Here is a 71,111-nt window from a genome sequence, read left to right as displayed (position 1 = left end):
CATCACCACAACCTGTGGCAAGGAGTTCCACAGACCAACCACATGCTGGGTAAAGAAATATTTTCTTTTGTCTGTCCTACCTCCCAACACTCAACTTTAGTGGATGTCCCCTGGTTCTGGCATTATGTGAGAGTGTAAAGAGCATCTCTCTATCCACTGTATCCTTCCCGTGCATAATTTTGTATGTCTCAATCATGTCCCCCCTCAGGCGTCTCTTTTCTAGGCTGAAGAGGCCCAAACACCTTTTCTCATAAGGAAGGTGTCCCAGCCCAGTAATAATCTTAGTTGGTCTCTTTTGACCTTTAGTCAATGAGACTTACTCCTGGGTAAGTGTGGGTAGGATTGTGGTCTAGGGTTGTTAAAAATTTCCCTGCTTGATGATGTCAGTTCCAGTCATGACATCACTGCCAGTGGGTCCTGACAGATTCTCATTCTAAAAAGTGAGTCCTGATGGTAAATGCGTGAGAACCACTGGAATAGAATGTGTACTGCATTTGGAGAGAGACTTCACTGCCATTGTTGACCTTTTCATAGCAAGTTGAAAAACAAAACTCTCTTACTACCACTTCAGTTCTTAAGCGTTTTTATTCAATAATATGGCTGATGAGGAGTGATCACTTCACTGGACTAGGTCCTGAAGAGCACCACAGCACAGATGAGACTGAAAGGTTGTTATGGATAATGGAGTTATTACTGTCTTGACACTCCTCTGCTAACGTCACTCACAATCGCGGGCTGTTAGTTGTCTGGAGAATATAAGCGGAGTGTTCAGTTTAGTTGTGGATTACAAGAGCAGCTAAGGAGACAGAAGACAAAGTCAACATTCCTAGTAAGCTTTTCGTTTTTTTAAACCCTATGATAGTATGTGAGCATCTATAAGGTTGGGATGTATTTTCAGTGTCTTATGTCTAACGAATGTTACTTGGTTTGGGGTGGGGTTCTTTTGTGTATTGGACGTCTGTAAGATTGGGAACTTTTGAACAGATGATGTAGTGGTGTAGATATGCTGGTTGGGTGGTTTATTTAACAGAGTAATCTTAAAGGAAGACATCCATCTGTTCTGCTTACTATATATAGCTTCCTCTTATTATCTCCAAAAAGAAATTAGGATTCACAAAACATCTGTGTGTAAACTGGTGAAAATTTAATCTGTTCCCTCCAAATAGAGAGATCTTGATCTGTTGCTACCTTGTACAGTTTACCACTCTTTCCAGCATGTGGAAGTTGGTGCTCTTGGTTCACTGCGCTACATTGATTCTAAGAGGGCTGGGACAGGGAGTTCCACTAAGCCCCAAGGAGGCATGGAAATCGTTGGACAATCCCAGAAACAGAGATCTGGTAAGGAGGATATTGGAACAAGGTTGACATTTTTGTATGCTGTCTGTGTGCACATCTAGCCAAAGTCAATGGTCCTCTGAGCCCACTGTGTGTGCTACAAGTGATTTTTCAGTTTGTCTAAACCAGCGCAACATCACAATGTGTAGCAACAACAAGGTGAAGCAACCCCCCCCCCCCCAGGACAAAGCAGAACAGACAGGACTTGCTACATTCCTGCAGGAAATACTGATGTTAACACCAGTGTTTCCTGTTGCAAACAAGTCAACTGTGGAAGTAAAATATGCATGCAGAAACATGCTTAAAACTCATTTCCATGTGTCTAGGAAACCTGAGAGGCTAAAATCTCCAAGATGCCTATTTGTGGATGTTTTAGAGATGTATGTGTAGTTGTGTATGACAACCATCTCTTACGTGTGTGCTGTAGGAAGGATCAGTATAATAAAGGGCAGATTACCGCAGCAATGGAGCAAAAAAGCAATGGAAAAGCTCTTAAAGGATTGAGAACCTTTGAAGCAGAGAAGCATTTACTATAAAGTATCCTTGAAACATCAAGATAGGCTGGGAATAAGAGTTATTTGCTCTGCCTTTCTGAAATCTGCAATTTCTCTCAGTTTTTCAGGACCCTCAAGGCTTATTTTTCTGGGAGAGAACTGGATTTCAAAAAGGTTCCAGATCCTGTCATGGTGAACAGTGAGAAGCCGGGGCCAATTGCTTTTGTTTCAGATCCTGTTGCTTCTGCATTCACACATTATGCAAAGAAGAAAAACTCTTATTACAAATGAACTCAAAGGCTGAAAAATATTGAACAAGGTAACTGAGATGAGCCCTGTTCTTGACCTACACCCTAAATTCTCAGGCCTTATTATTACTTCAGCTGCTAATGATGCCTGGAGACCCACATACCCTTGTCTTTCTAAGGCTGCGATCCTAACCCACTTTCCAGCTCTGACATAAGGGCAATGCAACTCTGAGGTAAGGGAACAAACATTACCTTACTTTCAGGAGGCCTCCATGACTGCCCCCCAACTGCAGGATGCAGCACATGCCCCACGGGTAGCTATGCCACTACTGGAAAGTTGGTTAGGATTGCGTCCTAAGTCTAGGAAAAGACATGGGAAGGAGAGGACTCTGGGCGGCAAAAACACAGTCATGTGAAGTTGATTGAGGCTCTAGAGTAGTCTGGGTTGAATTCTAAACCGATTCAGCTACATAAAATCCACTGTCTTGATGCCCCCCACCTGTTTTCCCTCCCAGCAGCAGAAAGAGATTGAACTGTTTTGAGAAGCAGTATTCTCGCTATCACCTGATAACAGGAGATAAGATAATCAGTATTTGTATTTATTTTTTCGTTCCCAAAAAACTATCTGGAAATACTAGATCAGGGATGCTCACACTTTTTTGGCTCGAGAGCTACTTTGAAACCCAGCAAGGCCCGGAGATCTACCAGAGTTTTTTTTACAATGTTCACGGCATCATAACATATAACATATATGTGTACAATGTATGTTGGTGTACCTTGAGCCCACTGAGTATAACAGGACTTACTCCTGAGTAGACATGCCTAGGATTAGGCTGTGAGGCTGCAATCCTAGCCACACTTACCTGGGAGTAAGCCCCATTGAGTACAATGGGCCTTACTCCCGGCGTTTCCTCCCAGAGGCACCTGAAGGGGGGACGGGTTGGCACTCCGCAATCTACTCATTTTGCTTTGCGATCTACCGGTAGATCGCGATCCACCTATTGAGCACCCCTGTACTAGATAAAAAACCTGAACGCAAATCATCATATAATTATGTTTTATTCTGAAATACATGAAATCTTAGGATGATGCCTTTAAAAAGTTAACTCATCTGTCATATATGTGCATGCATTTTATTGGAAATCCTTCTCAATGAAAATCTAGCGTGGCAGCAGAATTATTATTCTAGATGCTACAGCCACAATAACAGGAGAAGTAACTGTCAGGACTAGGAGCTATCTCCCTTATGAAGGTATAATCCAGGGGTGTCCAAAGTTTTGGGCAGGAGGGCCACATCATCTCTCTGACATTGTGTCGGGGGCCTGGGAAAAAAGAATTAATTTGCATTTCAAATTTGAATAAATTTACACAAGTTTACATAAATGAATATATTAAAGATGAACTTATATGAATGAATGAAGATCTTGCAATAGCTCAAGGCCTATAAAAAGGACTTGCACAAAGCGAGGCTGGCCTTTCCTTTGCTGCCGCTACTGCATCACAGACGTGAAACAGCAAGCAGCGGAGGAAGTCCTCATCCCGCAGCTCATGCGAGAGGTCAAACAGTCGCCCTCACACTGAGAGCAGTTGCATCGGGCCAGTGTGGGCACCAACAAATCTCTGGAGGGCCAGAGGCTCATTGGAGACTGTGGGCTCCCTGAGGGCCGCATTGAGAGGTCTTGAGGGACACAAGTGGCCCCAGAGCTGGGGTTTGGGCACCCCTGGTATAATCCAACTTGGCTCAAAGGTAAGAAGCCCTCTCTAGAAGCATCTCATGGCTAATACTGGAACATATTACATTCAATTATTGCTGTTTCTCTTTGTTTGCACCTGTGACGAGAAGTAAAGTAGAGACTATGGGAAGATGGGTGTGATGCTACTATCTCTTTCCAACCACTAATTCTCAGGAAGGTAGAAAAAAATAGTTGCCTAATGCTCCAGAACCATCTGTACTGTATCAGGAACAAATTACTGTGCAGATATGACCCCTGAAGTTGTGGTAACGTGCCTAGCACTTCCAGGAGTTAAATGCACACCTGCCAGCGTGCAGGACAAGTGTTCCCAAAGTGTGCATCACAACGCCTTAGAGCATTGCAGTGCATTCATGGGTGCCACAGGATGCCCCGGTGGCCCCTCCTCCTACCTGTTGTCTCAAGTGCCGCCATCTTGGACCTTGCAAAATCTCATGAGAATTGGGTGCCACCATCTAGGATCTCATGAGATTTCTCAAGATTCAATATGGTATTGCCTGGCTAAGCCAGGCAGAAGAGGCTACAAGGGTGTCGTGACCTAGGTAGGTCTGGGAGCCACTGAGAGTAGTCCAACAAAATTATATGCATGTTAACTTTAAAATAGCTGAATTTTTATTGCATTTGAAATACAACAAATGCCCTGAGTTTGAAAGAAGGAGGGGAAAGTAAAGAATAAAATAGCTTTAAACTACTCTTTTATTTTTGCTTCTCTCCCTCCCTTTTTTTTTTTTACAGTTGACTTCTTAAGGATTCTTTGGAAGCATCTATGGAAAAATATTACCACTTTGTTTGTAAACTGCTACTACCTGACCTGGTACTATTTTTCTAAAAGGACAGATACTGAACCTTCTTCATAATTATTTGTTCTCCTCAGAGTTCTGGTACCTTTAAAAACAAATAAAGTTGAATAGGAGTCAAATATAATTTATGATCAAACTGTAAAGACTGTAAAATTGTATGACAAGATGCACATATTTAGCCATATGTAAAAATTGTTTGAGATTTTCCACTGACCACAAATGAATTGACATTAAGCTTAGAATTGTATGGAGGTTTTCTTCCATAAGAAGACTCATTACGTTATTGGCATGTGTGACACATTTCAGTTTCAAAACCTGCTCAAAGCACACATGGTCTTGTTTTCGAACAACGTTCTGCAAACTGGCAACAACACACACACACTCTTTCCTTAAAAAGAATTGCAACTCCCCTTTTGCCTCGTTTAGAGCATCTTTTTGCAAAGAAATAATAATTTTATATTTCAGTATCTGCAAATTGTATGCATGTTTATGAGGAACATTTCTGAGAAGCAATCTCCATCCCAAAGCCCAGCCTGAAGCCAGACGGAAAGGGATCCATATAGGTCATTTCTCCAGGACTCTTTGGTGCTGAGATTCCACCACTCACTCAATCACCTTGCCCAGAAAAAGGAGGCTACAAATTCTCCAATACAGAGAGCTCCACCAAGGACTTTTTCAGGAGGGGATTCACTTTGTGTTTGCTTGAGGCCTTTTGCTCTTCCCTTATAGTTGTCAGACCTAGGCAATTCAGGGAGTGGGAGGCAAAGACAGCTGGCAGGCTTTGTTTGACAGCCTCAAAGCCATGGGTCGGAGCTTCTGGCTGTGGTACCTGGTCGTATCGGGCTATTCAGCCCACCCTCGGCTACCTTAGTAAAATATGCCTCAGGCAGCGACCCAACCGGCAGCCATGCAGCATGCCCAGTCAACATTCATCTCAGGCAAGCCTAAACGTTGCATGCAGGTTGCTCTTGGTCCACGCTTCTGTGAGGTGGCGACAAGCTTCACAGGTTCAGGCAGGCCCCCCCCCATGAGTGATTCTGCCACTAAGGCAGCATTCGGGGCAGTCTGGCAGTGTTCTTACAAGTGCACCCCAGCCTTCCCTCCACTCTCAAGCAGCAGAGTTCTGCCCCAGCACGGAACTTCTGGGAGCCATTTTGAGACCTCTCTTCGCTGCTCAACCAACAGTAAACTGAAGCCATGTCGTCAGACACAGCCTTGGAGTCCAGCCCTATTAAACCTGGGATCTCAAAGCCCCCCAGGTTCATAAAGGAGGTGAGAACAAGGGACTCGGGAGGCCTTCACGAGTTAATCCTGTCACTGATGGACAAACAAGAGCAAGCTCAAGAGCTCAGGTGGTTAGAGGGTATGCTGGACAGTTCAGTTAACACTAAGGTCCAATCCTATCCGATTTTCCAGTGCCAGTGCAGCTGTGCCAATGGGGCATGCACTGCATCATATGGTGGGGAGGCAGTCACAGGGGCCTCCTCAAGATATAGGAACTTTTGTTCCCTTACCTTGGGGCTGCACTGCGGCTGCACTGGCACTGGAAAGTTGGATAGGATTGGGCCCTAAGTTGGCTAGTCAGGGGCAAACAAGAGTGAGCCCAAGTGCTCACGTGGTTAGAGGGTATGGTGGACAGTTCGGCTAACATTAAGTTGGTCGGTCAGGGGATAGTCAGCTGACTTCTCGCCCCTCTACCCAGAAGGGTAAGACAAAGTGTAAACACCCAAGGAAGGTCTCCCAGTCCTGTCATCTCATGGTCCTCTTCCCCTGCTTCAGGGGATATTGGTTTCTCAGACTTGGAGACACCACCCCCCCTCCACAAGCACAGTTATCACTCCACCTCAGGGAAAAGAAAAAGATCTGTTGCGAGGCTCCCTAAGAATAAATCTGAGTGTGCTAGCTTGAAGACCGTTCCCCAACCTTGTTGGGGGGTCAGGGTTTAATTCCTCTAATGCCGATGCCTCAAAGGAAAAGAGTGACTTCTCAGGTGAGAAGGAAGAGGGCTCAGACACTAATTTTAACGGCCTCTTCCTGGGATATTTAATGCAAAGAATGTTGGATAAAGTGGTCAAAGGCCTCAAGCTTACATCCATCCCTGAGGCAAATATTGCTACCACTTGTGTTATGGCTCTACCGTGCAAGTCCCTTTTTCCTCAGGGTCTGCTCAAGCTGGATGTGATTTCCTTTCTGGAGATTTTTCAGAATGCCTTGAAAAATAAATGGCTCTCCCATCTCCATGCAAAAAATAATACGAGATTGGTGAGTAAGTTATACTCCTTTCCTCAAAATATATTGGACAAGTTAAAGACTCCCTTAATAGATGCACTGTTGTGGCCCTTTCAACTTGTGCAGTCATACCATTGGAGGGAGACGGTGGACCCTGATACCCATGTGGTAAGTGAACAGAAACAAAACTAAAATTGGATTTTGAGGCGACTATATTTGCCTTAAGGGCATCTGCAGCTAACTCAATCTTTTCTTGTGCCACATATTTTTTGGGCAGAGGAACTTGCCAAAAACAGTGCTTTGCCCAAACCCATAAAGGACTCTCTAAAGAAAACTGTTTTGTCAGGCAGCCTTTACAGCTGACTCCTCCCTGGATTCATTGCAATTTTGTTCATGGGCCCTGGCTTCCAGTGCAGTTGCTAGGAGGAATTTATGGCTCTATAGCTGGGAGGTGGACACAGGCTCTCAGGTCAGGCTTGTGGGAACCCCCTTCACTGGAGCTGAACTTTTTGGTCAAGCCTTAGGCCCAGCGTTCATAGAGTGCTCATAAAAACAAGCAGGAGGTGCTTCCGATGGCAAGTAAGGGTAATGGTAACTCTAGATAATCTCAGGGGTTTCGTTCCATTTGTCCACCAAATAGGAACAGATACCAACCTAAATTTAGGCCAACAGGAGAGGAAACTGAACGCTTTCCACATGCGCTGCCTCCGACGCATTCTCGACATCACCTGGCAGGACAAAGTTCCAAACAACACAGTCCTGGAACGAGCTGGAATCCATAGCATGTATGCCCTGCTGAAACAGAGAAGCCTGCGTTGGCTCGGTCATGTTGTGAGAATGAATGATGGCAGGATCCCAAAGGATCTCCTCTATGGAGAACTCGTGCAAGGAAAGCGCCCTACAGGTAGACCACAGCTGTGATACAAGGACATCTGCAAGAGGGATCTGAAGGCCTTAGGAGTGGACCTCAACAAGTGGGAAACCCTGGCCTCTGAGCGGCCCGCTTGGAGGCAGGCTGTGCAGCATGGCCTTTCCCAGTTTGAAGAAACACTTGGCCAACAGTCTGAGGCTAAGAGGCAAAGAAGGAAGGCCCATAGCCAGGGAGACAGGCCAGGGACAGACTGCACTTGCTCCCAGTGTGGAAGGGATTGTCACTCCCGAATTGGCCTTTTCAGCCACACTAGACGCTGTTCCAGAACCACCATTCAGAGCGCGATACCATAGTCTTTCGAGACTGAAGGTTGCCAACAAATAGGTTTTAAAAAGTATGGAAAGTTGCAATCTTCCCAAATCTCTTTCAGGGAGCAGGCCAGGCAAAGACAAAAAATGCCTGATGCCAGCTCAGTCACTCCTGCCTCCAGGATAGGAGCCAGGCTCCAGGACCATGCATTGCTCGTCCAATATGACCTCTAATGTGTGGGTTCTGGTGACCATCTCTAGAGACTATTCCCTGGAGTTCTGGAAGAAACTGGGGGATAGGTTCTGGAGAGCTCCAAAATCAGGAGATCCCATAAAGCACCTCACAATGTTGTCTGCCATAGAACACTTACTGTAAATAGGGGCAATAGAGCCAGTCCCAAGAGGAAAAAGGGGAACAGGGGTTTGCTTTGTATTCTTCATGGTCCCAAGCACAATGGGGCAATGAAGTGAAGTAGCTAAATATGTTTCTCATCAGACACAAATTCAAAATGAAAATGAGCCAAGCTATTTTGGCTACTCTCCAAGAAGGAGATTATCTGTCATCCATCGATTTGGCCAATGCCTACCTACCCCTACCTTCAGGGGCCACATGAGGTTCTTTAGGTTCTCCTAAGCATCCTCACACTATCATTATTGAGGTCTTCCTTTCAGATTGGTCACCTCTCCAAGGTTGTTTACAAAGATACTGATGGTGCTAGTACCACAATATGTGAAAGAAGAGACTGTTTCTTTTCCCATACCTGGACAAAATCTTAATAAAGGCATTGTCCAGGGAACAGGCAGAGATCGACACTCTGCAAACGGTCCGCTTTCTCAAAGAACATGGTTTGTCATCGATACTGCAAAGTTGTTTGACTCCATCCCAGGAACTGGAATACCTGGGGGTGGTGTTCAACACCAGAGATTTTCAAGCTTATCGCTTGAGGGAGAAACAAGAAAGGGATTCTAGAGACAGTGGTACTCGTCATGAGAACACAGCAAGCAGTTATAATGCTCCTGTCCTGTCTGATGGGCATTATGGTCTCTTGCCATTGTTTAATAGACTGAGTATGATTCCACATGAGGAAGCTCCAAGAGCTCACTTACATTCATTCAGAATGCGAAGACACGGGCGTGTGCACAGAAACAGCCAGCTGCCTCATGCCTCTTGTCATTTCCCTTTCAAATCTTCCAAGGTTCTTCTCCGGGAGCCTGGAACTGGAAGAGGAGGCAGTGGACGCTTTCTTAACTCCATGGCCCCGGGGTCTGCTTTACACATTCCCTCCTGTTCCTCTTCTGCTACAGGTTCTCAGTCACATTTGCCTGCTCAAGGCAGAGATGCTTCTGGTGGTCCCTTACTGGCCCAGGAGGCCATAGTTTCCACACCTGCTGCAGTTGGCAATCCAAGATCCCTGGGAGATACCGACCAGATCTATTGTTGCAGTGATATCATCCTCAGCCTCACAGGTTCTAGTTGACTGGCTGGAGGTTGAGAGGCTAGATTTGCAAAGGTTGGGATACTCTAATAAGATGATAGGTACCCTCCTCTCATCTAGGAGACTGTTGACCAGAAGATCACCACATGGAAAATCTTTTGATCCTGGTGTAAGGACAAGGTTTTCTCCCCAACATCTCCCTCTATAAAAGTCATACTTGAATTCCTCCAGGATGGTTTTGACAAGGAGCTGAAGACCAGTACCCTACATAGACAGGTAGCTGCCTTGCAAGGGACATGAGGGGCAATAGATGTGGTGTCTATTTTTACAGATCCCCATGTTAAGTGATACCTCAGAGGCATAGCCCTCTTAAATCCACTCCCCATTTGCAGAATTCCCACTTGGGATCTTCATAGAGTCCTGCAATCCTTGATGAGTTCATCTTTTGAACCATTATTATTATTAACAGTATTTATATATCGCTTTTCAACAAAAATTCACAAAGCAGTTTACATAAAAAAATCAAATAAGTAATAGTTCCCTGTCCCTAAAGGACGTACAATCTAAAAGATGCAAAACACCAGCAGACAGCTACTAGAAAAGACACTGCTGGGGTGAGGAGGGCCAGTTACTCTCCCCCTGCTAAATAAAAGGGGAGCACCCACTTGAAAAAGTGCCTCTTACCCAATTAGCAAGGGTTAACCATTAGTGACTGTTCCTTTAAGAGCTTGTTCTATAAGACAGCCTTTCTAGTCACCATTACTTCCGACAACTCGGACTTGTGTGCTTTTCAGAAAGACAAGGTCATTAGAACAGATCTGGTGTTCCTTCCCAAGTTTAATTCCATTTTCCATCAACCACTGGAGTTAATTCTCCTGTCCTTCTGTCCAGATCCTAATATCCCTAGAAAAAGTCTTGGCATGGCCTCTCTGCCTCGCCATGGCTGCTGTTGCATGACGAAACCTGATGGACAAAGATGGAAGAGGCTAACCCAGGGATTCCCAAAGTGTGTGTCACAGCATGTCAGGGGCTCCACAGGATGTCCCTGGTTGCCCTTCCTACCTGTTCTCCTGGGCTCTGCCATCTTGCATCTCACAAAATCGCATGAGATTTGGGTGCCACCATCTTGGATTTGAGATTTTGTGAGATCCAAGATAGAGGCAGAAGTGGGTGTAGGGGTACCATAACCCTGGTAAGTTTGGGAACCATTGGGCTAACCCCTCCCACTCATCCAATCAGGTAAGTTAACTATGTACCAGAACACTGGAAAAAAAGCAAAAGGCATCTTCACCCATTTGCTTTTCTTGCGTTTTTTAAATCTGCACTTCAAAAAGCTCTCCTCTACTTTTTAAACCATGTTAATAATCAGGAGTGGGGGTAAGAGTCAGCTACGACAGCATGCTAGATAACAACCCATGCCCATCAGAAGTTCATTTGCCTGGCCTCTTTAACTCTCAGTACTGTTATATTCACACATGCGCACAAATAGCATTGTAGTGGCGTGTAGAAAACACCCATGTTTCTACAAGTAATAGTGCCTTGTTGTGATGAAAAATATAACACAGCTACACCTGCCAATTATTTAACAAGTGTCTTATTATCCTGGGGGCTGGGGATAAGAATAGGCCCTCAGTTTGGCTGTACTTGTCATAAGAGGCAACTAAACAGCCACCGGGTAGATGGGACTTGTCAGACTGGGAAGGCAGCTCATCTGAGAGAAGGAAAACTCTGATCCCAAACCTCCACTGCCTTGTGGCTACATCCAGTTATGGAAAAGGCTTCAGGAATCAACCTCGAGGCAAAATCCGGAGCCGGAGTCCCTGAGGCAGTTCATGGCTGAACACAGTCATGTTCTGGCAACTCCTGCGACGCCGCTGGAACCAACCGTATTGGCCTCTGCCTTTCCATTGGACCATTTCAGCGACGTGGAGAGGGGGGATTTGCTGCATGGGTAACAGCCTATCCTCCATACCTACTTTACCCAGGCTTCGCGCACTGGAGAGGACACTCTGTTCCAGAACCACCATTCAGAGCGTGACACCATAGTCTTCCGAGACTGAAGGATGCCAACATCATATTAAATAAACCAGTGTTTCTCAAACTGTGGGTTGGGACCCACTAGGTGGGTTGCAAGCCAATTACAAGTGAGTCCCCATTCATTTCAATGTGTATTGAATTTTTAATATATTAGACTTGATGCTTCCATGGTATGTGACTGCATCTGGAGAAATGTTACAGATCTGTACTTTTAACAGGCTGCTATGTACTGTATATGCTTTTAACAAGGATAGTCAATGGGGTCGACTCCTAGGTAAGTGTGGATAGGACTGCAGCCTTTGGCACCTTTAGGGAATTTGATTTGGTCATATGGGGGGTCTTAAACATTTTCCTGCTTGATGATGTCATTTCCAGCCATGACATCACTTTTGGTGGGTTCCAACAGATTGTCATTCTAAAGGTGGGTCCCAGTGCCAAAATGTTTGAGGACCACTGAAATAAGCAATTGCATATTCTCTCACTCCGTGTGCCAGCTGCTTGTGACATGGAGCAGAGCTCATTTGCCAAGTTCCCCAATATCTGCATTGACCCACCACAATGCTTGCCATATTAGGGAAGTGGATCTTGCTGTGTCCATGGCCTGGGTTTTGAAATGCTAAAAATGTTAGTAATTTGCAGCATGCACATACGATTATTCTGGATGGCTTTTTCGTTTTTAAAAAGCGCATGTTGTTGCACACATTCACCTGTAGAGCAGTGTGGTGCCTGTACCTGTGACAGCTCATTGCAGTTCAATAGGTGAATTTTTTTTTGCCCCCACTGAGGATTTTTGCAATCCTACCCACACTTTCCTAGGAGTAAGCCCCATTGGACACACTAGGACTTACTTCTGAGTAGACATGCATAGGATTGTGCCCTAAAAGCCATCTCTCAAGGAGATGCAGGAGACCGTCCAAAAAACCCAATGTAGCTGTATACTATAGACTCCAGTGGTTCTCAAACTTTTAGCACTGGGACCCACTTTTTAGAATGAGAATGTCAGGACTCACTGGAAGTGATGTCATGACTGGAAGTGACATCATGAAGCAGGAAAATTTTTTATAAGGCTGTAACATTTACTGTCATTGTTAAAAGCATCTACACAGCAGCCTGATTGAAAGTACAAATATGTAACGTTTTCCCAAATGCAGTCACATCCCATGGGAGCATCAAGTCTGATATATTAAAAAATAAAATGTTGAAATGCATGGGGACCCACCTGAAATGGGCTCACGACCCACATAGTGGGTCCCGACCCACAGTTTGAGAAACACTGTACGGGCTACGCTAGAAACTGCTATTTCGCTTATTGTAATGCTGAGCGTTCCACAGCCCGCGAAACCCCGCCCCCTCCACGCTCATTCATTCCGAACGCGGAGGCGGCGGCGGCGCGCGCGCAGAAGCAGCTCGCGGCCTCTCGTCCTTTCCCGGTCGAGCCGGACCCAATGAACCGCCGGACGCCGGGTCCGTTCGCAAAATAGGTCCCCCACGCCTCGAAGGGCTGCGCCATGTCGGTTTTCAGTTCCGAGCTCACCGAATACCTGGAGGGAAAAATCTCCTTTGAGGAGTTCGAGCGACGCCAGGAAGAGCACGAAGCCGGCGAGGGGGGAGATGAGGAGGAGGAAGAGGAGGAGGAGGTGAGCGCGCGCGGTCCTCCCTCCCTTTAGTGTCTGCCTCTGGCACTCACCCCACGGCTGCTGCCACCCTGCAGGGGTGTTTCCTCGGAGGGCAGTCCCAGGAGGGCTCGCTCCCTGGTCAGCGCGCATGGCGGTGGCGTAGCTGGAGGGGGGCGGCGCACTCAGCCTGGCAGGGAGGCGGGCGAGCGGCCCCTCCCTTCGGAGCCATTCAAGGCGGAGGGGGCAAAACGGAGCCGTACAGGGGAGGGGAGAGCCGTACGGCTCCGTTTTGCCCCCCCCCCGCTGGGAATGGCTTCGAAGGGAGGGGCCGCTCCCCACCTCCCTGCCAGGCTGAGTGCGCCCCCCCTCCAGCTACGCCACCGCGCATGGGCTTGTCGTGTCTACACTGCAGCCTCCCTCTCCTGGGCAGGCTGTTCAGGTCTGACCCTCTGAAGGGGACACTGGTGCACCTTTAGAATGTGCACACAACACCTCCTTGGAAGTGGTCCACGCCACACATGCAAGGCTGTGCCATGAGGCAAGTGCCCCATCAGTCGGACTCACTCCAGATCCACTTTCACCCACTAGAAGTATTTTTTGTTAGTGTACCTCTGTGCAAGCTCTTCTGGTTGGAAAGCTGTACATAAGCACTAGATACTGCAAAATAGTGTTGCCTGATTCAGCTGTCAACTGAAGCACTGGTCCATGTATTCTGTATTGAACAAAATACTTTTTTGCATTTTATTGATCTGCACAGGATGGAGAAAATGTACTCCCTGAGGAGACAGAGGTAGAGCCTGAGACTCCATCTACGTCTGGACAAGGATCATCTGCTGGACCTAAGGTTCCTAGTGACACTGAAGGTATGTATTTTCTTACTGTTTCACTGAAAGCGTAAACATGCTGTGTGCATTAATCAGAAGGATGTTTGCACCCGTTGTATATTTAGGTTTCTAGCCTCAGTTTTTCAAACTTGATATGTAGGAATATACTAATAAAAAGAGTGCATTAAATGGATCTACTTGGCTAATTGTGGGAAGTCTGCAGGGAATTTCTGTGATTTCAAATGTCTTGCTGACTAATCCGGTTTTTGAAACATTGATTAATATCAGGACAATAATATAAATCTTACCTTTCTCTATTCTTCTGGAAGAGACATCAGATGGGGTCAGTAAATCTGTCCATCGAGTTTTTGCTTCCATGTTGGGAGAAAATGAGGAGGAGGAGGAAGAAGAGGAGGAGGAGGAGGAAGAGGAGGAAGAGGAGGAGACAGAGACCCCTGAACAACCTACTGCAGGAGAAGTTTTTGCACTGGAGATGGTGCTAAATAGAGAGACTAAGAAAATGATGAAGGCAAGTATTGCAAGATTTAAGAACCAAGTGATTTTATGGTACTGCTGAAAAACTGTGAAGAAAGGCATGGATGTAACTTTACAATAAGACAGATTCTCCTATCCTTAAAGATATTGAGATATGGAATGAATATGAATATGGAATGAGTATGGCAGTATCTGGACACACATCAGGATCCTTCTTTCAGCCTGCTCAAGTTGGCTGGATGTGACTTCTGATACAGATGCTGATCACTGTTATATGAATGATTACAGCTTGATTAGTGCCAACTCACTTAACTTTAATGTCCCATTCAAGATGTCATGTGGTGTTTCTTTCAATCATTTATTCATCTTTTATGAGATTATTGATGTCTGCTCAGTAAGAGTCTAAAAAGATATGCTCTGTCTGGGCCCGTCCTTGAAGATCAATTGAAAACTTCTACTAAAACAAAAATGTGGCTGCTCAGGTTTTGACTGGAGGGAAGCACTGTGATGATGTGTCACCTTTGTTCTTCAGCTGCATTGGTTAGCAGTTTGTTTTAGAATGCAATTCAAGGAGCTGGTAGTTACCTCTGAAGGGCCATAATATTTGAAAGACCACCTCCCTCCCTAGGAATCTGTCCATCTATTATTAAGATCTGTTGTGTGTCCTGCTGTCTTTTGACATTAGTCTGGTGATGATGTGTGAGAGAACCTTATTGGTAATGGCCCCCACCCTGCAGAATTCCTTATCGGTTGATGTGTGCTTGTCTCCCTCTATGCATCCCTTTTGCCAGAGATTTAAGATCTGGCTTTTTTAGCTAGCATTTTCTAGGTTCTGTTGATTCAGTTTTATTGTCCCCTCTCTTTTGGTGCTTTTTTCTGTTGTGGGGTTTGTTGCCGTTGTATGGGCTGTTTTTATTTGAGTTTTGTAAGCCATTTCAAATCTCCTGGTAGGAGAAAACATAGGGTATACTTTTTTTTAAACCATGGGGAATTCTGATCAAAGAGAGGGAGAGAGAGGGAGAGCAATTAATTTTTCAGAACGTGTTTTGGAGCAAGGCAAATAGGAATTGTTCATACTGAAATAATACAGTTCAATTGAGCACAGAGCCATGGCTCAGGCATAGAACACCTACTTTACATATATAAGATCCCCACTTCAACTCCTGGCATCTCCAGGTAGTGCAGAAAAAGATTCCTGTATGAAATCCTGGAGAGTTGCTGCCAGTTGGTGTTAACAGACTGTTTCTGTTTAGTCTTACCTATGTGTGTGATGTCTGTTCCCTTTGCCTCTGCATGCCCTTATTTTGTTTTCATTTATTGTTGTTTATAGTATGGTGTTTGTGTGTGTTTAATGGTTTTTTCTTTGAAGTCTAAAATTGTAAGCCTCCTTGACATCTGCTCCAGCAGAGGAAAGGCGGAATATGTATGTATGAATGAATGAATACCAGTCTAGATAACCAAATATCTGGTTCAGTATATGACCATTTCCTACGGTCCAAACATTTTAAAGGTCAAATGTGAGTCTTACTAGGAAAAGAGCAACACATTTCTTCTTGGAAGTGATTAATGATTTTGAACATAAGATAACCATATTGACATAAACTGCTATTTGTTAGGAAAAACGACCCCGCAGTAAATTGCCTCGTGCTCTGAGAGGCCTCATGGGTGAAGCCAACATTCGGTTTGCTCGAGGAGAACATGAAGAAGCCATTCTCATGTGTATGGAAATCATCAGGCAAGGTATCTCTGTGTGTTTGCGTTGAATGAGATTTTGAACCACAGTACGAAGAGACAAATGAAATTAATACTTGAGAGTGCAGTAAGTGTAGCACTTTGTAAGCATGATATTAACTAACTAACACTTAGCAACAAAAATTCTATTTTAACACCTCTCTCCTTATGTGAAAGGGCCACTGTAGCATAGACTGTAAAGATTTGGAATCATTGGCATCCTCAGCTACATGCTAACAGTATCTGCAGATATGCTGGAACCTTCTTATTAGCTGTGTTTTGACCACAGTATATTGTGCTGTGTTGGAAGCCGCTTCCAATGTTTTCCAGATTGTGGTCTTGGGTAGAGTAAGGCTCAGAAGCTCTGTTCTGTGTGCATCGTTTACCATACAGCCCATTGGGTCCTGGCAATTGATTTTATGCATATTGTATTTTTCTTATGCAGAAAACGATGAGAAATAGGAGTTAGTCTGGCTCTTCTTGGAGTATTATAACATGCCAACTTAGTAGGCACTAACTTATGTGTGCTACTTATTTAGTTAAAATATTCCCCAAAGCATCTTACAATAATGATACAAAGCTATATTTATTACAAAATGTTCAATCAGTTTGTGCCTGCCGCTCTCCAGATCTTTAGAGCTAAGATCGTGGCCCAACTATTGTATGGTGTACCCATATGGGTTATGGCAGCCAACAGCTCTCTGGATCGAGTTGCAGCTGTTTTCTTCAGGAGGATTCTTGGAGTCCCAAACTCCATCCGGTTAGCAACGCTGGCTCTTGAACTGGGAGTTCATCTCCCTTCAACCATAGCATGGGCTATTACATTCAAATTTTGGCTCTGACTCCATCTGTCTCTTCCATCTGACTCCCTCCTTAATGATCTGTTAAGAGACCCTTTTCTGTCTAGTTGGTTTTCTAAAATTGATTCCAAATTGAATTCTCTAGATCTTTCATTGGAATCTTTAGTCAGCCTTGACGTCAACAGTGCCTTTAAGTTAATTCAAACTAGGCTCTGGGAAGCCAAATTTTCCTCTCTTTTCGCTGATCTTAACCCAGTTTGTTCCCCTCTTTCTTTTGGTTTTTGCCCTTTACCAGGTCAGCCCTCTAAATATTTCGTTACCTTAATTAACCCCTTTCTTAGAAGGGCTTTTATGCTCGCACGTTTCAATATTTTTCCTTCTTCGTATCATCTCAGCAGATTTTCCCGTATCCCTCGGAACTGCACGTTATGCTCTTTCTGTCATCTCGAACCTGACACATTAGAGCATATCTTGATTTATTGCCCAGCGCAGTGTTCACTTCGGAAGTTGTATCTAGACCCTTTTTTACAGCGTCCTATTAGGCCGTTTATTGATCCTCTTTTCGTTTTGTTAGCAACTATAGCAGTTGCTAGTTTTTTATCTTGAATTATCAGAATTTCTCCCGCCTGATTGTTGTATTTTTGTTTATATGCCTATAAAGGTATTATTGATTGATTGATTGATTGATTGATACAAAATGTTCAAACAATCAAATAATTGAAGTCAGCACAAAAAAGCAATTTCCATGAAAGAGTTCTGCTTTCCTACCCCTCCCAACTTCAGCCCCAGTGCCTCTTCCTGAAAATCAGCTTTTAAGGGTTGGGGGCTCCTCTAGAACAGTGTGAGATGGGATGTGGTGAGGGGGGTGGGTGGGCAGGCTGCACAATCCATCCACTCTGTGTGTGAGTCAGTGGTGTGAACTATTTTGTTAAAGCTGATTTGTGTGCTGATGCAATTTTGCTTTGTTTTGAGTAGCTCCTCTGGCTTATGAGCCATTCTCAACACTTGCCATGATTTATGAAGACCAAGGGGATATGGAGAAATCTTTGCAGTTTGAACTGATTGCTGCTCACTTAAACCCCAGTGACACCGAGGAGTGGGTTAGGCTAGCTGAAATGTCACTTGAGCAGGACAATATTAAACAGGCTATTTTCTGCTATGCAAAAGGTAAGCTAGTAAACTTTAACATTCACTCTTGCGTACAGTTTCACAGGATATTCTTATCTGATAACCAGAGATCATTTCAAAGCTGGTGCCTGTATACAGTATGTAGCTGTTGCAATTAGCTGTTACAATTTTGTTGTTGAAACTTAGTGTCGTTGAATATTTATATGCAGGTGAATTTAAAGGTAAGCTCATATTTGTGCTTAGCTGATATGTAAATGATCAAGTCTTTTCTGTCAGTGTTAGGTAGTTGTATGCCATTGTAAAATGGTCTGTGCTGACTGACGCATGGTAGCAACTTCATACGTTTCAGAAGCTCTGTAATATCCTCAGTAAGCATTTACTTTCTGAATTCAGCTTGGTGTGAATGAATACAAATACAGTATTATGTCTCTTGCTTTTCTAGCTCTGAAGTATGATCCTACTAATGTGCGTTACCTGTGGGAGAGATCAAGCCTTTATGAGCAGTTGGGTGAACATAAACTGGCAATGGATGGCTACAGGCGCATTCTCAATCTTTTGACCCCTTTTGATGGAGAGCGCTTTATGCATTTGGCTAGAGATATGGCAAAGTAAGCATTTAGCAGAAGACTTGCAACAGGCTGAGGTGAAAATGTAGTCTTGCTGTTATGAACTTGGTGTGTTTCTTGCCATCAACAGTGCAGTATAGAACTCAGAAATGACATGTTACCAATGCATAAGCATTTAAGAACAAATGGAATACCAACAGCTATGCTAGAGCAATAGGGTAAAAAACCCTGTGGTGTTACAGTTACTTTATAGTGGGCCTGGGGGCAAACATTAGCTGTATTTGGGGATTGAGATGCTGGTAATAGGGTTAGGACAGGAGTGAAGGAGATAGCCTTTGAGAAAGGAGTAATGAAAATGGGATGAGAAATCTAACGTTAGCAGGGAGCACAAGTGAGGTTGTGCTGGGCCAGGCAAGGTTTTGTAGGAGTAGGATTCTAGGAAGGATTTAAAAGAAGCATTAAGAATAGAAAACTTTTCTAACATAAGAAGAAGAAGAAGCCAGTATTGTTGCAGTCATAACCCTTGATGGGTTGAACATAAGAGCAGTGAAATCTGTTTTTAAAATCTAAGAAACACTAATGTTGAAGATGGACCCATTCTGCAGGTTCAAAAACTATGTGGTATGAGGTGGAGGGCCACAGCCTAGTTTCATGTTTAGCTGCAGGAACATCATTTGCATGTATTTTGCCCAAATAAATAATAAATATACTTCACTGGAAGAATTGTGCTGGTTGTAGCAATCCTCTTATTCAGAAATGTCTTGTTTGTTTATAAAATGATTGTTTATAAAATTTTAAAAAACTAATTTTAGAATTGAATAGTCATCAGTATTTACTATGATGTCATTATCCTTAGGAGCTATTATGAAGCCAATGATATCACTGCTGCTATTGAGATCATGGAAGAAGCCTTCAGTAAACACCAGAGCCTCATATCCATGGAGGATGTGAATATAGCTGCTGAGCTGTATATTTCTAACAAGCAGTATGATAAAGCATTGGCGGTAAGCGAATGATTTTCTATAAGGGTTCGCCGTGTCTTTCATTCTCCCTCCAAAATGCTGAGGGGGGACAGTAGTAAGTTAAGAACATAATACAGTGGGCAGCATGCAGATCTTTGGCACAGTGGTGCACCACTTGCGGGAACACTTCCATGAACTGAAGGCAAGTTCCACAAAGACCTCTTTTGTGAGTGCTTCTGCCCAAGAGGAATGTTGAATATCAGCTGTCCTTTGAGAACCAGACTGGAATTCAAGAGAGCTCTTTATGCAGTTCTCCATACAAATATGTTGCTCCAGAATGCAAGTGGTGTGGGGGTTTGCCTAGCCCTGGCTTTCTTGATCTAGTACAGGGATGCAAGCCCACTTGCGGGCCTCGGGGACTCCCAATCCGGCCCGTGGAGAGCCCCCAGGCTCCAATGAGCCTCTGGCCCAGAGACTTGCTGGAGCCCATGCTGGACCAACGCAACTGTTCTCAGCATGAGGGTGACTGTTCAACCTCTTGCATGAACTGTGGGATGAAGGCTGCTAGCTGTTTGACATCTGTGATGCAGCAGTGGCTTTGAAGGAAACACTGGGCTTGCTTTGTGCAAGGCCTTTTATAGGCCTTGAGCTATTGCAAGACCATCATTCATTCATATAAGTTCCATCTCTAATACATTTATGTAAATTTATTCAAATTTTATTTCCGGCCCCTGACACAGTGTCAGAGAGATGATGTGGCCCTCCTGCCAAAAGTTTGGACACTCCTGATCTAGAAAGTCTGATCAAGCACCCCCCCCCCCACATCTGAACAGCAGTCCCTCACAGATCTATGAGGTGGCTGCACCAAATACTCCCTTGCATGTTTCAGTTGCCTTTTAGTTTGTGTTAAGCCTCTTCCAAAAGTTCCCTATTGGGTGAGGCTAATTTCTTTCACTTATGTCAAAAATTGCTCTTCTATTTTTTAGGCCATTACAGATTTTTCAGGAATTGTACTTGAGAAAAAAGAAGTGGAAAGAGATTCTTCAGCAGACAATACAGGTATTAGAGTTATTGGATAGCATTCCATTAAGCCTTTTCTTTCAAAGAATTGATTTTGTGGGTACAAAACAGGTTTAACAATGGGGCAGTTGATCATAGGGTCTGATCTTGCACTGTTCTTGCCTTCAGAACTCCTTTTTCCTTTAGAGCAGGGGTCTTCAAACTTCGGTCCGGGGGCCAAATGCGACCCGTAGCAGCCTCTATCTGGCCCACGGGCAGCCTCTTGCCCCTGAAAGCCTCTGGCCCACTCGACTGAACATGACCAGAGCTGTGCTCTGATTGCATCTGGAGAGTGTTTTGAGGGCCAGAGAGGCTGAGTGAATGAGCCCACTCATTCATTTATTCATTCATCTAAGTCCCATCTCGAATTTATTTATTTAAATTTTATATTAAAATTTTTTTCTGGCCCTCAGCACTATACCAGATATTTCATGCATGTTTCATGGCATGTTTTGCTTTGTTGTTTTTATCTTGAACGTAAACCGGTTTGAGTTGCCTTATAGGCAAGGAAGGTAGGGTAGAAATGTTTTATAATAAATTGAATGCATGCCATTTGGTTAGATATGTGTTCATGTTTCACTAGCTTTGATAAATGTTCAAGTGTTGGGGTTGGCGAGAGAAACTATTCATCAGATAGAGCTGCTGAATAAGCAATGTTTTGATTGCAGAAGAATTTTTCTAAAGTTAGTAATCTTCCTCCCCCTTGCTTTCTCCACCAAATGGATGAAGTGTTGGAAATGCAGGGTCAAGAAGTAACAACTGACAAACAAGATCTTGCACCTGAAAAAAGTTCTACATGTGAGCAATTTACTCATTCAAAAGTAGTTTACATCTACCATCTAAATTTCTTGCCACAGAGTGCATAGGGCCATATCTTATCTTTCTACTTGCATAAGGGGCTTGTCTGCACACAGAAATAATAGTGCAAGGGTCTTGTGTGCAGAATTCTGAGGAGAATCTTGATTTGGCTTTGTGCTCGTGCAGCACATTGCACTACACATTGCACAAGATAATGCACAAAATTGTTGTGCAATTTCTTTCACATGCACTTGTGCAACCACTCTGAAATGCCACCTTATTTTCATGAACGCTTCTTGGGCTACCGGAGATCTAAGTGGCACAGATAAAAGTGATAATGACCTTGTTTAAGGAAATGTAGCTGTTATACAAGAATATGGAAAATATGAACTGCATACTTGCAGAGTTTTACCAGAAAACTCAGATTCTTCTTATGCTCTGATTTATTGGTAGATCTTCAAAGACCATAATCCAGAGCTCTTAAAACGTTTCATGTCCTGGATTTATTTCACTGGAAAAGCAACCTATCCATCATTCATAGTTTAGTTTCAAGAGATTCTCTTCTCTCACCCATGCCTTTCCCAAACCCCTGTGGGTATCAGCCATATGCTTTGGTTTTGTGAAATAATAGATAAAATGATAAGAGACTAAAATGTCTGTTATTTTCTAGCTTCAGAAAAAGTCACCTGCTCTATACCAGAAGGTGTTCCTATAGATATCACTGTAAAACTCATGGTGTGCTTAGTTCACCTGAACATCTTGGAACCTCTCAATGTAAGTACAGACTTGAATAGAGAGAAACATTGAGAACTTTGTAGTGAGACTCTGCAGTTTTCCGAGGAGGTTACAGAAAAGGCTGGGCTTTAGGTGGGGGGGGGGGGTCAGAATAAAAATATGGGCTGGGAGCTAAAGAGGCACTTTGGCAAATGCAGGGCATCTGTGGAATTTTGCCGCTTTTTTCTTTGGCTCGCTGACCCTGTTGTCACATCACAAACTGCTTTTCAAATCCTCATCAGTGTTAACAGCAGTTTGCCATGTGGCATTTGGAGGCTTCTGTTTGAGGAAAACAAATTTAATGCCCACATTCCTTGGAACGTGGCCAGGAGCCATATATGAACCTTTTACCTTTGTTCTGTCAAGGACATCTGTCCTCTAAACACATGTGAGCCTAAATATTAGGACAGTCTGATTGCCCTGGAAGGCAGATGGTTAAGAGTTGCAGTTGGTGCATTGGGCTTTATGTACCCTGATGTATTCCAAGCAGGGCAGATTCTCAGAAACAGGTCAGGTGCTCAGTGTCTATCATTGAGCATCATTTTATCTTTCTTCCAGTGTAAGCTTTGCCTCTTTGGGGATGTGGGGGTTTTGGAGAGATGGTCACAAAGGGCATATTTTAAAAATGTTACACGGAACCTGTTTATCCATGTGGCCTTTTTTTTTGCCAATCCGGTTAGTAAGGATCCTACAGACTTCTAGCATCCTGCGTCTGCCATTTTGTTTTAAATGGAAAAAAAGATCCATGCAGCTGAGCAATTCCAAAGTGATGGAACTCCACACAATCCATTTGACAATACATCTGCATGTGAAATAAGCAAAGCAAAGTATAATACTCAGAAGCAAATCCTGAAAACATGGCTATGAAAGACCAAGATAACTCTCTTCTTTCCAGATTCATCCTTGATGAAGGCATCTGTGTTTCAGAGACACAGTACAAATAATTTTTTTTAATATATAGAGATAAAATTTAAAAAAATCAACGCAAAAGTAAAGACCACAACATTGTGCATAATATGTCCATAGTGATAAAACAACACCAATACCAAACAGGAGGAAGAGGACAATTTCCCCTACAAACACACTGTGTATTTAGTCAGTTCCTTATGCCAAGAGAAATGATGTTTATGCTGTACAGTTCAAATACCTTAAAATTAGGATGTTTTGTCCTCCTTGGTGTATCACTGAAATAATTTTCTTCCTTGGTGAGTAATAGGACAGTGTACTCAGAGTGTCAGGTGAGGATCAGGTCCTCACCTGATCCTCACCAGACGCTCCAGCCTTCCCAGCATCAAGATCACACGCAGTTATCATGGTGCTGCCTGCGACACTGACCACTCCCTGGTGTGCAGCAGAGTGAAACTGCAAACAAAGCGACTATCACACGAAAAAGGAAGGAAGACCTCGCATTGATACCAGCAAGACCCGGGATCAGAGAAAAGTGGAGGAAAGTGGAGGAATTTGCACAAGTGCTTGAGGAATCTCTTCCAGGCCCGGCCGACGCAAACGCATCCAACAGATGGGAACATTTCAAGAATACCGTTTACAACACCGCCTTGTCCATATTTGGCAAGAAGACCAACAAGGCGGCAGACTGGTTTGAAGCCCGCTCTGAGGAGTTGACACCAGTCATTGAGGAAAAGAGGAGAGCTCAAGCAGCATACAAGGCCTGTCCCAGTGAGCGCAACCTGCAGGTCCTCCGAACTGCTCGCAGCAAAGTCCAACAGACTGCCAGGAGATGTGCTAACGACTACTGGCTCCAGCTCTGTTCCGAGATACAGATAGCAGCTGACACGGGCAACATCAAGGGGATGTATGATGGTATCAAGCAGGCCCTAGGTCCAACACAGAAGAAAATTGCCCCTCTGAAGTCTGCCACAGGCGAGGTCATCCAGGATCGGGCGCAGCAGATGGAACGCTGGGTGCAGCACTACTCTGAGCTATATTCCAGAGAAAATGTAGTCACCGAAGAAGCACTGAACAACATTGAGTGCCTGCCTGTGCTGGAAGAGCTTGACAGTGAACCAACCCTAGAAGAACTTCACGTGGCCCTGGACTCCCTTGCCTTTGGCAAGGCACCTGGAAAAGACAGCATCCCTGCTGAAGTCCTAAAATGCTGCAAAGAGATCATCGTCACTGAGCTGCATGAAATCCTCTGTCTCTGCTGGAGAGAAGGTGGAGTACCTCAAGACATGAGGGATGCAAACATCATCACGCTGTACAAGAACAAAGGTGACAGGGGTGACTGCAACAACTACCGCGGCATCTCTCTCCTTAGCGTTGTAGGAAAGCTGTTTGCCCGAGTTGTACTAAAGAGGCTCCAGGTACTTGCAGAGAGCGTCTATCCAGAATCGCAGTGTGGATTCCGAGCCAACAGGTCCACCACTGATATGGTATTCTCCCTTAGACAACTGCAGGAGAAATGCAGGGAACAATGACAGCCACTCTTTATAGCCTTCATAGATCTCACAAAGGCTTTCGACCTGGTCAGCAGAGACGGCCTCTTCAAGATTCTCCCCAAGATTGGATGTCCACCCAGGCTCCTCAGCATCATCAGATCTTTCCACAAGGACATGAAGGGCACTGTTGTCTTCGATGGCTCCACATCAGACCCTTTTGACATCCAAAGCGGAGTGAAGCAGGGCTGTGTTCTTGCACCAACCTTGTTTGGGATTTTCTTTGCTGTCCTGCTGAAGCAGGCCTTTGGAACTGCAACAGAAAGCATCTATCTCCGGACCAGATCAGACGGAAAGCTCTTCAACCTCTCCAGACTGAGAGCAAAATCCAAAGTCCAGCTGAAATGTCTGCGTGACTTCCTCTTTGCCGACGATGCAGCTGTCACTACCCACTCTGCCAAAGATCTCCAGCAGCTCATGGATCGTTTTAGCAAGGCCTGCCAAGATTTTGGACTGACAATCAGCCTGAAGAAAACACAGGTCATGGTTCAGGATGTGGACTCACCTCCCTGCATTACAATCTCTGAGCATGAACTGGAGGTTGTCCATGACTTTGTGTACCTTGGCTCAACGATCTCCGACACTCATTCTCTCGATACCGAGCTAAACAAGCGCATCGGTAAAGCAGCTACCACGTTTTCCAGACTCACAAAGAGAGTCTGGTCCAACAAGAAGCTGACGGAACATACCAAGATCCAGGTCTACAGAGCTTGTGTCCTGAGTACACTTCTGTACTGCAGCGAGTCATGGACTCTTCGCTCACAACAGGAGAGGAAACTGAGCGCTTTCCACATGCGCTGCCTCCGACGCATCCTCGGCATCACCTGGCAGGACAAAGTTCCAAACAACACAGTCCTGGAATGTGCTGGAATCCCTAGCATGTATTCACTGCTGAAACAGAGACGCCTGCGTTGGCTTGGTCATGTCGTGAGAATGGATGATGGCCGGATCCCAAAGGATCTCCTCTATGGAGAACTCGTGCAAGGAAAGCGCCCTACAGGTAGACCACAGCTGCGATACAAGGACATCTGCAAGAGGGATCTGAAGGCCTTAGGGATGGACCTCAACAAGTGGGAAACCCTGGCCTCTGAGCGGCCCGCTTGGAGGCAGGCTGTGCAGCATGGCCTTTCCCAGTTTGAAGAGACACTTTGCCAACAGTCTGAGGCTAAGAGGCAAAGAAGGAAGGCCCATAGCCAGGGAGACAGACCAGGGACAGACTGCACTTGCTCCCGGTGTGGAAGGGATTGTCACTCCCGGATTGGCCTTTTCAGCCACACTAGACGCTGTGCCAGAACCACCTTTCAGAGCGCGATACCATAGTCTTTCGAGACTGAAGGTTGCCAATACTCAGAGTGTATATGCTTTTAATCCTTTAAATCAGGGGTGCCCAAACACCGGCCCGGGGGCCACTTGCAGCCCTCAGGGACTCCCAATCCAGCCTGCGGGGAGCTCCCAGTCTCCAATGAGCTTCTGGCCCTCCAAAGACTTGCTGGAGCCCATGCTGGCCCTATGCAATGGCTCTCAGCATGAGGGTGACTGTTTAACCTCTTGCATGAGCTGTGAAATGAGGACTCCCTCCACTACTTGCTATTTCACATCTGTGATGCAGCAGTGGCAGTGACGAAAAGGCCGGTCTTGCTTTGTGCAAGGCCTTTTATAGTGCAAGGCCTATTCATTCATATAAGTTCTATCTCTAATATATTCATTTATGTAAATTTATTCAAATTTGAAATGTAAATTATTTTTTTTTCCCCGGCCCCCAACACAGTGTCAGAGAAATGATGTGGCCCTCCTGCCAGAAAGTTTGGACACCCCTGCTTTAAATGTTTGCAGGGAGGCAGTGTTCAATTAACTGATTTTTTTATATGCTGAGGATGAGAGTTTAATTTTTTTCTCTCCTGGTTTTGTTGTTTGGCAAGCTTTTGTTGACCACTTTAGTGGAGCAGAACCCTGAGGATATGGGAGATTTGTACCTTGATGTTGCAGAAGCTTTCCTTGATGTGGGCGAGTACAGTTCTGCCCTCCCTCTCCTGAGTTCCCTGGTATGCTCAGAAAGATATAATTTAGCTGTCGTCTGGCTACGTCATGCAGGTAAAAAGGCAAATTAGTAAATGCTGCTGACTCGGCAGGATTTTATTTTATTAAATTGTTATCTAGCCTTTCCTCCATGGAGGTCATGGCAGCTTAGGTAGTCCACATAAGAGCTAGAGTACTGTTTGTGTTTGATTTCCAGAGTGTTTAAAAGCATTGGGCTACATAGAGCGTTCTGCAGAGAGCTATGCCAAAGTTGTCGACCTTGCCCCTTTACATCTGGATGCCAGAATCTCCCTTTCTACGCTTCAGCAGCAGTTGGGCCGACCTGAGAAAGCCCTAGAAGCGCTTGAGCCTATGTATGACCCAGATACGCTGGCCCAGGATGCCAATGCTGCCCAACAAGTAAGCAGGAACTGTGTATTATGCGATGCTTATTTTGTTAAATGTGAGAGTATCATCAGTGTTTAGGATTTGTGATATTGCATTCACATTTCTCAATGAATGTTGAATTTGCCTTTCTGGTTTACAGCCAGTGCATATACTGTGATGATTTTTAAAAGCTGCTTTGTCAAGTGTGCTCCTTTTTTATTTAGCAGGGGGAGAATAACTGTCCCATTTCACCCCAGCACAATATCTTTTCTAGTGGCTGATTGCTGGTGCTTCTTCTGTGTCTTTTTAGACTGTGAGAACTTTTGGGACAGTGAACCTTTTTTTAAAAAAAGTATGTCTTTTTTAAAGTTATGGATAAATGCAATTTACCATCCCAACTTTTATCTCCAAGAATCTTCTTTCTTACCTCCCCTTCCCCCCCTTGCAGATCTTAGTTGGCTTTTTTCCTGGCATTTTTATGCTATTAATATCTGAATATTTGTAATTTTACCATTTAAATTCAAGTAATGACAATTTGTGTGTTTTTTTTTTTGTTCAACATTCAGGAATTAAAATTGCTACTTCATCGTTCAACACTGTTGTATTCTCAAGGCAATATGTATGGATATGTTGATTCTTTGCTCACCATGTTAGCTATGCTCTTAAAGGTAAGCTTGATATATATGTCCTCTATTATCCAGCATGCTTAGTGTAAATTAAATTCAGCTGGCACTCAAATGTACATATCAGTGAATGCTGACAGGATGACAATAAGCTCTAGCTCCTTTAGCTTCTTGTCTTAGGAATGCAAATATAACTTTTATTGAATTACAGGTGTCCCTCCATTCACCCCCCCTCCGTATCCATGGATCTGGTATCTGCAGATCCAGGGGCAACCCTGTGTCCATTACAGTACCTTAGTTTTTGTTTAGTAGCTCTGGAAATCCTGATGTTTCTTGCTTTAACAAAGCAACATTCTTGCTGAACTAAAGAATGAAATGTGCAGGCAACCAGCCTGCACGCTAGAGGCAGACTAACTGAATGCTAAGAGGAGGTGCTTCTTGTTAAAGTTCAGTTAGTCTCCTGCTTGTAGTGTGCAGGCTAGTTGCCTTAATGTTGCTCTTCAGTGAAGCAAGAATGTAGCTTTATTAAATCAGGAAACACCAGTGCTTCCAGCACTACTAAACAGAAACTAAGGCAGTGGGTGTGTAGGCACCACCAAACGTTCTATAAAAACCAGACTTGCAGAACATGAGAGGCACTGCTGTTTAATGCACCTGGATCAATCAGCAGTAGCGCAGCATACAATAGAAATGGATCATCGGATACATTTCAAAGCAACGCAGGTTCTTTCCAGTAATAAATTTTATTTCCTAAGACTTTACAGAGAAGCAATTGAAATAGTTAAACATCCCTGAAATATCAACAGAAAAGGAGAGGCTCTACATATTGGCAATACCTGGCTTCCAGTCCTAAAAAAAACAGACATTAAAGAGCTTTATAAGGAAGAGGTTTCCAGCAGGGATGGGATACTGAAATTAGGCTGAGTTTGCTTTAAGAATGCAGCAGTAAAATGCAACTCTAAGCACCTGGAGGGTACTGGCTTTTTAACTGCTGTTTCTGGCTTGCTCTCTAGCTATGTGTCATATCTAGGCATGTTTCCCTGATGAAGTTCTGAAAAAGTTACAGAACAAAACGTTGGACTTTTTAACATGGATTCTAATTCTTTGACTCAACCATGGTCTTCTCACCTGAATATATTAAATTGTTGGATTATTGCTGGCCATGAAAAGCTATGAACATATATAAACCTGTGATTACTAGGCAATTTGGACAGGATAGTCTGACTTGATCAGTCAAGCTTTTATGTACTATGCATTTGCTGCACATAGTAGTAATACTTAGTTTTTAACACTCACCTAGCTGAATTCATATGATCTCCATCTGCAGAATTAAATATAGTATGGTATCCCTACTTGCATATTCAGAATCTAAGGCTTTGGACCTTCGTGTGATTGCTTTTCAGGTGGCCATGAACCGAGCTCAGGTGTGTTTAATATCCAGTTCCAAGTCTGGAGAAAGACATCTCTATCTCATTAAAGTGTCAAGGAATAAAATTTCAGACAACGATGATCAAGAAACAACAAATTGTGATGCAAAAGGTAGGGTGTGGGCACATGCACACTGGGAAGTGTGTTCGTAGTCTGTTGTGATTGTGCAGGGTACAAGTGAGGGTACTCCAACAAAAAAGATATCTCTTTCTAGGAAGCACCTATTGCAACCTAAAGCCTTTTCATATCTACTTCCACTTCTTTGTCATAGATAGAGGATCCTGATATTCAAGATTAGAATAGACCTTATGATGTAACTCCTTGAGGCTTTTGAATTTTCTTTTAATGTTTATTGGCATCTGGCTCCATTCTAGCAATATTTGCGGTGCTCACAAGTGTGCTGACAAAAGATGACTGGTGGAATCTCCTGCTGAAGGCCATCTATACATTGTGCGATCTTTCTCGATACAAGGAGGCAGAGCTTCTAGTGGACTCTTCACTGGAATATTATTCATTCTATGATGATAGGCAGAAACGCAAAGAACTGGAGTATTTCGGACTCTCAGCAGCAATTCTGGACAAGAATTTTAGAAAAGCTTACAATTACATCAGGTGAGTTGCCTAGAAAGGCTTCACTGAATTTATGGTTGACCACAGTAAACTTGCTTAACCCATTTCTGCCCAGCCCACAGGTGTACATGTTTGATCCCTGTTGCGTAAATGCACTGTTGGACAGAAATGGCTAAAACAAAGCAATGTGTCATGCAGGCAATGACCTGTGCAATACAGAGACTAACAGGAAGCGGGAACTGTCCTGCTTCCCGTTAAACGTCCTCTAGCATGCAGGCTGGTTACCTTCTTGTTCCATTGCTTGTTGCATTGCTTTGTTTAAGCAAGTTTAAAGCAAGACACACCCACTTTTCAACACAACTATACAAAAAGTAAGGTAAATTAGGGTCCATAAGGCATGTTTGTGAGCCTTACCATGGGCCTTGAGCCAGAGCTAGCCCACCGCGAGCCTGTGCTGGGCCATCTCTGGTGTTGGGCCTGCAGTTTGCCACCTGGCGGTTTGCCTGCTCAAGACCTGCCACAGAATTGAGTAGTCCCATTGTGGAGCTACTTCCGTTACCCGGGGGAAGGGGACAAAAATCCCCTTCTCCTGAGTCGCCACGGGCTGCCTGGTGTGCTTAAAATGCCATGGCAGCCATTTTGGCGCCATGGCAGCCCTGTGTGCTGGGCAGCTCAGGATTGGGCTGCCCATGGGGGCCAGCAGATCACTGAATCTGCAGATACCGAATCCACAGTTAACTGAATCTGCTGATACCAAATCCATTGATCCTGGGGCCTGCCTGTACTTGTGGATTGGCTCATCCTTGCATTATACAAATTGCATCTCTAGAGCTCTATACATCTGAGCCCTTATCTTCAATTAATGATCCCCTTATTTATTGCATGAAACCTTACCAGTATATTTCTCTTCTTTAGAATAATGGTCATGGAACATGTTAATAAACCCCAGCTCTGGAATATCTTCAATCAGATCACCATGCATTCACAAGATGTCCGGCACCATCGCTTCTGCCTTCGGTTAATGCTAAAGAACCATGACAGTCATGCGCTGTGTGTCTTAAATGGCCACAATGCCTTTGTGTCTGGAAGTTTCAAGCATGCTCTTGGTAAGAATGTTACAATGATGCACTGTACCTCACAAGTGGAGTAAGTGGAAATGATTATGGCCGTGTTGCATCTCTCTCTTCTTGTTGCGTGATTATATTCTTGTGTGAGATCAACAGAGATATCATGAGCCTTATTCATACTGATGTGCATATTGGCTGCTAAGGAGACAGGAGGAGTGTGGGACTGGTTGGCCTTTGTGGCTGAGCTGAGAGTAAGTGGAAAGGACCTGAAGCGTTGGCAACAGAACACCTGTGCAACCCTTAGTAGAATGTTTTAAAAGCAAGAAGGCAGAGCAAAGCAGTTTACAATCCAAAAGGAAAAAGTGCATATAACAATATGAAGGCACTTTATACTGAGTCAGACCAAGGTTCTGTCTAGGTCAGGGTTGTCCACACTGTCCAATAGCAGCTCTCCAAATGTTGGATCAGGCTCTTTTCTAGCCCTACTAGAGATGCCAGGAATTGGACCTAGTGCTTTCTGCGTTTTTGGTGCTCTGCCACTGAGCCGTGGGTCCTTCTCAAGGAGAATGTTCTTAGTGTCTCATAACTTAAGAGTAGGAATGAAATTTTGGATCAACAACGAAAACCGACACAGACTGAGCAATGGAAACCTTTTTATGCTTGGTTGAAAATGAAATGGTAGAAATACATGATAGGGCACTCAGATGACTATACTATATATACGATATATTATATATGACATGATATGATAGATGAATGATAAATGATATTAAGGGGTGAATATAGAAGAGGAAATTGATTAGGAGATATGTAATGATTTATTAGTTATAGTGATATATGATTGCCTGCACCCTCCAAAGGTGTGTTTATGCGGTGTGGTATGGTGTGGGTTTTGTGTTATATGTGTTTGTCTGTGTTTGTTTTTGAAAAATAATAAAATTTTTTAAAAGAGTAGGAATGATCGCAGCTCATGCCTAACCAACATAGTGTAATCCACTGATGAATGGAACGGCTCTTTGCTGTTTTATTTCTTGATGTAATTGTGCTTGAAGGTTTTATTGGTAAAAATGGTAGTTTAATAAATTAGGGAATTATTTTGGAATGTTTATTTCCTTCTAGGACAGTATGTACAAGCTTTCCGTACTAACCCAGACGATCCACTCCACAGCCTCTGCATAGGCTTGACTTTCATCCACATGGCATCTCAGAAGTATGTGTTAAAAAGACATGCCCTTATAGTACAGGTATGTTGTCACTTGCTCTCATTTACATCACTCTCTTATCGAGCATTTTGAGTGTAGCTTGTTGAGCTGCTTGGCATAGGTCTCACTATGGCTTTCTTCAGTGGCATTGGAAGAAGTGTGGTGATGTTTACTTTGAAGTTATCAGATGTCATGTTATGGCTTTAACAGTAATTTTCTTTAAAAATATACTATAGCTCCTATTATCTCTTTTAAATTAACTTACTGCAGAAAGAATGTGCATGACACAGTGGACGTAATTAATCTTCCAATGGCATTGTGACATTTCACATTTTTCTATTAAAGATAAAAGCAACCAAAATGTCTCTCTACTCCCACTTTTTAGCAAGTAGATTTCGGCTGTCAAATACAGAACTTTTTCCATATAGGCATTGTATGTTAAACGCTAATAATAATCAAGTAACCTGGATTTTTCTCTTTTCAATTGATTTTATCCTGCCTTTCTTTTGATTAAACATTGAAAGCGGCCTTTTCATTTTGATATACATGAAAGGGACCTCCAAAGCATCTAAACACCATTGGATTAAGATGACAATTTTATCCACTCTTGTGTTGAACTTGATGAGCTTTACTTCCAAGTAAACACACAGGACAGCTCGGAGTGTCTTTTGAGTGTGGCGGCAGAAAGCCACCATAGCAGTGGTGTGTGTTTGGATTTCTAGCTTATCCTTGGAGTCTAAGATTTAAAAAAAAAAATCATGATACTATCATAGTGAAGCTGTGTTAAGTTCTGTTGATGGCAAAGGGAGAGAGAGGAACATGTGAACATCTCTGCTCTTTCAGTCAATGAAACTGAAAACTGATTCTGATTGGACTGTGCCCTACCCTGTGCAACAGCTTCTATGCAAGTCATAACTTGTGTAGATATGGCATGCTCTGAGTGGAATATGCATAAAACACAGAAACTTGACAAGTAAAACCCAATCTAAAGAAGAAAGGCTAGTAGGAGCAGAGGATTCTAAATATTGCTCTGTGAGCTTATTCCTCTGCTCATTGCTCAGTAATTTTTGTTCTAGATCTCCCTCTCTCACAATCCCTTTATAGTGTAATCCAGTTTGGTCCTCCATTACTCCTTGCAATTGGACATAACAACCCTGATGAATGGAAGTCTGAAATTACTTCAGCGATAAATTGGATGTAATAGAATGAGCAATCTTGATAGTATTGTGATGGTAGGAATGAAGGTATTTATGCAGTATTACCTCTTTTGTTACAGGCTGGGATGATGAGGTATACACAGAAAATGGCTTATTGGAAGGGGTTATCAGCCCTGGACAGCTTGCTCTGGCAATCATTTTGATTCTTTTAAATGGCTCTTCTGCCATTAATCACATTCTTCTTGTGCAAGAAGAAATAAGATATTTCCTGCTGTCGTGTGCATAGTTTTTTTGTTTTTTAATAAATTGGAACAGTAGGTACAAGGATGTATTAAGATTTTTTTTTTGTGGAGTTAACTTAAGTTTGATTTTTTTTCTTTTCCTAAAGGGGCATAATAAAATGAAATGATCAAAGCACAATTTACCATGCATTGCAGGAAGGCAGTCTTGAGCAGGCTGAGTCTGTGAGGCAGAACTATCTTTGTAGACCCTCTACCCATTCCCACATTTCTGAACACCACTCTCTTGACAAAGCTGCCACCCCCTTTTGCTTGCATCTGACCAAATCCTGGGCTTGAGAGTGGGAAGAAGGATGGACCAAAACCAGCCTTGTCTCTGATTACCAGGCAGGCACATAGCCAGGTTCTTTGGTGAGACCAGCCCTAGGAATCGGTCCCACCTTCTCTGCAATCTGCTCGAGTCTTTTAGGTTAAAAACGATACAATTGCTGAAGCAGAAATGATTGTACATCAGCATTTTAATTCTTCTGCTATCTTCAAATCCTTCAGTGCTAATGCAAGAAATCTTACTGGCTTTGGTGTGGACAAAAGTGACTACATTTGCTTAACAACACTTTCAATAATTATTCTAATTTCTTACACCTTTCTGATGTTTCTGCATTTTTTTGGTGTGCAGGGTTTCTCATTCCTCAATCGATACTTGAGCCTCCGTGGCTCTTGCCAGGAATCTTTCTACAATTTAGGTCGTGGTCTTCATCAGCTGGGACTGGTACATCTGGCAATTCACTATTATCAAAAGGCACTAGAGCTCCCTCCTCTGGTCCTAGAGGTATTGTTTGAGGATCCCACCTATTCTTATATAGATCAGTATTGCATATGCACTGGAACCAAACTTGCAAGGCACCTGATCTCCCATGAGAGAAAGAGAGAGAGAGAGTGAGTGTGTGTGTGTGTGTGTCTGCCCATACACATGTGGGCAATGGCTCCTTGCACCTTCCCCATGTCATACATTCTGAACAATATTCAGAATAAACATTTTCAACATAGACTTTCAAAGGTAATACTCCAAAGGACCACCACCACAGACCTGTTTAATGTTTTAGAAGTTAATCTTGTGATTATTAGCTGATTTGACAGCTCTCTGCCAAAAAGCAGGATGATAAGGTACAACATAAATAACAAACCAATCTCGAAAATATGTGTGCAACCCGCATACATTCTTTGTGCTGACTAACCCACCCCCTCCACATGAGCCAGTGAGCTGAGAATGCTTTGAGGGCCTGAATGATGTGAATAAAACCTGTCACCCATGTAGTGTGCCCCAGATTCAATTCATGATCAGGCCAGGTTCTCTCTCTCTCTCTCTCTCTGTGTAATGGCAAAAATCTTCATTATACAAGTAATGTCCATCTGCTGTCATCTTGATCTGCTCTGTGACTTATTTTTTCAGTTATGTGGCAGTTGTATTGTTTAGACCAGATCACAGATGATGCCACAGGGGGAGAGGTGGACAGGGGACAGGATGACAATGGGCAAGTAATGCCTATGAAAAATTATTTGCCCTGTCAATGTAGGCTGCCATTGTGCAAGATAGAGCTTGGCTCCTTGAGAACCTACTCTGTACTTTCCCCATCCCCAATGCATTATAGCTTTGGGTCTTCCAAAATGATCGCTAAGGTTATTTTTACACATAACATTTAATCACCATTCCAGGATCTTTCCACATGCTGGCTATTGTGTTCAGGAAACTGTTCACAGAGCATAATACTTCTTTGCAGTCTTATCCTAAAAGGGGTTGTCTTCTGAGTTTAGACGTTAAATTTGGGAGAAAATGGTCCTAAAAACCCTAAGGAGAAAGTATCATGCACATATAAGTTCCAATATACCATGTGGACAGGGTCCCAAAATATGTATTGAACCACCATTAGTGAAATGATTCATTCTGTTTTATAAGCAAGAATGTAAGGTATACCGCTAATACTCGCCTATAATATATAAGATTTTTGCCAAGTAATCAAGCTCCAATTATCACTTCGCCTTATCTCTGGATCAATCAGAGGGCAGAGCTTTTCAACTCTGAAAAGTTTCTGCTCAAGCGGGTCATTAGAAGCAATGCAGGGATTAGTTTCTATAGTAACTTCGCTGGGAAATTCCAGCCAAAGTTAACCTTTTATTCTCCTCTGTTCCATTTTGCAAATGCTGTGCATCCTGGTTCTGTTTTGCAAAGGCTTGTATTCAACAGAGATGTGTTTTTTTTAAATACCAGGATGGGATCCTCCTTTCCATTTGAAGCAAAGTCCCAGGCTACAATTCAGTGCACCATTACTTAAGAATAACACCCATGGAAAGCAGTGGGTCTACTTCTAAGTAAAAAGAGCTGCAAATATATGCAGCTGCATCTCTCTGCTGTGAATTGAATTGCACACTCTCAGTTATGTGTTATGAGTTATATGTTGTATGTAGAGCTTTTAGCTTAACACACCAGACACCTTAAAGGTGGATTTGATTCCTGGATCTCCTGCAGTGGTTCCCAACCTTTTTCACTTGCATATCCCTGGGCAGCCCATTTCCATAAATTGTACCCTTCATATTAGCAAAATGTTTGTAATTAATAATACAAGCCCTCATTTCCTCTATATGAAAGCCCAGACTTCATGTATTTATCACAGTGTTTTCTCTTTTTATCTGTTTGAAGAACAGAAGACTCTGCCTTTGCACTGTTTTGTACCAGAAGCGTGCTGAGAAATTCTGGGTGATTGATCACTTTCCATATTATGTTTCAGCTTTTTTACTATGCTGGTTTCCAATCACTGGTTCATACATGAATTGATGACCAAAAACTAGCTATTGGTGGGGCTTTCCCAGCCAACTAGCTACCTTCCTTCCTGCCTTCCCGGCCCAGCAAAGCATTCTGGAGCACAACCTGCCTTTTTCTGCCATTATGCCATTCTTTTTCAAGTACCCCTAAAGGTCCTGTTGAGTGCCCCTGGGAGTATATGAATTCCTGGTTGGGAACCACTGTTCTACTGGTATGTTGTTTACAGTGCACTTAGTCTGATACTGTTTACAAAAAGGTAAAGGTGAAGACCAGAATTTAAAAAGAATAAAAATGTATCTTATGATCCTTTACTATGTTTTTAATAAATTAGAGTCAGTACAGTTCTTAGGTGTCTGGCCTCGAGTAAAAGTCAAAACTATAGTCAAACCCCCCCCCCCAGGTTTAACCCCCGACTTATCCAAGGGCCATAGAAAATTCCATTATTTTGCTCAAAACCTGCCCTCGACTTATCTGTGAGATCAGCTTATAGGCGAGTGTCTGTAGTATATATCTTGTAGTGTCTGAGCTGAATTACACTATCCCTTGATGGAGTTGCTCAACCAAGTTGTTAATTGTTTTTCCTCTCCCCATATCAGGGAATAGAAGCTGACCAGACGGACTTGCGAAGAGATATTGCCTTCAACTTGTCACTCATCTACCAGAGTAGTGGAAACAGTAGAATGGCTCAGAAATTGTTGTATAAGTATGGAACTGTATAATGGGAAAGCCAGCATCAAACTCAAATAGGCAAAAGGACAGTTGGTTATCAAAAGGTTATCTATTCCTTGCTTTCAGTGGGAGAGCAGCATAAGATGACAACCCAGAGTTTTAAGCAGCATTGACGTAGGAAGTTTTTAAAAGCCAGAATTGGAGCACTGGGGTTTACAGTTATTTTATGTTGAACATATTTGTATCATCATTGCTCAGGCATTTCTCCTTACTGGTTGAATGGGAAGCAACCTTATGAACTGGATATGTTTTACTAAGAACATTCCTGAGATGGAGCAAATTTAACATACACGTCTTACTCTGACCTAGATAAGTGATTTGTAGACATATTTTCTATCCTATAAAAATCTCAACTAAATAAGAGTTGCACTTTGCAGCTATCTGGATGTACAGAAGCTTGGAAAATTGCTTAGAATATTGTGTAAGCTATTCATGCTGTCAAAGAATCCTGTATTAGGGACAGAAGTAAATGAAGTGTACTGTATCTGGCTATCAAAGGCTTCTTTCTTTTATGTTTTTAATCTTTTTATTGGTATTGTCCTCCATGAACTTGTTTATAAAGCACATGCACTACACAGTGCTACTGTCTAGCCTAAATAATACATGCTATCGGGCTTGCTCTGAAATGAAAAAAATATCTACTTGAGGGAACAGCCCTGAAGTAGGTCTCGCTGATTTACGAGAAATCTCGTAAATGAGATTTGTTTTAATGAGCACAGTAGCCTTTATCTGCAATGTCAAAGTTATTTCCCATTGCTTTATTCTTTATGCATATTGCTCATATGCTGTAAAAGGGGTTACTTAACTTCCCAAGACTGTTTCAAAAAATGTTTTTTTTTTAACTTGGGAGATAATTCCGTTAGTTTACAAGTTGATGTTTCTAACTTGTCCTTCACATGTGACACAATCAGATATAAGCCATAATTCTTTGTGCATTTTGTATCTTAAGCAGAGGAACAACAAGCGGAAACACAATCTATAAATGTTGTAGAAAAGTAAAAGTATGCTTTAATTATTAGCTAAATATACACAACAGATTTATACACTGTGTTGTAGTGGTCTGGGTAGAAGTAAAAGAACTGGCGTACATTCTCACCCATGATTTATAGCAAAACCTTATTTCTTTTGGGTACATTTTACTGGGTCCAAGCAAATGTCTTCTAGCTGAGCAATTTTGCCAACTGTCGTGTAGTTTGAATGAATGATTATGGAATGAAGTATTTTTATAGAAAAGTCACCAATTTTATAATGAATTGATGGCTGGCTTTGATTTTTCTCCTAAACCCATCGTTTCCCCCCCACCCAATAATGAATGTTTGAAGAAAGCTGTGAGGATCTATGAGGGATTGAGGAGGCAAAAGAGCAACTCAGCTTAAGATTCAAAACAGGACCTGACCTTTTTTCAGTTAGAAGACACTTTTTCTTTCTTCTAAAAGTGTAGTGATAGTATAAATTGCAGTTGCTCAAAAAAAGTTGATTTATCACAAGAGTTCTGTCCCATACTAACTATTGTAACCAAATGTGTAAAATAACCACCTTTTAGGAAGAAGCATTTTTAAATACAGTGTTTCCATAATATTTCAAGTGCTGTCATTTTTAAAAACCCAAGACACTTGTTTGCTGTGCATCTCAGGAAGTCTTCCTGCAGTGGTTATATTTAAGTTGACAGAGTTTTAGCTGGATGTTTCATGTCACATATAGGCTTCTAAATCTAGATAGGCTCGAACGGCTCTTGCTCAGAAGGAAGCACTGGTGTGTGTACACTTTTTAAAAATAAAGCTGTAGTTTACCTGCTTTGAAAACTCCTATAAGGCACTTTAAAAGTTAGAACTTCAACCTCAAGCACTTAATAAATGACAAGTTTTAGAAGCTTCCCAACTGCCAGTCAGCTTGTATGTATTATTTGTAAAAGCACTTTCCTTCATTAGTATAGAGCACACCTGGTTCACACAGGACCTCCTCTGCTAGCTTCAGTGGACACAGCAATGCTCACACTTTGAGAAGTGTTGCTCCTTATCTTCCTCTGGGTATACCACCACTGGAAGCATGTGCCAGAGACTTTGGCATGAGAAGTTGTGTTCACAGGTGCAGGTTCATTTTTACAGCCTGGAACCTCCCATGGAAGAAGCCCATCACTTATTTAGCTCATCTTGATATTTCTTGGAGATGAACTTCAGGTGGTGTTTGGTCTCCCAGCGCTTGAGACATGCCTGGCTGGGGAGCTTTACTGGTTGTTCCTGTTGACAGACAGGATGTTTAATCATATGTGAACTTGCAAGAACAAAAAGTCATGTTCTTGAACAAGAAGAGTCAAGAAGAAGAATGTTTATGAGTACTTCTGACCTTTATAGCATCCCTCCAAAAGTATATCACTATTATCTCTGCTCTTGGTTGAAGCTGAGAGACAGATTTGTGCAAGGCTGTTGCCCCAAGGTTTGAACAAGGCACTTCCTGACTCACAGCTAAACAAACATACAATATGAAGGCTAAATGCATGAGGAATGAACAGTTGTGCTGGTTAGTGAAAAAGGAATGGAAATCTTTGTTCTTTGATTATTCCTTCAGTTAAAATGTCAAGTTTTCTCCTCATGGAAGTTCTGTCTTTGGGAAAAATGCCTGAAAGGAAGAAATTCAACAGGGTGCAGCTTACCCACCTTAACCCATTTTTGCCCAGCCCACAGGTGTACGCATTTGGTCCCTGTTGCGTATATGCAGTGTTGGGCAGAAATGGCTTAATGGCAACCAGCACTGAATTTTAACAAATAGTCCTAATGTGCTTACTAATACACCTCTGAGATCTACTCACATTCTCTAGTAGTGCACACACAAGGCCAGTATCGATTGTGTTCTATGACAACTATTTTTGTAAGTGGAAGGTATTTGTATACTAACCTCTTCATAGTCTTGTTCATGAGAAATTCTCTGGGGGTGTTTTTTTGCCAGCTCCTGCTGCAGACTGTCAAATTTAGACTTGAACCAGTGGTGAGCTTCTTCTAGGTTTGCTGATACCTGGGGGGGGGGGAGGGAGGAGAGAGACAGATAAGTATTAGCTGCAACTGAAGTTGTGCATGTTTAAGTGTCAACCTGAGGCTCTAGGTCCAATTTGAAAAAAAAAATTATTTTGATTATACGGGCCTACAAAATTGAAGGTCAGAAAAGTTTTTCCCAAACTTTATGGTGGTTTGATATGAATTTGGGGTGCCAATTCCAAAAATGGCATCCGTTTTGCCCTATCATGTCTAATTTTGGAGATATAGTATAGCCTCATTAGTGAATAGTTCTCGAGGAAGCCATGGTGTAGGAAGCATCACCAAACTATACATCTCAAAGCCATATAATAAAACACTCTGTATCGGGCTGTTTTTCTCATCCGCTTCTGTACCTACTTGTTCGGACTCTATACTGGCTTTTTTCAGTTTCTGTTCAGATTCTTCTCTGCATTTCTTCAAGTGTTTGACTGTGTCTTCTAGGTTCTAAATTTAGAAAAAAAAACTCAGAATAAAGTCACTTGTTCTTCTGCTTGTTCTTACAGAGTAGAAATAACAGAAATTACCTCACGCACATATCTAGGGAATACTTCATTTCCGTGGATCATCTTGTTATGGCCTCTTCCATTGTGCCAAGCAAGAGGGGAACAGTATGGTGGCAATCTGAACTGCTGCTACTGCCGCCTCCACCACCAATCGAATGCCAAGATGTTCAGAAGCCCTAACCCTTCAACACACTGGTTCTGTTACCTGGCAGCGTTCTTCAAGCTGCTTCCGCTGTTTCCGCTCTGCATCCAGCTGGGTCTCCATGTTTCTATTTTCTGCTGCTACTGCTTGCTGATTTTTGGCCAGTTGTTGCATCTCACTTTGTAGGCTTGTTAATTCATTGACAAATTCCTGGATGCTAAGGGACTAGACACAAGAAGACTCAGATACTGTGACTGCATGTGCAGAAGCTACTAAAAATATTTTAAATCTAGACCCAACTACTAGTATGCAATGGAAACAGCTCCTACCTGCTCATAGTTTTTCTTTTGGTATTGCTCCTTTATTTCTTCCATTTGCCTCAATTCTGATTCAATCTCCTGAGAATAATTGACAAAAAGGACATGAGTGCATCTAGATAAATTGTTCTTCCACATCAGAACTTATACCAATGCCAGTGCCTGCTTTCACCTGACAATTTTAATTTCTTCAAAGCCCAGTTCTTATACTGTAAGGCTGTGTCAGGCAGTGGAATTTCACTGGATCATGTGCTTTACTGCTTAAAGGAGGAGGAAGCTGTTTTATTGGTTCTCAAGGGAAGGCCCCAAAATCAGCACACTGATAATGCCTTTGTTCTATCTTTCACAGTCATGAACACCACTAATTAGACATAAAAAGGTGGCACTTGAGAATTTGTAGCACTAAAAAAGTTCATACAGTACAGGCTGTGACAGAAGACCCAAAGAAATAGTGCTTTTGTGTGTTTAATCATAATATGGGCTGGAAACTTTAGTAGTGTAGCTTCTCCCATTTGTAGTACTGCGGAGAATATGCAATTAAAGGCCTTGATAGCTCCTAAGCAATTCCTTGTTGCAACTCATTGCTGTTTTCCCAGTCAAGCCATCTGTGAGGGAAGACCAGTACAGAAAATGGTGACGTCCAGTAAGAAGAAGACAGTAGGCCTGGTATCTGTGGGGGATCTGTTTCCCAGACCACCACCACCCCGCAGGTACCAAAATCCATGGATAATTAAATTCATGGGAGGGGCCATCAGAAGACCTTCAGCCAAAAAGTGACTTGGTGCAGGTGCTGACCTGCGCTGGAGGTTCTCACTTGACATCCTGGACACAACTGGAAGAGTTCTGAGGTGCAGGGAGGCTGCACGCGGCCTCTCCGGGCCTCAGAAGGCTTCCAGAGGTGCCAAAAAAGTTTTTGTGAAAACCAGAAGTATCTCTCCAACACCTTCAGGAGGCTCCAGAAGGTTCTTCTGGTCATGTCCAAGAGGCCAAGTGAGGCCCTCTAGCACAGGTCCATACCCGCACTAAATCTGTTGATAAGAAGAAAGCAAATCTTACACATTTTAAAACATACTAGTTTTTGAAAATAGGCAATGACTAATCCTTTGTTAGAACTGGCTGCTACGTTTTGCTTTAAAAAAATGTATATCTAAAATACTCCCACATTCTGGCTTATTGAATGGGATCCGAAGGAAGGTACTGGCTTACCAGCTTCTGTTCCTGCACTGACTGGTTCTTACTACAGGGTGACTCCAGGATACAATACATCATTGAGCTCTGTGCCACACTAATCTATCTTTACCAAAAGCCTGCAATTTCATAGTTGTAGTGAAAATGCAGCTAATATATGCATATACCACTTTTGAACAACAAAAAATTTCACAGTTGCCATAGCAAAAAGCAATTAAAAGATGGTTCCCAGTCCCAAAAGGACTCATAAATAGCCCTTTATGAGGAAGGATGCAATGCTGGAATGAATAGATTGTTCTTTCTCGGCTAAATATACAAGAACCACCACTCAAAAGATCATCATTAGGTGAATCCTACCCTGGATCATCATCATCATCATCATAAATAACTAGGTATTTATATACTGCCTTTCTGGTCATCGGATTACTCCTCTGACTTTATTCAAGGCGGTTTACATAGGCAGGCGTTTCTAAATCTCTCAAGGGGATTTTTACAATCCTAGAGGTTCTCTCTTTCAAGAACCAACAACATTTCAGAATGGATCTTCCTGGTTTGGTCTCGCTTCTGGCCTCCAGTTCTCCCACGCAGGCTGACAAGCAGCTCCATCTCTCACATGGAGGGCAGCCAAGACACTTCTTGCTCACACCAAGAGCAGGTGGAATCACTCAGCTGGGCTTGTCAGCTGCTTCAAGGTCTCACCACTCTCAGCCATCATTCAGGGAGCTGCCAGTGTCCTTCAACTGGCGACCTTCTGATGTTATCTTTGGGCTAACGGAGGCTCTACCCTCTAGACCAGACCTCTTGCCCACAAGGCACAATAACTTATAAATTGTGGTCAAAGACAGTGTACTGAAAGGGAGCACAGGGTATGTAGAAATTTACAAGGCATCCCCCCCCCGCACCACTTTTGCACCCACCTTTATTCTCTCTGCATTTCGTGCATTGTTAGTCTTGGAGTTAAAGTATTGTGTGATTAATGATTTTTGCCTCTTCAACTTCTCCTTCTGGCTAACCAACAGCTCCTCCAGCTCCATCACTTTGACCCGCAGTTCTCTGTTAGAACGTGCCATTTCACCAGACTTAGAACAAGCCTCTTCGAGGGCTTTCTTCAGCTGCAGTGCAGCAAGAAAAAGATCAGTCACTTCAAGAAAGAGGGCAGAGTTTCCCAGAGTTTCAGAGAGGGAATTTTCTACCTAGAGATGCCCTGGACTAAACCTGGGACCTCTTGTGTGCAAAGCAAGAGCTCTACCCCAAGCCAAAAAGTTCTTTCCAAAATGCACACCTGTGCTTCCAGATTTGTTTTTCTGTTTTAAAGGCAGTTTGGCTGCTAGCTGAAATCTCTTGAATATTCCTAATGCATGTGGTCCACAATGCAGAAAAGGAACAGCAATGCAGTAAAAGTTCATATTCAAACCCTGAATGAAACACCAAAGGAACCTATGAAAAATTTTTCTAAAGTCAAGGACCACAAATCAACACCCATGTTATCTCCATGCTCCTGCACAAGCCAGGAAGTGCTCTCCCTTACAAACCAACTGCAGAGTAAAAATTAGATCATAAAAACATTACAAGCTGAGTGTACCGGGGGGGGCGGGGGGACGATGGAAGGATTACTGTTTCTAATAAGCAACCTCTGTTTCCCCCGGAATAGCTTCTTTCCAAACACTCTGCTCAAGGCAAAGAAAACTGGTGTAGGAAGAAAGGAAGCAGAAGCAGCAATATTTTTTAGGCAAGCTAAAGGGGAGGAAGGGGAGCCTGGAAGGAAAAACCACCAATCTGGAGAGGAGAAAGAGTGCAAAGGTATTGAGGCTGCAGCAGAAAGATGAGCTGGAAGGGGCACACACATTGGTTGGACAGGAGGAGGGGGAAAGTACCAGTCCCAAAAGTCACTTGAATTCTTGCTAACAAACACAGAATTAAAATTTTAAAATAAAAATAAAAATATACATACATATATAAATTTACAAAATTGGTAGGGTGTGTGTGTAAAGAACATGATGCTTTTTTGTTTACTACTGCTCTCCTGCTGGAGTATTAATGAACTTAAGAGACTGAGGCTTAATGAACTTTAGCTATGGGCTCCGCACCCACAACTCAGCTTTGCAATGCCTTCTGAAGAACAGTGGCCTTAATGCTACTAGTGTAGAATGGTAACTTCATTGGGGGGAGGGAGGGTAACCATTTCATCTGTTGCAATAAAAAAACAGAGATTCTTGTGGCCCTTTCAAGAATCTTGTAGACCTTCTAAATCAGTTTGTTTTTGCATTAAAGTCAGGGGACGACAGTCCACTTCATCAGAAGTATGAAAGATCATCTTGAGATGGCAGGTAGGTAGATACTTGCCAACTGAAGATGGTGCTTCATGCACCTGGTGAAGTAGACTGTAGTTCATGAATGTTACATGAAAATAACTCAGTCTTGTGCAACAAGCTGAGCCAAAGGACTATTATTGATAGTCAAAATGTCACTTGTAAAATCAGGACTTGCATGTGCAAAGCAGACTGAGAAAAGCTCACAAATGTGTCTCCTCTCACCTCACCTGAGTCATTTCCTTGTGAGCTGCTTTCTTGGATGCTTCTCGTTCAGTCTGAAACTGCTTCTTCAGAGTCTCCAGGCGTTCTGCGTACAACGTGGCCTCCAGCTTGGTGTTCTCAATTAGCTGGTCCCTTCAGGAAGGCAGAGGAAAAACCAGGTAAGTTGCTGCTCTTTTATTTGTTGCAGGAAAGCACAACCTCCAGGCATGCAACAGCAGGACTTCCAAAATGCATGTTGCATCTTCTTTCCTTTGCCCTTCATTTTGCTGAAGTGACTCTGGATTACACAAACACAGTTGAACATGAGAGAGTAGCTTTGCTGCGCAGTTGAAGCCCTGCCTGCGAAGCTTCTAAGACTAGATGTGCCAAAACAAGGTATTCTGAAAGCCCAATCCTGGGCTTGGCGTGCCGGCTCGCTGCAGTAAGTGGAGGCGTGGGGGCAGGCAGAGAGGAGGCGTTCTGGGGAGGAGGGAGGCGGGCGAAGGGTGGAGAGAGGGTGGGGAAGGCATGCTAGGGGGAGGGAGTGGGGAGGGAGAGAGGCGGGACCGGTGGAGCGGAGCATCTTGAGCATTCATGTGGGGCTCGCTGCCCTGCATGAACACTTTTACTTCACTTTTTACCTTTTACCACATTGTGGGGCTACTTCCCTTATCTGGGGGAAGGGGACAAAAGTCCCCTTCTCCTGAGGTGCTGCCCTCAGCTGCCCAAGGTGTGCAGGATGTGGTGGCTGCCGTTTTCAATGCCGCCGAAGCCACGCACCCCAGGAGCTCAGGATTGGGCTGCCTATCTACTCCTCACCATAGATAGGCAAACTCTTCTGCACAACTGATGGAGCTCTTACCTGTATTCTATTAGTTGCTGGCACTCTGCTTCTTTCCTCGCCAATTCCTCCTTAACAAGCAGCAGCTTGTTTTGCAAAACACTGTTGGTCTGCAGAGCTTGCTCTAAATTTTGAGCAAGTTTCTTGTTGTCCATGTTAGAGAATTCCAGTGCTTTACGAAATGGGTCTACCTTTTATGGGGAGTAAAGCATATGGAAAAGGGTTTAGTATTCTCTTGTATTTAGATGGTTAAGAAACCAGCAGATACCCCATTCTGCTGCCATTATGGTGTGTTCAAACTAACTACACCACTTATGTGTACACACATCACTTTATCTCTTGTTATCTAAGATGCAAAATTCCCAGAGTAGCCATCTACATTAAATGGATTGCCCATTTCTTGTTGTCCATGTTAGAGAATTCCAGTGCTTTACGAAATGGGTCTACCTTTTATGGGGAGTAAAGCATATGGAAAAGGGTTTAGTATTCTCTTGTATTTAGATGGTTAAGAAACCAGCAGATACCCCATTCTGCTGCCATTATGGTGTGTTCAAACTAACTACACCACTTATGTGTACACACATCACTTTATCTCTTGTTATCTAAGATGCAAAATTCCCAGAGTAGCCATCTACATTAAATGGATTGCCCATTTTGGTCTATTAAATGCACCTCTTTTTACAAAATACAGCTTTATCCTAGCCTTCAATAAACCGCATTATATCAGTGGCTACAATCCACATCACTTTAGGAAGACAAGGAAAGATGGAAACATCTCTCTTCCATTTATAAATATTTCTTGATTAGAATATGGTGTTTCAGCAGCAATAAAGATTCTCACAAGACTGTACAAGAAAGTAAATGTATTATATCTTTTTAATATGTGATATAAATGTCAGACAGCATTATTTGAATATATAGCCGCCCTGGGTCCCGTTAGGGAGAAGGGCGGGATAAAAATAAAGTTTTATTATTATTATTATTATTGAAGGGAAAAATTCAAGGACCAATGTTTACCTTTGGTGAATCTATATGCAATCTCAGTCAGGATTTAGAATTTTTTCCATATTCTAACTATCACAAGTATTCAGGTATTAAGAAGTGTTTATGAAAACCAGCAAGTTGCCATGCCATTTTACACAGCAGTTCAAGCAACCTCAAGGCGAAGAGAAAGACTGGTAATTACAGCACTTCAATTCCTAAGATATGTTTGAAACACACTAATGAAAGCTAAGAAGAGATCCTTTCCAAGGATCTGGAGAAGATGTTGCCTTGTGAATGGACTGGTATCTGTTCTTCTGATTTCTCCACAGAACACAAGATTAGTTCCCAGGGCTTACTGCCGGCACGCACTGTTGCAAACGTGCTGTTAGGCACGCTTGCAGACCCTACCACCGGGCAAACGCCGGTGGTAGCCCCCCGCTGGCCAGTGCTGGGCTACTGCCGGACAGCCACCCGAGCTCTGCTGCTCGGTGGTTGCGGGGACCACCGAGCAGTGAAGAGGTAAGTGGGGGCATGGGGGGAGGTGGGGAGGAGGCATTCCGGGGGGATGGAGCGGGGCGGAAAGGAAGCGAGACTGGTGGAACTTTGCTCCACCAGATCCAGAGCCTCCACGTCAGGCTCACTGCCTGACACCAACGCTCTTGATTCACTGCTGACCTTTTTCATTGGCGGTGAATTGAGTAGCCCCATTGCGGGGCTACTCTGTTTACCCAGGGGAAGGGGATGAAAGTTCCCTTCTCCTGAGGAGGCGGCGGCGGCTGCCTGGAGCGCACAGGATGCAGTGGCAGCCATTTTCGGTGCTGCTGCAGCCTCACATCCTGGGCAGCTCAGGATTGGGCTGCCCATCCCCAAAGCTTCAAATTCCTATCTTTCTTGCAGGAAAATATCCATTTGTACCTTAGCATTGTTGTGGGATTCAAAGGTAAGTTTGCTATGACAGTGCTCCAGCTCAGCCTCTAACTTCTGAATCCTATGCTGGCTGTGGACCCTGCATACAGAAGCAGAGAGAGAGAGAGAGAGAGAGGATAAAGACAAGGTGTGTTGATGGAAAACCTCCAAAACACAGCCTAGGCTGAATAAGAGCCCAATCCTATCCAATTTTCCAGTGCCGGTGCAACTGTATCAATGGGGTGTGCACTGCATCCTGTGGTGGGGAGGCAGTCACAGAGGCCTTCTCAATGTATGGGAACATTTGTTCTTTTACCTTGGAGCTGCATTGCGGCTGCACTGGTGCTGGAAAGTTGGATAGGATTGGGCCCTTAGCTTGGGTCTACTGCAGCAGTTGTCAAACTCTCTAGGAGAGTTTGCACAGCTGTAAGTGCTTGCAGGGGCGGGGGGAAGGCAGCGACGCGATCCCCAGGATCGTGCCACTCAGGAGGGCTGCAGGGGCTGGGATGCACTCACCAATCCCTGCAGCAGCCTGTCAAAGATGTGGGGAGTGCTGCAGGAGCACCTGCAGGGCTCCCCAGCTCGTTAGAAGTGAAAGTAGATCAATCGCGCACTCCACTTCCGGTTTTGCGGAAGTAGAGTGCAATCGCTCCATTTTCACTTCTAACAAGCTGGGGGGCCCTGCACACACTCGCACAGGGTTCCCCACACCCTTGGACAGCTGCTGCTGAAGGGACTGGTAAGTGCATCCCACTCCTTGCAGCCCTCCTGAGCAGCATGATCCTGGGGATCGCGTCGCTGCCTCCCCCCTGCCCCCCCTGCCCCCCCCTTAAGGGGAAAGAGGCCAGGGCCTTCAGACTAGGGAATCACGATGCACCAGTCTGAAAACCACTGTTTTACTGACTGCTTGGAATGCCATACACAAACAGACAGATGCAAGCCTAGTTACCTATCCTTCTTCAGGATAGCAATCTCAGAATCCTTGCGCCCGAGGTCTGTTTGCACTTTTTCCAGAGCCGCCTGCATTTTGTTGTGAGAAGCCAACACATTTTCGAGCATAGTTGTCATTCTGACATTGTCTTCATTTGCCTCTTCCACCTTGCGTTGTAGATTTGTCACCTAGTACATAACAAAAATGCAAGAGAATTAGCATGGTCATTATGATTTTGTGTCATACTCTCTGCTAGGCACAAGTGTATAGGAATTGTGGAAGATATGGCGAGGAGATAGGATATGGTGTCAGCAGTAGCCCTTTGCTCTGGGGAATACAGGGTTAAGGCCTGGGCTTTCAGTAGAGGGTGTGCTGCACAACTGCAGTCATTAGAGGCAATGAGGTCTTCAGGGATATAAGCAGCATCTGATACAGGAAGGGTTTGTGGGTTGTAGTTGGAGAGAGAGTGAAGGAGGGAGAGAAGATGTATTGGCTAAATGGACTGACATTTTGGCTGACTGACCTACTGGCACATGGACTGACTCATAGCTCTGCTTATTGGACTGACTCTCTGGCTAACTAACTTTCTGGCACACTAACGCATGGACTAGCAAACAAACAACTTCCTGGCACATCAACTCACAAACTGTCACCCTGACTGATGGACTGAAGGATGGACCATGAACTGGCGCACTGAACAAAGGACTAATCCAACAGAGACTACTGAGTGGTGGGGAGGTGAGGTGGTGCTCCTGTACCTGAAAGGGCTGCTACTTGAAGAACTGGGAGGAGGGACCCTGCAGACCTACAGGTAAGCCACCTACTAGTCTCCATCCTACTGGTGCTCTGGTACAGTGGTAGTTTTTGCAGTCTGCCAGATCTAGCTGTGGTTAAGCTGGGGGAACTAATTAGTGTAAAGTGGGCATAAGTTCTTTAGGCAAAGCTCAGAACAACAAGCCAACAGGTCAGTAGAAGAACACTGGCCAGAAATTTAACAAACAATGTGGTAGATTTGCTTCACTGTTTGTTTTGCTGAAAACATGCCCCTGAAAGAATAATTTTGCTACCTTGTGTTTCTCTCTGTGTTCAGTAGCACTTATTTTCCCCTTGATCTTCTGGTTTTCTCTTAATGCCTCATCACGGGATTTGACTGCCAATGAAAGATCTTCTTCTTTGCAGTGAAGGAGGGACTGTGTCTTTTGCAAAAAGAGAGAAGCCACATGGAAAATATTTTTCTAAATGCCATAAGTTGACTCCAAGATTTTACTATTCTGATCATTCAGATGTTCTCAAATCTTGTCTTTTAGCTACTGCACTACATCAGCTCTAAACTACAAATCAAGAGTTCTCTGGTTCAAATCTCAGTTCTGCCATGATCTCATTGGGTGGCCTTAGGCAAGCCACTCTCTTTCAGTCCCCCCAGCAATAAGGGAGTAACACTTACAGGATTATTGTAAGGTCAACATAAAGAATAATGCATGTGGAGCACTTTCCACACCCAGAAAGCATTTTACAAATATTAAGCGTTGTTGTTAAATCGGATATGCTGATTACTAGATAGTCAGACTATACATTCTAGTCTGTTAGAAACATCATCCCATCCTGCCACATATACCAAAGAGGTATATATAACATATTGCAAGCTACTCACAATTTAGCTAGCACGGGTCCAAGTAGCCCTCCCCTGTGCCACAGAGCCTTAACACACGCACACACACACACACACACATTACCTTCTGGGTAATGTTCCCTTACCCAGAAGGGACCCCCTGTACTTCTCCCCCACCACAGGATGGAGCAGTCATTGTTTTGGTTCTATAGCAGGGGGGTGGTGGTGGTTGTGATTAACTGATAGAATTTGGTTGTCAGACTAGACAAGAATATCCTAACTGTACAAGTTGCCAACCCTTGAACACTTCGCCATACGCAGTAGTGGATCCTCATTGGGTGTTTTCAAAGAGAGGGTGGATAGCCACCTGTCAGAATTGCTGTGGTATTTGTCTGCACTGAAGGGAATCAACTAGATGACCTCTAAGGAACCTTCCAACTTTAACATTCCATTATTCTAAAAAACCCTGGCCTTTTTACCCCAGAAAGAGGTGTTTATTTTGAGGCACAAAACCTCTTTGAACTTGCTTCTAGGATTTGCTCCCCTCTTAATTTCTCTATCCCGCTAAAGTATGGGCAAATGGTTCCTTATCTGAGTATTCTGATCAACCCCTCTGAACGTCGTGCAATCTCTTTGGCAAGATTCAATGTGTTTCCATCCAAGGTCACAGAAGGCAGATATAGGCAAATACCATATAAAGAACGCCTCTGCCCTTGCAATTTGGGAAATGTTGAATCAATCATACACATTCTTTTTTATTGTCCTCGGCACACTAGATCCCGCCACACTTACATGACTCCACTTCTCGGCAAAATGAATGGGCTTTCGGTTGAGGCAAAACTGAAGTGTCTCCTAAATGACTGCTCACCAGATGTGCTAGAGGGAATTTCTAAATTTTTACTTTTGGTGATTTCCAAGCCTTCTTAATGTAATTTGTCAAAAATGTTGATATTTTATGTTGAACTGTAAATGTTTTATTAGTAATTTAGTATCTTAACTCCGTTTTTGATAAACGGGACTAGGACTAATTATGTTTGCTTTTATGATTTCTCTATCTATGCCTAATAAAGGTTTATTCATTCATTCATTCAAGTGGAGCTCCTCTTATACTTGGCAAGGGATCGGCAACTATCCCTGTTCAATCCAGCGGAATGGGGTCTCCAATGGCTGCTTGCCGGCATCTCCCTTGTTTCTTTCTGAATTGCAGTCACTTTGGGACAGAGAAACTCTTTTGTAATTACTTTTTGACACTAACAGCTCTCGGAACACTTTGATTGAAAGAGTATATAAATACTCTAAAAATAACTTGTTTTCTTGTACCAAAATAACACTCTGGAGCTTCCTGCCTTGCTATTCACTCCTTCCCTCCCTCCTACCCACCCACCCCTATCCAGTTCTCACTTCATATTGCACTGATGAGGACCCCAACAGTCAGCGTTTCATTGTTTTGCACTCACCCTCAGGAGATCTGTTCCCTCACTATCTACATCCCACGCAGTTTTTAATAGCTTGGGGCCAATAATATCCTGCTTATTGTACAGTCCTTCTTCCAGGTCCTTACTAGCCACGGAGAGAGTCTTTGGAGAGGCTTTGGGACTATCGCCACACTCGGAGGCACAGTCCCTTGCAGGCAGATCTGTCATGAAACGCACTCTACGCAAAGGCGGATCCAGAGCAGGAGCTCCCAGACCACCCTTGAGGTCACAGGCCAGGCATGATCTAAAATGTTCATTGGGCTTCTGCTGCCGGGAACTTTCAAAAGACTTCCTTTTTTTAAGCGGCATTTTTACTTGCTTGTTGCTGAAGAAAGAGAAATGAAAGACCTGGAGAAGGCACAGCAAGATAACAATGAATGCCCCAAATATATGCTAAGTGCTGGCAAGGGCTCCATTTGCAAAAAATTGCCAGTTATCCCCACCTATGTGTTACATTACAAAAGCTATGATGTCACAGGGGGGAGTAAAAATGAAGCCATTTTAAATCTGATTTCCCCCCTGGATAGCTGTTCAGTGAAGCTAAATCCTCAACAGCAATTTTTATTCAAAGATAAATCAACATGTGTTCTCTCTGACATCACAGAAACACTGAGGCATCACTGCACTCCATTTGTGCTGTCGTGAGGCCACACCCCCTCAGGTCACAGTGTGTCCTAAACAAAACAGAACAGTCACAAACCATGTTCTAGGATCAAAACATGCAGTCCAGAAGTAGGGTGGAATTCCATTCCTGGTACAGTCTCTAACTTTTCTACTTCAATGTTACTTGTATTTTCATTCATGTTTGTATGTTTCATTCATGTTTCAGCCTAGTACAGAGTGTCAAACATAAGGCCCAGGGGCCGGATGTGGCCCTCGGAAGCTTTTTATCCAGCCCTCAGGCTCTCAGCTGCTGAGGTGTTACAGCTCAGGTGTTACATGAAAATTGGGCTTTCCCAAATCTTGAAATATGATCAAGATTCGTGTGCTTTCTCTTCTGTCATTTGCAGTTAATGAGTTTCTATGTGAGAACAGGGTCTGTTTTCTGGTCATTATCTGCTTAACGATGTCACTTTCTGCTTTATGACATCACTTCCGGCCCTCAGCTGGAGCCCTGAATGCTAACTTCAGCCCTCTGTATGAAACGAGTGTGACACCCCTGGCCTAGTATGTGTCAGTGTCTCTATATAATAACTGAGGATTACAAGCTGTGGGGTGTGGTGTGTGGTTCAGCAGGGTAGGAGCTGCATGCTATGTGTGTATGTATTGACTTCACCCTGGCAGGGAATATTCTTGGCAGCAGAGGGCAGCAGACAAGCACTAGCTTTTAGATGACCTGAGCTGGGATTAAGTGCCTGCTGCTTGCTTCCCCTTCAGATTAGCAGAAGCCCCTGCAGTGATTTCTGGGCTGAAAAGGGAGTGAACAAGCTAACCTTACCCTTTAGCCCCTAAGACACCATGGGAGTTAGGACTGCCCTATGCTCTGGGAAGGCCCTGAAGCCACTGTGCAAGGTGGGCATGGAACACTTTTGGCAGAGAATAAAGAAGAAAATATCCCTCTTTCTGCCATGCCCCCTTCCTTCAGTGATTTCTTCACAGGTCCTCAGTCATTTTGAAGGGCAGGTTGAGAGGAATGAGCTCCATCAACATGGTCCTGATCTGATGAACACAGGCCCCAAAAAACTGTTGAGAAGGCAATTCCCCCTCTCCAAGCTGACAAGAAAAAATGTACTGTATTGAACCCTATAGAACAGCCATTTTCAACCACTGTGCCGTGGCACACTGGTGTGCCACGAATGGTCTGCAGGTGTGCCATGGGAGTTTGGGGGAGGATCATTTATTAGTAGGGCCATTGGGGGATGTAGCCCCCCCATCAACAGCTTGGTGTGCCTTGTCAATTGTCAAAAAATGGATGGTGTGCCTTGACAATTTTAGTACCTTGTCAGTGTGCCGTGAGATGGAAAGGGTTGAAAATCACTGCTATAGAAAGCGAAACTGAGCCAGGCATGCCTACATGTGTAGGCAAGCATGCCTTGGCTCTTATCAAAAGCCGGGTGAAGAGGAACACAGGACCACCAAAATGGTCCAGATCTGATTAATGTCTAGCTCAGCAAAGGCTCCAGAAGGTTGTCCCCCATCCATAGTAAAAAATAAAAACAGAGGCTTGAGGTAAAGTGAAAATTAGTCACGTAAAGCTAAGTGGATCCTGACATAGTGGCGTTTTAAAAAGTGGGTCTTGGTGCAAAAACGTTTGTTTCCCCACCAGTGGGTTGTTGGTGGGTCATGAAGCTGAAACTGTTAATGTATTGAGCCCTATGGAAACTGAACCACACAGGCACTTTTATTCATGAGTAGACAAGCATGCCTCAGTTCACTTTGAAGAGCAGGTTGAGAGGAATGCAATGCTACTAGAATGGTTCCAATCTGATATAGGCAGGCTGTCAAAAACATTAAAAGCAATGGTTCTCGCACATTTAGCACCAGGTCCCACTTTTTAGAATGAGAATCTGTCGGGACCCACTGGAACCGATGTCTTCTGGAAGTGAGATCATCAGCAGGACAATTTTTAACAATCCTAGGCTGCAATCCTACCCATACTTACCCAGGAGTAAGTCCCATTTACTATCATTGTTAAAAGAATAATCACAGTTGCCTATTTAAAATACAGATCTATAACATTTCCCCAAATGTAGTCACATACCATAGTAGCATCAAGTTTAATATATTAAAAATAAAATATTGACATGAATGGGGACCCACCTTAAATTGGCTTGCGACCCACTTAGTGGGTCCCAACCCACAGTTTGAGAAACACTGACTTAGTCATTGCCCCCCAAGCAGAGAAGGAAAAAATGTATTGAGTTCTATGAAAAATGAAACTGACCAACAAGTGCATGTTTACTTGCAAGTTGATGAATGTGCCTCAGCTCTTATTGAAGGCCAGGCGAAGGGGACATAAGACCACCAGAATGGGCCCAATCAGATAAATATGGAGTTCAACAAAGACTCCAGAAGTGCTTCCCCCACAATAGTAAAAAGGATAAAAACAGAGGCTTGAGCAGCTAGTAAAGTGAAGCTTTTTTTCAGCCTCATAAAGCTAGGTGGGTCCCAAGAGAGTGTTTTAAAAAGAGGGTCCCCATGCTAAAAACATTTGGGAACCACTGCTCTAGGTTAAAGCACTGAATGGCTCACACCACACCTCTAAATATGCCCAGAAAGTTAATTTTAAAACTATTGCTTCCCTATGTTGCTACAAATGAGGCTGAAAACAAAATCCTGTTCCAAGCACAACATTTCAACTATGATATCAGGGCAGATTTTTCCACCCTAGCCTGGCACCGTTATCTTTGTTCCCCACTATCTGTCCTCTGACAAATCCACAGAAAAAAGAAATGCAGGCCAGTAACTGCCTGGGCTCCTTCCAGTTCAAACTACGCACAAACTAAAAAGAACAGAAAGGCAATGTGGTTGTTTTAGTACCTGTGTTAACTGTGCTTCCATTCTCTGCATGTTAACTTTGATGGAGCCAAGTTCTGTATTCACCTGAAATGTGCAACAGTGAAAAGCTGAAACCAGGTCCTGGGTTTTGGAGTGTCAAGGGAGAGGGAGCGATAAGGTGCATCATTTCCATTAGCCATTTCTTTTCAGAGATCTTTGTATTTCATGTGTCCATTAGCGCCAGATGAAATTTGGATTCTGACATGGAATTCAACTTTAAAAAAAAACAGAATTCTTTGTTTCCAAACAATTGGAAACATTATCATGCAGAATAGTTGGAAAATGTATAAGCAATGAAGGTTTAGAAACTGTGGCTGAAATTGCCAGTATTTGGTCTTTTTTTCCAGTTTGGTTTCTCCCTTTACCTTTTGGCTTCTTCCAAAGCTTTTCAAATTTAATGAAATACCGCTTTCTTAAATGGTGGAAATGAACAATAAGTAAATGTGCATTATATATTCCGAGTACAGAATTTAAGTCTTTACATAGCTTGGAGTGATATATCTTCCATGAATTCTTCTAGCCAGATGTACAACCTTCATTAGAGAATTGAGATCAAGAGCAATCTGTTTTCTAACAACCACCACCAAGTACTGAACTAACTTTATATAAACATGAAAGGTGCATGAATTTTTTTAACAGCCAAAAACTTTCCTGAAGTGTCAGGGAAAGGACAAAGAGAAAGACAAAAGCAGCACTAGATTCAGCCTCAAGAACATCTTTCAAGAGCAAAGTTGGCTGGGGGGTGGGTTGTTAGTTGAGCTTGCCTCTTAGTAAGAAAAGAATAGATAAAAATGCCGGGTGGTTGATACATCTGTATGTCCTCCATTTCTGGGGTACCTGATTATATCTGGTCTCCAAGGCAGTATTCAGGTTGCGAAGTTTACTATTTTCTGAACGTGCATCTGTCAGGGATCGCACCTCTTCTTCCAGCTGCTGTATTTTAGTCTAGTATAAATGAAAGGATACTTGATTTCATGATATTCTAAAAAGGCATGGCCACAACTGGAAAACAGCACTGGCATTTGCCAGACCAAGATAAATATGAATGCTAAACTTTAGCATGTCCAATGTAAATGTTGAGACACAAAGGATAAACAGTAACTTATTTGAATCCAAGTGCTGTAGTGTCTTATGCAAAAGGTCTACATTAACCCAGCATTTTTACACAAATAGAATCTTTTCCCACTCCTTGCTGCTCCTTTTGAATGTGCGGGTATATGTCCTATTTTCCATAAAGCATCCTCTATATTCTATGCCCAATTTGTGACTGCAAAGTCAATATACCCACTTGAAAGTAAGGTTCATTTCAACTGATGAATGTGTTTCCCAGTAAACTTCTGAGTACTGAAATTTCAGACTTGGAGTCATAATTCAGTGCTAGAAATTCCTTCTCAGCTTTACTCATCCCAACCATGACTTCTGATTTCCCATGCTTGGGAAGATACTATAACCAAGCAAATTTTAAAGCTAGGCTTTCTCACATACTCTTACAACTGAGCTTATTGTTTTCCTATTCGCTCTGCTATGTACAGACACTCGGCGACTATCTGGAACGAGCCTGAAAAGCTATGGTTCAAACCCAATGCAGGGCTTGGCCTCAGTCAATGGGGTATGCTGGCACCCTGGGTGATAGGTGTCCAAATTAGGGACAGTAGTATCAGCGCTTTCATGCAGGCACAGTATCTCCTTTGGTGGACCTTTAGCACAGTTGCAATAGTGCTGGGCCAGCAAGTACCAGGTGTTTCAAACAGTATGCATTTCAACCTCAGTCCTATCCAACTGTCCAGCACAGATACCAACCACAATGCAGACCCAAGGTAAGGGAACAAATGTAAAGGAACAAATCTGAGATATAAATTATGTAGGGGATGGACGGGGTGGATAGTGGAATGTTCTTTTTTCTCGCACACAACACCAGAACCAGGGGACATCCACCAAAACCGAGCACTGGGAGAGTTAGAACAAACAAAAGAAAATATTTCTTTACCCAGTATGTAATTAGTTTGTGGAACTCCTTGCCACAGGATGTGGTGATAGCGTCTGGCCTAGATGCCTTTAAAAGGGGATTGAACGCAATCAAGTGTCCCTCCTGAGGGGAGCAAAAGAACTTTAGCTCTCCACTTGCCCTCTCTGTAGGCAACACTTGGCTATCTCTCAAACATCAGGTGTATGCAGGGTTAGTGACATACAAGGTTAGTGACAGAGCTCCATCTCATGCCTTTGACTATGGGCAGCCCAATGCTGAGCTTCCTGGCACCCGCTGGAGCAGTGGTGCCAAAGTGGCTAATGCTGTATCCAGCAGACACTGGGAAGTAGCCGGAGATCTCCTCAGGGGAAGGGGACTTTCATCCCCTTCCCCGGGGAAAGACCCAAGCCCCACAATGGGATCTCTCAAGTCTGCGTCAACTATTTTGCCAGTGCAGACTTCAGAGACTCCACGTCAGGCCTTCTGGCTCAACACAGAGTTCAGGATCTGGCAGAGCTCTGCCGGTCCCCCCCCCCCCAGGTTCTTACCCTTGCCCTGCCCCCCCACCCCCAGAAGCTGCACTGCCACCCGGCAGCCTCACTTATCTCAGAAGCAGGGCATCCACTTCCAGCACTGGGCCCAGCATCTGACTGGCATGGGCCCAGCACCAGTGCTCCGTACTCACCTGGTGCGGTAAATGTGCTTTACGCAAGTTTACAGCACCCAGCACTGGCGCTGAGCAACTTTAGGACTGGGCCCTAAGAGGCTGGGCCCCTGCTGTACTAACCAATTCAACCCCAGCTCCCTCTTTCAGCCTCTTAAGGTGGGGGTGAGACCTGAGATAGTTCTAAGTTTCTCTTTCCAATGCAGGAAACAGCAGGGTGCTGAAAAGAGCACTGAAGACTCAGCAATGAAAAGGGAACAAAAGAAAATGGATAGGCAGCACTTGTCTTAATTTAATGAGGGGATGTTTTACCTGAAGTTTTCCTTTGTCATATACCAGTTTATTTTTGTCATCTGTCACCACTGCTAGAACCTTTTCCACTTGTTGCTGGGCATGCTGGGAAAAAAATAATAGCAGAGATTGCACTAACTTCCAGAAAATAAAATAAATCCCCAAAGCAGCTTAGCTTTTCCCACTCAACCTAATATTTTTCTTCCTCTCCTCCCCAGTGCCCACTTTAATTCAAATAAGGTTTAGGAGATTTAACTATGGACATAGTTAAAACAAAGGAAGGGATGTGACTATAATTCTGTTAACATCAAGCAGACTCAGCTTATAGGAAAAATGAAATGCAGCATGACTGGTTGTGTTGAGAACCTTGTCATAACATTATCAGATGATATCAGGTTATGTTTTGATAACCAAATGCCTACCTGTTGGTGTTTCAGGGCAGCTTCTCGCTCTGTTAATTTCTTGTTCTCTTCTTCTAGTGCCTTCAGTGTATCTTTCAGTGGACCAGTTTCCAACTTTCAAATAGTAAAAAGAAATGTGACTTAGCTTGTGCTTTTGGACAAAACAATTTAAGAGATTTTCATTCACCTTTCCAACCATTGCCTTTCAAGGCAACTCACAGCAAGGATTAAAAATCTCTCTCTCTCTCTCTCTCTCTCTCTCTCTCTCTCTCTCTCTCTCTCTCTCTCTCACACACACACACACACACACACACACACAAAACAATAACACTTTTGATCATTTGGTAGATGACATCTATAGTTTATTAAAATTTAAATTTTAGTATGTTAAGAGTATAGTTTTCCACATACATGCACGAAGGCCACACTGCAATATGTTTGCTGCAGTATGGTCCTCATGCATGTATGTGGAAAACTATATTTCACATATACACATGAACACAAATATTGCATAGTTTTAAAATGTATTTTTAATTGTAGGTCTGGTGACCCTGATCTGTAGTCCAGCAACACTAACTAGACAGAATGAGTGCTTTTGCACATATCCAAAAGGATCTAGGTTACTGGATGGTTGCTGAGTGTCAAGGAAAAAAAAAGCCCAGATATTATTTGAACTAGAACTCTAAGAGGTCTGGACTAGGTAGCAATGCACCAATACAGGCGGATGATGTCCCAAGGCCTACCGTGGCTTTCTGAGCATACTAACAAGGCTTACAATGGCTTTCTGAGTATATTCTAACTTTTTCTGGAGTCTATAAAGATATACAAGTGTTCAGAAGAAGTTCAAAAGACAAGAGTCCAGAACTCTCCACTGCAATCCAATGGTCCACCAAAAGTCCAATGGTACTCCTAATACTATAAGACCATACTGTAAATGGCATAAAAAATGTAACCTGTCAGCATCCATGTGTATGTTATACCTTGTTTTCTGTTAGTTCTGCTTCCAATCTGTTCTTCTCTTCTGTTATTTCATGTATGGTTTTCTGCATCTGCCAAGAAGAATTAAAAACAGTTATCACCATCACCCTCACTCTCAAAAAGAAAGAGCCAGTCTGTTCTATAATATCTCCCCAGGTGTATGAGGAAAGCATACAGAAGCATAGACTGGCAACTTCTAACTCGGTCTGTCTCTGGATCTCTGTGACTCCTTGTCACATTTCCCATCCTGGAGGTTAATCATCCTTGACTCAATCCTGATCTTTGCATGTTACTTCTACATATGACCTTCCACCTTGAAAGATTATGGGGTTCTCTTTTAACATTTTTCTGACATACTCTTGAATTGAGCAATTGGCCTTGTCGCTGTGTGCACTGATACCTCTCACAAAAATTGATGCCAAAAAAATAATCAGCTCTTTACTAAAAAAAAATTCTCTGACCAGTTGGGGGATGAGAATCCCTCTAGCCCTCCAAAATAGAAGCAAGATATATATTACTGGTTCACTGAGAAAAAGAACAAGCTTTTCTAATAAGAAAGGAAGGAAACCCAGTAACCTGGAGGAAGGGAAATACTGGCCAAGAAGGGGAATGCTGGTGCAAATTAAGTGTTGGGTTTTTGTGTCTTTAAAATGACACATTAATCTTCATGCAAAAGCCCATAAGAAATGCAGTTCAAATCTGAAACCATCAATGAAAGATTACTAACCAAGAAGCAGTCTGTACCAGTTCCTTGTGCAGTTTCCAGTCACAGACTGCATAAGAACTGTCCCAAAAATATCCTCCTGAGAATCTGTAGATATTGTTACAACCATGCCTTTCTGGTTGTAAAATCATCACATTCTTTTTGGTTCTTATAGTCTGCTAATTGGCAAACAGGGGTTTCCAAAACGAGCATTCTTGTCCCATCAGGCACTGAAAAGATAATGTTCTTAAAAGAGGAACATAAGTATCAACTATTGTACCTCTTCCTCTAGTCTCCTTTTCTCCCCTAGCAGAGAGTCTTTCTCCTGTAGAGCTGCCTCTAGTTCACGTCGTAACCTGGCAACTGTGGACTCCAGGAGCTCCTTCTGGGTGGCTGTGGCCTCCTCAAATGTACAGGCTCTCTGCTTGCAATTAGCATGCTCAGAACGTAGAGCTTCTCTGCATAACAAGGCAATAAGCAAAAATGTGTTGCCGTTTTATACGATGCCATCTTCATAGAAAGGAGAAAGGCATCTTATGCCAAGTCTGTGACACAGAGGGAACTAGTTTTTTTTTAAGGCTTAACTAGAGCAGGTAGAAAGCTCAGAAGGACAGAAGAGAACAGAATAGGAAGCCAGGCCAAACACAGGAAAGCACAGCATAAACATCGACTGCTTTTCTCACATTTGCCTCTCAAGCTGAGCTTTTTCTTTCTGCACAATTTGCACTTCTCCTTTAATGCTGGTCCGAGCAGCATCCAGAAGCAAGTCTTGCTCTTGTAGTTTCTGATTAATTTTCTCCTGTTCTGCCTAAAAAGAGAGAGGTAAACATTATGAAACAAAGGTGAAGGTCAGGTCAGTGAGTGGGCCAAACCAGGGAAGGGAGGGAGTGGGTAACAGCAGCTCACACCAGGATCCTATCCCCCCTTTCCAGGCCTGGACCTACCTCTTGCGGCTCCTCAGAATTATGGCAGCTAAATAGCTGACATAGGTCAGAGGAGACCCACTGGCAATATAAAATATAAAAATATTTTTACATACCTTTCCCAGGACTGGTCTTCCCCCTCCCCACTGGATACAGTACACACTCTAGCAACGCAGCTGCTTCACACAGGATGGTGCAGGACAGGATTGCGCATGAGTTTATTAATTTCCCTCTATTTACCCCCACCAATTCCTAGCTTGGACTGTGCTACCAATGTACATGGGGCATACTGTAGGTACGGCAATACCTTCCATGATGGGACTATGACTTAGGCTTTGATGCCCTCAGAACTAGTTGCAAGAGTAAATGGCTGGAGATAAGTCAGAGTCTGGGCTGGGATACAATCATATGGGGAAAGCAGAATAGCAAAATTCAACTCAAAAGATAGAAATTATAGGATTTCAGTTGGTCCCTACTACACAAGGAGCAATGTTGGACAAATTACATAAATGTGCATCAAAATGCATCAGTACCTTAAGAGTGGTTTGATGATCCGAGATAAGCTTAGCATTCTCCATGGTAACACTTCGAAGGGAGTTGTTCAGATGTGCACATTGTTGGTTCAACTGCTCATTAAGCACCTGAGCAAGAAAATGTAGTCTTTTCACAGCAGTCGCAACAATTATCTCTATGTCGCTATTCTCAGTTTTCTTTCTTTAAAAATAAGAAATTCTTAGACCATTAGAGAAAATACTAGGAATGCATAGGCAAATTATTGCCTAGTCTGAATAGCTAAGTGATGGGAGAATAGGCATAGTTTTCAATGGGTATGGAACAGAGTTCCTTGCATAAGAAAAGCCTGGCTGGATCAGGCCATAGGTCCATCTAGTTCTGCATTCTGTATTTCACAGTAGTCCTCTAGCTGCCTCTGGAAGACCCATAAGCAGGAGAATACAGCATGTTACCCTCCCACCACTGCTCCCCTGCAACTGGTATTCAAAGTATACTGTCACTGAAGCTGGGGGATGTGCATGGCCATCATGACTAGTAGCTGTTGATAGGCCTGTCCTTCATGAACTTGTCCAATCCCACAGCTTTGCAGGTGTCTTACATAACAACTACGCCACATGCCAAATAACACAACTACTGTAATCCCAACCTCCAATTCACCTTGACAAATAAAATTCTTACAACTTGGTTCTTAGAAGTAGAATGGAATATTTATTCAGATCATGTAAACTTATTTATCTTTTGTGCTCCACCAGACCAAGACCTTCAGACACCCGTTGTCACTACCTGCACTTTTTCTGCCACCTCTCGCAAAGCAGTTATTTCTGCCCGCAGCTGCGTATTCTCCTCGTGCTCTTTGCTGAAAGACTGCTGTATGGTCTAGAAGAATGGAAAATAATGTCTTGTTGGGAAACATTATAATTATTTATTATTATTTACTTTATTTATATCCCACCTTTCTCCTCAAGGGACCCAAGGCGGCTTACAACAATAATTAAAACACACATTAAAAACATAATTTAAAACTATGTAAAAACATATTAACAGACATCTTTAAAAAAGCAGTAAACAGATAAAAAGTTTAAAAGAGCAACCAGCAGCAATTTATAAAAAACATGGTTTTAAAAGACAAAGCAATTTCTGCTGCTTAGCCAGGAATGTCAATGTATCCTGTTTCTTGTGTTTTATACAAGGGGGCAGGTCTGTTAATGAGCACAGCTCTTGAATTATTAGGCAAATACCCTCACAAAGTACATTCCTGAACTTTAAGTATGTGTAGGATCAGACATGTTCAAAAACAGAAAAAAAATTCTATCCAATTCAAAATTGCCTTTTGCCACTTACTTTTCCTTCTTCACTAAGTCTAGAAATGGTACTCTCTTGGGATTCTAGAACAAAAAACAGAAGAAAACAGTCAGCAAACTTTGCATCTGTGGATCCAAAAGTTAATCATTTGCACTAATTGTTTTTATCTAAATACTAGACACAGGAAGAAATTCCTATAGCTGCCTTTCCCTAGAATATCCTTCTAGATACACAAAGGGCACAATCCTAACCAGGTCTACTTAGAAGTAAGTTCTATTTTGTTAAATGGGACTTACTCTCAGGAAAGTGTGGTTAGGATTGCAGCCAGAGTCTTTTAAAAGGAGGAGAACTGCCAAATGCCACTTTTCTTTCAGGAAGCCTAGGAAAGGATTCTAGGCTGCAACCCTATGCACGTGTACTTAGGAGTGCCTTCTGCTGAATTCTGAGCAAATTATTTCTGAGTCACACTCGCAGGACAGGGCTCCTCTTAATGCTTTTACACACAAAGCGGTTTCTACATGATCATAATCCTATGATGACTGAACTTGGTGAGAATGAGCTGCAAGAGCACCAGCAATCTAATAAGCTTCTATATGAAAGGGCAACTTTCATATAGAAAAAGACTGTGAAAAAAGACTAAATTATGAAAATTATAAAGGCAATTCACGGAAGCCAATGCTATTGAAATAGCTGTGTTTGTGTGGGATTTTTTTGACTGGTTGACCGCTAACATAGTTGGCAACCTTCAGTTTCGGAAGACTATGGTATCACGCTCTGAATGGTGGTTCTGGAACAGTGTCTAGTGTGGCTGAAAAGGCCGATTTGGGAGTGACAATCCCTTCCACACTGGGAGCAAGTGCAGTCTGTCCCTGGTCTGTCTCCCTGGCTATGGGCCTTCCTTCTTTGCCTCAGTCTGTTGGGCAAGTGTCTCTTCAAACTGGAAGAGGCCATGCTGCACAGCCTGCCTCCAAGCGGGATGCTCAGAGGCCAAGGTTTCCCATCTGTTGAGGTCCACTCCTAAGGCCTTCAGATCCCTCTTGCAGATGTCCTTGTATCGCAGCTGTGGTCTACCTGTAGGGCGCTTTCCTTGCACGAGTTCACCATAGAGGAGATCCTTTGGGATCCGGCCATCATCCATTCTCACAACATGACCAAGCTAACACAGGCATCTCTGTTTCAGCAATGCATACATGCTATGGATTCCAGCTCGTTCCAGCACTGTGTTGCTTGGAAGTTTGTCCTGCCAGATGATACCGAGGATGCGTCGGAGGCAGCACATGTGGAAAGCATTCAGCTTCCTCTCCTGTCGTGTGTGAAGAGTCCATGACTCACTGCAGTACAGAAGTGTACTCAAGATGCAAGCTCTGTAGACCTGGATCTTCGTATGTTCCGTCAGCTTCTTGTTGGACCATGCTCTCTTTGTGAGTCTGGAAAACGTGGTAGCTGCTTTACCGATGCGTTTGTTTAGCTCGGTATCGAGAGAAAGAGTGTCGGAGATCGTTGAGCCAAGGTACACAAAGTCATGGACAACCTCCAGCTCATGCGCAGACATACAGTTCACCGCTAACATACAGTTTCTAAAAACAATAGTAGTGTATCTAGCATTCAATCCTATATTTATTTCCCTGGGAGCAGGCCCCATTGAATTTAATGGGGGTTACTTCTGAGTAGACAAGCACTATATGGCTCAGATTAAGTCCCACAGAACTCAACAAGGCTTAGTGCCAAGTTGCCATACTTATGATTGCCCTGTAAATATAGGTTCCTCTTGATTAACATTAAAGTTTGATGATTAAACATTTAATATTCCTCTTTCTTTGACTTCAAATCACTCAAACCCTCATCTCCAAGGGCTGTTTCTCAGATTCATGCTTCAGGACTTAAACATATTAATGGGTCACCACAGACAGAACATCCACAGTGCCACAAACAAAATGTTTTTCAACAGAGTTATTTCATACATTCAACTACTGTATCAACAGTGCAATCCTAGACATGTCTATTCAGAATTAAGTCCCACTGTGTTTAGTTGAGGCTTATTCTCAGGGTGTACAGGATTTCAGCCCAAGTCACGTGTACTTAGGAGTGCCTTCTGCTGAATTCTGAGCAAATTATTTCTGAGTCACACTCGCAGGACAGGGCTCCTCTTAATGCTTTTACACACAAAGCGGTTTCTACATGATCATAATCCTATGATGACTGAACTTGGTGAGAATGAGCTGCAAGAGCACCAGCAATCTAATAAGCTTCTATATGAAAGGGCAACTTTCATATAGAAAAAGACTGTGAAAAAAGCACTATATGGACAGATTAAGTCCCACAGACAAGCCATCAATATGAACCATTGATGAACCATCCTTAAGTCACTCAAGGGTCCAGCAGCTGCTGCCATACCTAGATGAGCTTTAAGCTGTACACATTCTTGTTCCAGCTGGACAGCCCTCTCCTCTTCCTTATGTAGCCTCTCCTGAGCTACTTGAATATCCTGGCGTAGGCTGTTGCAATCCTGCTGCAGAATGTGAACCTGGAAAGGCATCCAGAAAATACATTCTTGAAAATAGGTGTTTCTTAAAACATCATAGCCTTTCCTCTGAAAGCTGAAGTATAAAAAAAAATTAGCTCTATTGTTTGAAGCCATTAAGCTTTCAATTATTAATATGGATTTATACAGACAAACCCACACCCCATCCATAAGGTTCAGGGCAAGCACCCGACTGAAGCTGAGAAACAGGAAGGAGCCATAGCCACCTACAAAGCCTACCGCTGAGCTGGGATTTTAATACTCATTTCTCAGGGCCTGTCTGTCCAATGGATCACACTGATAGAAGATCTAAAACACAAGCCATATCCTCCTACGGGCCTGAAGCTCTGCACTGGAGATCCCCACAGTGGAGACCTGTACAACCTATGACCCAGTAAGCAAGTCCATTAGCTCTGTATTACAGCTGGCAGACACTCAATAATGTTCCATTGGGGGGGGGGAGCAAAGTTTGGCTCAACGAGCCATGGTAGTGACTTCCCTCACCTGTGGAGCCATTCCGGGCAGTGAAAGCAAAGCAGAGGAGATGCCTCCACTTTGCTCTCACTGCTCGGAATGGCTCTGAAGGCGAGAGGGAGGGTCACTTCCATGGTACACTGAGATGTCTGCATAATTTAGTGCTGTGCCCCCCCCCAGGGGACACTACTGCAAACATTGGACATCTACCCTATCCTTGCTGTTTCAGGCAGGCAGCAAAAGCAGGAGGTTTACAGAGCCCGTGTGGGAATGGGAATGGTAGACTGTGTTTGGTTTGCTGGTTCATAAACTATGCAGTACTATAGGATTCTATTCCACCTACCCCTTTCCACACCCCTGGTGAACAGGCTACTTTCACAAAAGAGCATTAGTAGCTAGTATGCTGAGAACACTGACAGGAGTAGGCTTCTAGAACTTCTGCTGGGGTACAAGAGGGCATCACGTTCACCATAAAGTTTGGGTGTGTTGCAGTGTGGCTAACACAACCTGCAACTGGCTCATTATAAGCCAGGGTCATAGTAGGGAGGTAGACAGCTGGTGAATACACTTCCTATGGCAATCCCTTCAGCAGAGGATGATCATGTTGTCAGACTGTGAAAAAGTGGTGGACTGCCGTTACCTTTTTGCAACAATAGACGTTTGCAGTATTCTGAAGACTGCATTGTTTAGGTGACTGCTAGAAGGAAGAACGAATGTTGCTCTGCTTCACTAACCTGTTTCCGTTCTTTTTCCACTGTTGCTTCCATATCCTGCACCCGATACAGCAGGACTCCTTGGGATTCTTCCAAAGATTTCCGTGTGCTAGACTCCTTGGACAGATGCTCTGTTAGCTAAAAGCAATGAGGATGTCAGGCAACAAGTGAATGCTGTTTTAAGTAATCAAAGCTGGATATGCTCCAGTGCTTTGCTGAGAAAACTAAGGGCCAAATCCTATCCAATTTTCCAGCGCAGTTACAGCTGTGCCAACAGGGTGTGCGCTGCATTATATGGTGGGAGAGCAGTCACGGAGGCCTCCCTCAAGACAAGGGAACAATGTGGTCTACATTGTGACTGCATCGATGCTGGAATGTTGGTTAGGATTGGGCCCTATGCATCACTAAACATTAGAAACAGTACTTATACATCAAGGACAAACCTCAGAGGCAGAAAAACAGGAGTGACACAAAGCCTGAACTTCCTAAGAAGCTGATGTTTCACCATGTTGCTTTGGTATGCTCTTAGACTAATCTGTCGGCTTTGCGGGATTAGTTTTATTTGTTGCTTTTTAAAACCTGTATTTGAATTTGTTTTAATAGCTCTTGGATGCCACCTTAAACTTTGAAAAGCCAAGCAGGAGCGGTAAATATTTTCCCTGCTTTTGAAAGTCATGCATTGTGGGGATTTCATTTCTGAGAGTTATGCATTGTTGCATGTTAAGAAGGAAAATGGTTTTCCATCTTACCTCCTGAAGTTTACAGCTCATTTTAGTTTTTGTTGCCCTTAACTCCTCTGCTGCAATGGCTACGTCTCTCTGCAAAGACCAAAACATAACACATCTAGCAAGCTGTTGTGGCAGAATATGCAAAAGGTTTTTTCAAAATCAGACTTTTGGAAGACAATGCATATTGCTCTTAGAGTTTGACAGTGGCTCCAATAGACATTTCTGTTACTTAAACTTACACAGGGGAATAAAAACACCACACCTTTTCAAGTCTATGTTTCTTGCACCTTAAACAGATCTATTACATTTTGCAATTTAAAATATGCAAACTAAGCAGCTTGCACATGTTTACTTTTATACAAATGATAATACTGAGGCAATTTTTTTTCAGAATTCAGAGGTTTTGTTTCAAAGTGTTTTGGCAGGGACTGGAACAAAAACTGTAAAAAGTGAGGAGGGTCTAACAGAGAGGGAGGATGACAACTAAGCATATGGAGAGTGAAAGGATGGACCAAGAGCTGTATCGAATAGAGAAATCCCACAGAGTCTCAACCCATCCACAAAGGTGTCAGTAAACAGTCAAAGCATTTTATTTTAACCATCAAAGTTGAGAACTTGTCTCTCCCACAGACCCAAAGAGAGCAAATATTCTTCCCATTTTTTGAAATGTAGGTAAGAAATGTATATAAGAAAGCATCTGCAAGTGACACTTGCTAGTGTCTGTGCTAGCACACCCTTCAGTGCAGCTACAGTCATCAGGTTTTCTTGCCTTCTGGAAAACAGACAGCCATTTCTCTTTTAGCAAAAGTGAAGATAACAATTCCCAGTTTTGCTAAAACACAAACCTAAGGCTTGGAGAACTACAAAACGTAATCGTGTTTTTAAAGTCACAAAACAGCAAAAACAAAACAGTAGCAATTCACAAAATTGCCCTAAAGAGCTTCCAAAGAATGGGTTGCCTCACACACTGAATGTCCCAGTACCTTTGTTGCAGTTGCAATCTCCAGAGCAGCACTCAGCCTTTGCACTTGATCTCGGGCTTTCTCCTCCTCTTCTCGCGACTCGCTCAGCTGCTGACACAACATTCTCCCTTCCATTTGCAGAACCTTTAATTCTTGCATATGCTCTTCCTGTAATGTGTTCAGGCGCTGTTCCAAATTGGCTGCCGGACAGGAGGACCAAGGGATGTTACTCAAATGCAGTGCTTCCCAAACTTTTGAGAGCTGAGGCATTTTTTTTCTAAATTCAAATGGAGGGCATCTTTCCTTCCCACACCACAAAATGTTCACTTCTAGAGCACAAATACCCACTTTCCAGAGGTTGTCCCTGCAATTTTTGCATAAGTCTATTCTGCGCATCCATCCTGATTGGAGGACAGATCATTCCGCTCATCTCAGCTTTGAGACTGCTAAAGTATGGAACCATCTCTGTGGGTGGCTGATTTAAGCTCACAGCAGTCTTTAATTAATTTCTCATGGTTTGTAGTTTAGGAATTACTGCTAGGAAGGCTACAGAAAGATACATACATTTGATGCCTGTTGGGTATATGCAACGTTGAGCAGAAATGGCTTAAGGCATATTGGTTTGTTGCAAGCACCAGCCTTCTGGTCCCATCATGAAGTACCTGCATGCTGTGGATTCAACTCTTTCTCTGTTTGTAGTCGAAACATGTTCAACTTCATTGTCTGCACCACACTCTCTAGCCGGCACATCCTATTTACAAGAGTCTCACAGGTTCTCCACAGCGTGTCACTCTTTCCAACAAATGCCACTCGAGCACGGACAGGACTGATGGACTGATGATCTGAGTTCTCCAAGGGTTTTGAAGAAAAGAGTTCTGTACTGAAAGAAACAAAACACAGAAAATGTCTAATGTCTGGAATGTGCATATGCAAACCTTAATATTAATGGAATGAATGCTGTCTGCAATCTGGAACACCGTTTCTTGATGCAGTCATATGCAGTTATTGTCTGAAAATAACAGTACTCTCAAGCTGTCACTATTGCCATAGTGATGCTCATCACTGGAGAAAAGTTGACACACACTATGCTGCTGATATCTAAACCATGTTGAAAAGATCAGCAGTGTTATTTATTTCCTGCAATATTTTAACCATGTCTTTTTAACCACAACAGATTGCTAAAGCAGTTCATACTGATATGATCAAATTGAAAAGCAGATCTTCTCCTCCTCACTATGACAGATCTATAATTTCTCGATCAATGACAGATTATTATGTCTCCCCCTGAATCATGTAGTTTCACTGTAGGTGATCATTTCTGATATATGGGAAGTTATCCCAACCCCTGCTAATTGGGTAAGGGGCACTTTTTCAAGTGGGTGCTCCTTTTTTTAGCAGGGGGAGAGTAACTGGCCCACCTCACCCCAGCACTGTCTGTTCTAGTGGCTGTCTGCTGGTGTTCTTTTTTGCATCTTTTTAGATTGTGAGCCCTTTTGGGACAGGGAGCCATTTAGTTATTTGATTTTTCTCTGTAAACCGCTTTGTGAACTTTTAGTTGAAAAGCGGTATATAAATACTGTTAATTAATAATAATAAGTTGCATCACAGACAGATTTTACAAACAGCATAGTTTTCAGGCTCTTGTCCTCATATATTCCACCAAAGTTTTGGGCGGTAATTATCTCAGGCTGCAATCCTAACCATACTTTCCTGAGAGTAAGCCCCATTGAACAAAATAGGACTTACTTCTGAGTAGACCTGGTTAGGATTGTGCCCTTATTCACTTAGATGCCCTGTGTTACAAAGAATCCTTAACTACTTCAATTTCAAACATTATTTATTCAGAAAATACTTCACCGTCTTAGGTCCCAATCCTGTCAAACTAGCATTCCAGCAGTGAAAGTCCTTTATGGCAGCACAAAAGCCAGGTCGCTGCTGCAAATGGACTGCAACAGGCTCGAAGGCCAGCACCAGTAACTTGGCAGAAGGGATATGTCATTGACAGGGCAGGAAGGGGATGGATCTCAGCGGCACTGATGCATCAGATCTTATCCCAGCTTTTTTAACCCCAGCTCACCTCTTTCTCTCCTTGGACATACACCAGCAAAATGGCATATGTCCAAGAAGACAATCAGGTAGCCTACGGAGGGGGTGGGGGGGTAAGTAAAAATATCTTTACCTACTGATGATGGGGGCTCCATTCGCCCCCTACGATGTAGCACATGCTCTGTTGGCGTGACTGCATGTTGTAACAGGGGATAGAACTGGGCAGTTAGCTTTTCTTCCCAATATCCAAGTTACTCAGTTAGATGCCAAAAAAGAGATGAAAATCAAAGACAGGGAGAATTTGAAATTCAAACATCTGCTTCAACTGTACCTGTGTCTGTTCACACCAAGTGTCTGCAGATTCCTCAAAAGTTCGTTCGTCTGCTCTTCAACCACTCTCATCCTCTGGTCCAGCACCACAAAGGTTTCGGGAGTAGTTGCATTCACACTCATTGGTGAAATTATTGGCCTTGCCATCACAATTCCAGTATTCAACAATTAACTGCAAACAAAGTCTTAAGATATTTAGCAGTTATAAGGGGTTTCCAACCTGCCAATCTGTCAGGAATGAGGCTCATGGAAAGTGGATGGAGAATATATCCACAAGAACCTACATCAATGCCTTCAGTAGGATCTGGGGGCAGTTGCGATCCTACGGACACATACGAGGGACATACGAGGTTCCATTAAACCTAATGATAATTAGTATTATAATTAGTGGGAATTAGGATCTAATTAGAATTAGATTAATGCATCAGATTAGGCCACAAAATTATCAGAGGTTTGGGAGCTCTATGTACAAAAGAAGAAATTTTTTTTAAAGAATTTGGGGGTTTTTCGATTGGAAAATAAAGATAACTGGGCTGAGGGCACCATGGTTTTGCACACAATTGTCCTATCCAATTTTGCAGCACTGATGCAGCCATGCCAACGGGATGTGGTGGGAGGGCAGTTACAGCAGCCTCCTCAAGGTAAGAGGACATCTGTTTCCTTACTTTGGGACTGTGATAAGGCTGCATCAGTGCTGGAAAGTTGG

General features: G+C 43.2%; 3 protein-coding genes across 3 annotated transcripts; 2 read left to right on the top strand and 1 right to left on the bottom strand.

Moving 5' to 3' along the window:
* The first annotated feature begins 1,215 nt into the window (after positions 1 to 1,215).
* On the top strand, positions 1,216 to 2,120 carry C1H2orf66 (chromosome 1 C2orf66 homolog). Its single transcript, XM_066621798.1, has 2 exons — positions 1,216 to 1,338; positions 1,950 to 2,120. The coding sequence occupies exons 1-2, from the start codon at positions 1,216 to 1,218 to the stop codon at positions 2,118 to 2,120; spliced, it is 294 nt and encodes a 97-aa protein (XP_066477895.1).
* Positions 2,121 to 13,017: 10,897 nt separating this feature from the next.
* GTF3C3 (general transcription factor IIIC subunit 3) lies at positions 13,018 to 39,305 on the top strand. The gene is made up of 18 exons (XM_066615616.1): positions 13,018 to 13,146; positions 13,883 to 13,988; positions 14,279 to 14,478; positions 16,061 to 16,184; positions 17,951 to 18,142; positions 18,546 to 18,711; positions 19,526 to 19,673; positions 20,618 to 20,690; positions 22,159 to 22,262; positions 26,638 to 26,809; positions 26,952 to 27,154; positions 27,688 to 27,789; positions 29,148 to 29,283; positions 29,547 to 29,784; positions 30,658 to 30,848; positions 31,929 to 32,053; positions 34,084 to 34,236; positions 36,822 to 39,305. Exons 1-18 carry the CDS (start codon positions 13,018 to 13,020, stop codon positions 36,942 to 36,944), a joined length of 2,685 nt encoding a protein of 894 aa, XP_066471713.1. The 3' UTR covers positions 36,945 to 39,305.
* Positions 37,936 to 70,552, bottom strand: CCDC150 (coiled-coil domain containing 150). Its single transcript, XM_066615491.1, has 27 exons — positions 70,407 to 70,552; positions 68,692 to 68,909; positions 68,051 to 68,229; positions 67,089 to 67,157; positions 66,361 to 66,477; positions 65,026 to 65,155; positions 62,671 to 62,714; positions 62,113 to 62,205; positions 61,350 to 61,457; positions 60,577 to 60,701; positions 60,174 to 60,351; positions 59,193 to 59,261; positions 58,234 to 58,326; positions 57,833 to 57,916; positions 55,728 to 55,835; positions 54,873 to 54,935; positions 49,376 to 49,504; positions 48,327 to 48,496; positions 47,387 to 47,477; positions 45,509 to 45,678; positions 44,673 to 44,799; positions 43,051 to 43,245; positions 40,958 to 41,026; positions 40,692 to 40,853; positions 40,341 to 40,427; positions 39,847 to 39,963; positions 37,936 to 39,191 (listed from the first exon to the last, which is right to left on the bottom strand). The coding sequence occupies exons 1-27, from the start codon at positions 70,550 to 70,552 to the stop codon at positions 39,087 to 39,089; spliced, it is 3,246 nt and encodes a 1,081-aa protein (XP_066471588.1). The 3' UTR covers positions 37,936 to 39,086.
* Positions 70,553 to 71,111: the final 559 nt, after the last annotated feature.

Source organism: Tiliqua scincoides, chromosome 1, assembly GCF_035046505.1.
Source record: "Tiliqua scincoides isolate rTilSci1 chromosome 1, rTilSci1.hap2, whole genome shotgun sequence".
Lineage (NCBI taxonomy): Eukaryota > Metazoa > Chordata > Lepidosauria > Squamata > Scincidae > Tiliqua > Tiliqua scincoides.
The sequence above is the reverse complement of the archived record's forward strand: the minus strand, read 5'-3'. Positions and strand labels throughout refer to the sequence as shown.

Excerpts from the sequence above, each read along its gene's own strand:
- C1H2orf66 (XM_066621798.1), top strand. The coding sequence starts at position 1,216 with ATGTGGAAGTTGGTGCTCTTGGTTCACTGCGCTACATTGATTCTAAGA. Across the intron at positions 1,339-1,949 it reads ATCCCAGAAACAGAGATCTG|TTTTTCAGGACCCTCAAGGC; the intron begins GTAAGGAGGATA and ends AATTTCTCTCAG.
- CCDC150 (XM_066615491.1), bottom strand. The coding sequence starts at position 70,552 with ATGGCAAGGCCAATAATTTCACCAATGAGTGTGAATGCAACTACTCCC. Across the intron at positions 48,497-49,375 it reads AACACAGAGAGAAACACAAG|GTGACAAATCTACAACGCAA; the intron begins GTAGCAAAATTA and ends GTTATGTACTAG. Across the intron at positions 47,478-48,326 it reads GCTATCCTGAAGAAGGATAG|GGTCCACAGCCAGCATAGGA; the intron begins GTAACTAGGCTT and ends TTCTGTATGCAG.
- GTF3C3 (XM_066615616.1), top strand. The coding sequence starts at position 13,018 with ATGTCGGTTTTCAGTTCCGAGCTCACCGAATACCTGGAGGGAAAAATC. Across the intron at positions 13,147-13,882 it reads AGGAGGAAGAGGAGGAGGAG|GATGGAGAAAATGTACTCCC; the intron begins GTGAGCGCGCGC and ends TGATCTGCACAG. Across the intron at positions 22,263-26,637 it reads ACATCTTGGAACCTCTCAAT|CTTTTGTTGACCACTTTAGT; the intron begins GTAAGTACAGAC and ends TTGTTTGGCAAG.